Source organism: Hemitrygon akajei, chromosome 26, assembly GCF_048418815.1.
Source record: "Hemitrygon akajei chromosome 26, sHemAka1.3, whole genome shotgun sequence".
In the NCBI taxonomy this organism is placed as follows: Eukaryota; Metazoa; Chordata; class Chondrichthyes; order Myliobatiformes; family Dasyatidae; genus Hemitrygon; species Hemitrygon akajei.
The window spans coordinates 11,619,527-11,691,615 of record NC_133149.1 but is presented as its reverse complement, the minus strand read 5'-3'; the positions used below and the strand labels follow the sequence as shown (position 1 = coordinate 11,691,615).

The 72,089-nt window shown below is 42.3% G+C and overlaps 1 long non-coding RNA gene across 1 annotated transcript; it reads right to left on the bottom strand.

Annotated features, from left to right (window-relative positions):
* Nucleotides 1-40,062: 40,062 nt before the first annotated feature.
* Nucleotides 40,063-54,874, bottom strand: LOC140716671 (uncharacterized). The gene is made up of 3 exons (XR_012096342.1): nucleotides 54,755-54,874; nucleotides 45,106-45,154; nucleotides 40,063-40,430 (listed from the first exon to the last, which is right to left on the bottom strand). It is a non-coding gene; the product is annotated as an uncharacterized lncRNA (long non-coding RNA).
* Nucleotides 54,875-72,089: the final 17,215 nt, after the last annotated feature.

Sequence of the window (72,089 nt, the reverse complement as noted above, 5' to 3'; positions counted from 1 at the left end):
TGTTAGATTTTAAAACAGATGGCCTGAAGGAGTGCTAGAAGCAGACACTCTCACTACACTTCAGAGGTACCTAGGTGAGCACTTGAATACTCAAGGCAGTTCAAAGGTTCATTTAATAACAGAAAATATGTACAGTATACAACTTGAAATTCTTACTCTTCACTGACATCCATGAAACAAGAACCCCCATCGAATGAATGATAGAAATAACCAAACCCCAAAGCCCCACCCTTCACACCTTCCGTGTTGCTTCTCCAAGCCCCCTATCTCGAGGACCGACAGGCTCTCACTCTCCATTGAAAAGAGAGATGGGGGGGATTGCTCAAGTACACGGGCCTTCTTCTGACGACAGCCGGCGATTAGTAGACACACCACCTGCTGTCTCGATGTTTTTGTCTCCCACGACACTTCGGTTGGTGAAGTCAGCAGGGAACTGGGTCATCCATGTCGTCCACTAAGTGCTAGTAAATGAGATTTGAATAGGTATGTGCCCAGTGATTAGCATGAATATGATTAATCAGTTTTAATACCACAGACATAAATTGTGAAATTTGTTGATGCCACTGGTCAGAAGGCTCTCTATGGTACATCTGTAGAAATTTGCCCGAGTCTTTAGTGGCATACCAGATCTTCTCAAGCTCCTACTGAACTATAGCTACTGGAGTGCCTTCTACATCATTACATCAACATGTTTAGCCCAGGATGGACCTTCAGAGATGTTGACATTCAGGAACTTGAAGATGCTCACCCTTTTCACTACTGACCGTTTAATGAGGACTGGTGTGTTTTCCCTTGACCTCTCCTTCCTGAAGTCCATAATCAATCCCTTGGTCTTACTGATGTTGAGTGCAAGATTATTGTGACACCGCTCAACCAGCTGATCTATTTCACTTTGCACTCTCCCTCGTCCTGTTTGATACAATGAATCTGTGTTTCACTCTGCCTCAAGTACACTCACAAAAGGGTAGTACTGAAATAAACAGAGCCACATGTTCAAACTTGCTGTCCAATTATTGACCATATCAGGAGTTAGCTGCTCTTTACACAGACTGAGGTTATCCAATACAAATCCATTTTTTTCTTAACTTGCATAATATTAAGTTTAACTTAGAACAGTTGAAAGAGATTAGATTTATTTGTCATATGAAACATCAAAACATCGAGAGAAATGCACTGTTTAGTGTCAATGGCCAATACAGTCTGAGGATGTGCTGGGGGCAGCCTGCAAGTGTCACCACGCTTCCAGCGCCAACATAGCATGCCCACAACTTATTAACTCTTACTTAGCTTCTGCCCGTTATGCCACTAGCACTTAGGGCAGCAATGGAAGTTCTCTATTTTGTTCCCTATTTTGTTCCATAACAATTCGTTTTTTTTACTAGTCAGGGTTGTTAGCCCTGAGCTGAGCCATGGAGTCACAGAACACTACAGCACAGAAACAAGCCCTTTGACCAATCTAGTCCATGCCAAACTGTTATTACCAATCATTGGTCATGGACTGGCTATGATCCATGTGTAGCCTAGACCTGCACCTGGACCATAGCCCTCCATACTCCTCCCATCCATGTACCTATCCAAATTTCTCTTAAATGTTGAAATCGAAGCCACATCCATCATTTCCGCTGGCAGCTTGTTCCACACCCTCTGAGTGAAGAACTGAAGAAGTTCCCCCACATATTTACCTTAAATATTTCACCTTTCACCCTGAACCCATGCCCTCTAATTCTTGTCTCACCAACCTTGCTTGCATTTACCTTATCTATAACCCCTCATAATTTTGTATACCTCTGTCAAATTTCCATTCATTCTCATACACTCCAGGGGATAAAATACTAACCTACTCAAACTATCCCCATATCTCAGGTTCTCAAGTCCTGGCAACATCCTTGTAAATTTCTTTATATTTTCTTCAATTTGATTGATAACTTTCTTGTAGGTAGGTGACCAGAATTGCACACAATACTCCAAATTAGGCCTCACCGATGTTGTACACAACTTCACCATGTTGTAGAAGGAACATCTGGCTACCACTGACAATTTAGTGACATCAGCCCCTCTCCTTCTTGTCTAATTTTCTTGATGTATGAAGTTGTACAGGCCTGCATAATCTGATGAGAGATCAAGGCCCCGGTTTTGACAGTCCACCCTTGTGGGGAAGCAAACTTGAAGTCAAATATATCTGTGCCATCCCGAGGATTTAAAGACAACTCAGAGGTCAAAGACAAGTTGGCTTCAAATAATTTTGTGCTGTTTGATGACTCTTCATCAACGTGGCAGCTGCTTTAGCCTGACTTCCTATTACCTTCTTCTGTTCCCATTTTCCAAGTGGTTATCTTTCATTGAACACCTTTATAATGAGCCATGTCTCGTTCTCATTATAATCTGAGATAAATTACCTCTTACAAATAAGCTAGCAAGATGGAAGGTAAAGAACTGAAAGCAGACACCATGCAATTCCAGCAGCTCAAATATGGAACAGCCCCACCACTATGTTATGCCCATGGTTATTACAGCCAGCTGTTTATACAGGACAACTATTATTAGTCATTTATTATCCCCTCTGACAAAGGCATTGCTGGGGCTGGACTAAGCTCCAGCTGTTTTGAGCAGACTGAGCATTTTGATCAGTTGTTCATACCCTGTTGAGATGTGATGTGCTTGGCCACTTATCCCCACCCCTCTCGTTAGTGCTGTTATGTATGTTCGGAGCAAGAACGATAATGGAGCTGGAGGATTAAATTTTTTTACTGAGTTACATTAGCCATGGTACACGTTGGACAATTACAATGCAGGAATGATGAACCAGGTCCGCCGAGGCGAAAACCTGCGCACTCAAAAACTTGTGCAAAAATAAGAGCCGATTGGCTGCCCGCACACTTGCCACGTTCTCGCAACCGATCCGATAATAACACCAACCAGAGGCGAAGATGAGGCTGGAAGCAGAAATGTGATGTGCCTGAGTCTAATTATGGCCCAAATCTGAGTCCAAATCCAAATCCTGAACAGGAGAAGTTGATGAGCATCAGGCAACAGCTCAATGAAAGCCAGAGATGTTAACATGGACACAGGGAGGGGGAGTGCTGGAGGAGCTGTCATTGCTGATTAACTGGACTCTGATTGACTTGCACTCATTCCTCAACCACACTTCATTTATTTGTGAGCAAGCTGAACAGCCTGGCCCCTGTCACCACCCTCTTCTGAAGTTTGAACAAAGAAACACCATTTTAGAACACAGAACATAGAGGCTCTTCGGCTCACGATGTTGTTCAACTACTCTAAGATCAATCTAACCCTTCTCTCCCACATAGCCTTCCAATTTTATCAGCCATGTGCCTATATAAGAATTTTTTTTATATTTCTACTGCATCTGCTTCGACCACCACCAATGGTAGTGCATTTGATGCACCTACCACTCTCTATGTAAAAAAAACTTACCTCTGACATTCCCCCCAATACTTCCCTCTAATCTCCTTAAAATTATGCCCCGCTCATTTTAAGCATTTCTGCACTGGGAGAAATGTCAGGATAGTCTCTGGCTATCCTCTTTAAACAGAAATGGACTCATTTGGTACAGATGTTGAAAAATTGGAATCCTTGTCGATGTTCACATTCCTTATTTGCATAATCAATCACCGATCAGGATATTGGTATTAATAGCCAATAGAATCTACACATTAGAGCCCAATAAGACTTCAGAATGAAAGTAACTAGCTATTAGTAAATGTCACTTCATTTGCACCCTTATCTTCTCTCAGTCCAGCCTCATCCTGTGCAAAGAGTAACTATGTTCTTCAAAGATTTCTTTTGCCTGGGTTGACTGCACTCTTTGTGCAATCTGTCTCTGCCTGGACATTATCTTAACCCTTGCCACTGTCACAACTTCCAACAGAGCCAGCACACCAGGCCTGTTCTTATAATCCGGGCGGTACAGTAGCGTAACACGTTACCACAGCGAGCTGTAAGATCAGGGTTTATTTACTGCCATTGTGCTGTCTGTAAGGAGTTTGTACAAGCTCCAACTTCAGGCGGTATCTCAATGCATAAAAACATGCAGACACGGTCAAGAGGTTCAGTTGCTGTTCAGACCAAACATCAGAATGGGGAAGAAATGTGATCTCAGTGACTTTGACTGTGGAATGATTGTTGCTGCCAGATGGGGTAGTTTGACTATCTCAGAAACTACTGATCTCCTGGGATTTTCACATACAACAGTCTCTAGAGCTCACAGAAAATGGTGCGAGAAACAAAAAAAAAAAAATCCAGTGAGCAGTTCTGTGGGTGAAAACAGCGTGTTAATGAGAGAGGTCAGAGGAGAATAGCCAGACTGGTTCAAGCTGTCAGGAGGGTAACAGTAACTGAAATAAATATGTGTTACAACAATGGTGTGCAGAAGAGCATTTCTGAATGCACAACACGTCAAATGTTGAAGTAGCTGGGTTTCAGCAGCAGAAGACCATGAACATACACTCAGTGGCTGCCTTATTAGATACAGGAGGTACCCAATGAAGTGGCCACTGAGTGTATGTTTCCGATCAGAACCTGCACACCTTTTGAAGCTTCATGCTTCATTCAAAACACTACCATGTTTAAACTGCTTAATCCTTTAGCAATAAGTGTTGTAATGTCTGATTGATATCCTTTAGCCGACAAGGTGAAACTTTACAGATTACTCTCCTTGCAGAATAAAACCTGGCAAAGATCAAGTTACACATTGATTGTGCTTAAAACACCAGATCATGTGGAACCTGCCCAAATTCTCTCATTCCTGAGGGAGCTAAAAATACTGAGGAAAAAGATAAAAGGTTCTGTCTAAATGTACCAATGCATTTAAGTTAACATAATGAACTTCAAGGACATCGGCCTGACATAACAATCCATGTTACTCTAATCCAAGGAATTTTGGGGCCCTAGTCTTTAAGACTATTTATAAATATCTAATCTTACAACTTTTCAACCCATTTTCATCAAACTCTTCTTTAAAATGGGTTGCACAGCAAGCCATAATTTATTACATGGGAGTCAACAGCACACAGTTGTTCTTTTAACCGGTACAAGTCATTCCATTTGGCATTTCTCTTGTTTGAGTCATCCCCTCCTCTCAGTCTTTTAGTACTTTACAGAAAAAAACATTACATGATACTTTTTTTATAATTTGAAACTTTATATCCGTGAATCATTCTCACCAAAACCATAGCAAGAAAGAAAGATTTCTGCATCTCTGCCACACCTCTGCAAGGTTTGCGTTGTGTTGGCATTACAAGACAGACATGGCGGATATATTGTGCACAGCAAGCTCCCACAAATAACTGGGTGATAATACCACACATTAAATGCTGGAGGAACTCAGCAGGTCAGGCAGCATCTTTGGAGGGGAATACACAGTTGACATTTCAAGCCAAGACCATTCATCCGGACTGGAAAGGAAGAGTGAAGAAGCCAGAATACGAAGGTGCAGGGAGAGTAAGGAGTACACGATGGCAAGTGATAGATGAAGTCAGCTAAGGCGGAAAGGGGGTGGCAGGGATGAAGCAAGAAGGCAGGAGGCAATAGGTGGAAGAGGTAAAGGGCTCAAGAAGTGGGAATCTGATAGGAGAGTAGAGTGGATCATGGCAGAAAAGTGAGGATGAGAGGCAGGTGATGATGAAGAGAAGAGAAGGGGTAAGAGAGGAGACAGAATAGGGAAAAAGAGAGAAGCCGGAGACAGAAGCTAGAGAATTCGATGTTCATGGTGTGTGTGTGTGTGTGTGTGTGTGTGTGTGTGTGTGTGTGTGTGTGTGTGTGTGTGTGTGTGTGTGTGTGTGTGTGTGTGTGTGTGTGTGTGTGTGTGTGTGTGTGTGTGTGTGTGTGTGTGTGTGTGTGTGTGTGTGAGAGAGATAATAACACATGGCACTAAATCCGCTCAAATGTAGATACCAAATATGGAGTAGAACACACTAGAATTTTAGAACAATCAATGACCATTGACCTTTAGTGAGTACAGTGACTCTTGAAAAGGAAATCCAGTTAGATCAACCATCTTAGTCATTTCCCACATTGCTATAGGGTGGCCAGACAACAGAAGATCTCAGCAGAATTTGAAACACTTCATATAATGTTGCTCCCACAGGAAATGTGTCGGCAATGTACAAGACATCCACGTTGGCAGCTCTGGCAAAGGTCACGGTCTTGGACATCAGAGTGTGATTTGATTTTCTATCACTATTGAAAGGGAGTGTCAGAATCAGAATCAGAATTATTATTATTTATTAGAGGAAGGTTTTTCACTCAGAGAGTGGTTGGTGCGTGGAATGCACTGCCTGAGTCAGTGGTAGAGGCAGATACACTAGTGAAATTTAAGAGACCACTAGACAGATATATGGAGGAATTTAAGGTGGGGGTTATATGGGAGGCAGGGTTTGAGGGTCGGCACAACATTGTGAGCCGAAGGGCCTGTAATGTGCTGTACTATTCTATGTTCTATTATCACTGACATACTGTATATCATGAAATTTCTTGTTTTGTGGCAGCAGTACAGTGTAATACATATAAAATCATTGTAAGTTACAAGAAGAAATTTATATTACACACAAAGATAGCAAAATAGTGAGGTGGTGTACATGGGTTCGTGGACCATTCAGAAATCTGATGGTGGAGGGGAAGAAGCTGTTCCTAAACCCTTGAGTGTGTGATTTCAGGCTCCTGTCTCTCCTCCATGATGGTAGAAATGTGAAGAGGGGATGTCCTAGGTGGTGAGAGTCCTTAAGGATGGATGGCACCTTCTTGAGGCATTGTATTTTGAAGATGTCCTCGATAGTGGGGAGACTGGACCCATGATGCAGCTAACCAAGTTTACAACCCTCTCTCTGCAGCTTTTTCCAATCTTCCATAGCAGACAGTCATGTCACCAGTCAGAATGCTCTCCAGGGTACATCTGTAAAAATTTGCTGATGTACCGAATGTTCAAGCCATGTATCTTAGGCTAAAACAGAGAGATGGGTAACAACTTTCTTTCAAATTTCTGTCTTCAAGTTTTAACCTGACTCAACTGCAATTTAACAATTAAAAAGACACATTATCATAGCAGTTAGTGTAACACTTCACAATGCCAGCAATCAGAAAATCAGGTTATAATTCCCGTTGCTGTCTGTATAGACAATAGACAATAGGTGCAGAAGTAGACCATTCGGCCCTTCGAGCATGCACCGCCATTCTGAGATCATGGCTGATCATCTACTATCAATACCCGGTTCCTGCCTTGTCCCCATATCCCTTGATTCTCCTATCCATAAGATACCTATCTAGCTCCTTCTTGAAAGCATCCAGAGAATTAGCCTCCACTACCTTCCGAGACAGTGCATTCCAGACCCCCACAACTCTCTGGGAGAAGAAGTTTTTCCTTAACTCTGTCCTAAATGACCTACCCCTTATTCTCAAACCATGTCCTCTGGTACTGGACTCTCCCAGCATCTGGAACATATTTCTTGCCTCTATCTTGTCCAATCCCTTAATAATCTTATATGTTGCAATCAGATCCCCTCTCAATCTCCTTAATTCCAGCGTGTACAAGCCCAGTCTCTCTAACCTCTCTGCGTAAGACAGTCCAGACATCCCAGGAATTAACCTCGTGAATCTACGCTACACTTCCTCTACAGCCAGGATGTCCTTCCTTAACCCTGGAGACCAAAACTGTACACAATACTCCAGGTGTGGTCTCACCAGGGCCTTGTACAAATGCAAGAGGATTTCCTTGCTCTTGTACTCAATTCCCTTTGTAATAAAGGCCAACATTCCATTAGCCTTTTTCACTGCCTGCTGCACTTGCTCATTCATCTTCAGTGACTGATGAACAAGGACTCCTAGATCTCTTTGTATTTCTCCCTTACCTAACTCTACACCGTTCAGATAATAATCTGCCTTCCTGTTCTTACTCCCAAAGTGGATAACCTCACACTTATTCACATTAAACATCATCTGCCAAGTATCTGCCCACTCACTCAGCCTATCCAAGTCACCCTGAATTCTCCTAACATCCTCATCACATGTCACACTGCCACCCAGCTTAGTATCATCAGCAAACTTGCTGATGTTATTCTCAACGCCCTCATCTAAATCGTTGATGTAAATCGTAAACAGCTGTGGTCCCAATACCGAGCCCTGTGGCACCCCACTAGTCACCACCTGCCATTCCGAGAAACACCCATTCACTGCTACCCTTTGCTTTCTATCTGCCAACCAGTTTTCTATCCATGTCAATATCTTCCCCCAATGCCATGAGCTCTGATTTTACCCACCAATCTCCTATGTGGGACTTTATCAAATGCCTTCCGAAAATCGAGGTACACTACATCCACTGGATCTCCCTTGTCTAACTTCCTGGTTACATCCTCGAAAAACTCCAATAGATTAGTCAAGCATGATTTGCCCTTGGTAAATCCATGCTGGCTCAGCCCAATCCTATCACTGCTATCTAGATATGCCACTATTTCATCTTTAATAATGGACTCTAGCATCTTCCCCACTACTGATGTTAGGCTGACAGGATGATAGTTTTCTGTTTTCTCCCTCCCTCCTTTCTTAAAAAGTGGGATAACATTAGCCATTCTCCAATCCTCAGGAACTGATCCTGAATCTACGGAACATTGGAAAATGATTACCAATGCATCCGCAATTTCCAGGGCCACCTCCTTTAATACCCTAGGATGCAGACCATCTGGACCTGGGGATTTGTCAGCCTTCAGTCCCATCAGTCTACTCATCACCGTTTCCTTCCTAATGTCAATCAGTTTCATTTCCTCTGTTACCCTATGTCCTTGGCCCATCCATACATCTGGGAGATTGCTTGTGTCTTCCCTAGTGAAGACAGATCTAAAGTACTTATTAAATTCTTCTGCCATTTCTCTGTTCCCCATAACAATTTCACCCAATTCATTCTTCAAGGGCCCAACATTGTTCTTAACTATCTTCTTTCTCTTCACATACCTAAAAAAGCTTTTGCTATCCTCCTTTATATTCCTGGCTAGCTTGCGTTTGTACCTCATTTTTTCTCCCCATATTGCCTTTTTAGTTAAGTTCTGTTGTTCCTTAAAAATTTCCCAATCATCTGTCCTCACAATCACCTTAGCTCTGTCATATTTCCTTTCTTTTAATGCTATGCAATCTCTGACTTCCTTTGTCAACCACTGTGGCCCCTTTCCCCCCTTTGAATCCTTCCTTCTCCAGGGGATGAACTGATTTTACACCTTGTGCATTATTCCCAAGAATACCTGCCATTGCTGTTCCACTGTCTTTTCTGCTAGGATATCCGTCCAGTTAACTTTGGCCAGCCACACCCTCATGGCTCCATAGTTTCCCCTGTTCAACTGCAACACTGACACCTCCAAGCTGCCCTTATCCTTCTCAAATTGCAGATAAAAACTTATCATATTATGGTCACTACCTCCTAATGGCTCCTTTACTGCAAGATCGCTTATCAAATCCTGTTCATTATACAAGACTAAATCCAGAATAGCCTTGTCCCTGGTCGGCTCTCGTACAAGCTGTTCCAAGAATGCATCCCGTAGGCACTCTACAAACTCCCTATCCTGTGGTCCAGCACCAACCTGATTCTCCCAGTTCACCTGTATGTTGAAATCCCCCATAACTACTGCGACATTACCTTTGCCACATGCCAATGTTAACTCCCTATTCAACTTGCACCCAATATCCATGCTACTGTTTGGTGGCCTGTAGACAACACCCATTAGGGTCTTTTTGCCCTTACTGTTCCTCAGTTCTATCCACACAGACTCTACTTCTCCTGATTCTATGTCCCCCCTTGCAAAGGACTGAATCTCATTCCTCACCAACAGGGCCACCCCACCCCCTCTGCCCACATTTCTGTCCCTACAATAGCACGTATATCCTTGTACATTCATTTCCCAGGTCTGATCTCCCTGCAGCCATGTCTCCGTTATCCCAACAACATCATAGTTACCCATTCACACCTGAGCTTCAAGCTCATCTGCCTTATTTCTGACACTTCGTGCATTCAGATATAGAATTTTTAGCCCATTTCTCCTCTCTCTGTTTAAATCGCTGCCTATTGTGCTTAACCCAGCTCCCCGAAATCCCATCGGGCTATACGCCCCTAGAATTTTGTTGTCCTTCCTAAATTTACTTATCACATTTAACTCCATGTTCCATCAGACCATCCCTCTGTACATGTGCCCTCCTTATCACTTGTTCCGCCTCACCTTTCTCTACTACACACTTAATATTCCAGTATGGAGTTGTACATTTTCCCCATGACTGCCTGTTTCCTCCAAATGCTCCAGCTTCCTCTCACATTACAAAAAAGACATCCAGGTTAGGGTTAGTAAGTTTTGGGCATGCAATATTAGCACTGGAACTGTGTTGGCACATGCGGACTTGCCCGTAGTACATCCTCAGACTGCGTCAGTCATAAACAACGCATTTCACTGTGTGTTTAAATACATATCTGTCCAGCATAGCTAATCTTTAATATCTTTAAAAATCTGCATCCAAAATAGTATATCTGTGAAGAGGAAAATAGCCTAGGAAGACTCCTGCACGACCTGCCTTACCCTCCGGACAGTTATCCATGTGGATGAACCTGTGGTGTGAGAAACTCCCTGAAAGGTCTGTCTGTAACACTTCCTTCCTCCTGCCTGCTCCTCAGTGAGTCCAGCCTCTGTTCCATGCACTTTGTCAGGAGCTGCAGATGGACACAAGCTTATCAGTGATACCTTACCACTCCCTAATCTCCCACATGTCACAGTGAAGGGGAGGGGGCTTCCACTAACTGCCATTACAACCCCTCACATCTTAAAAGAAAGAAGAGGCAAGGCCTTATTCTGATTCACCTGGCCATCACCCACCCCCTCACTAAAGCCTCACTCATATTTTTTGTCTACCCATCCTTAGGAATAGTAGAGTGAAAACGAATAAAAACTAGATGAGAGATGAGGAGAGATGTGCAGTCTGAAAGTTGTCTGAAGGGTGAGTTGGAGGGAAGAAAGGGGTTTGTTTTGCTGTTGTTGTGTTGTTGCTTGTTGTGTTCTGTATTGTTCTGTCGAGCATTGTGGGCATGATATGTTGGTGTCGGAATATGTGACGACACTTTTGGGCTGCTTCCAGCAGACCATCGATTTTGTTGGTTGATAACACAAATGACATATTTCTCTGTGTGTTTCAATGTCATCATCATCATTATGTGCCGTGTTGTATGACATAGGAGATCATGGTCCCATGACCATGAATGTTCTTGGCAAATTGTTCTTCTTCTGGGCAGTGTCTTTACAAGACGGGTGACCCCAGCCATTATCAATACTCTTCAGAGATGGTCTGCCTGTGTTACTGGTTGCATAACCAGAATTTGTGATCTGCACCAGCTGCTCATACAACCATCCACCACCTACTACAATGGCTTCACATGACCTTGATCGGAGGGTAAGCAGGTACTACACCTTGCCCAGTGGTGACCTGCGGGCTAGAGGAGGGCCTTGCACCTCCATTGGTAGAGACGTATCTCCAACCCATCACCCGCATGTTTCAATGTACATGTGACAAATACATGAATCTGAATCTGAACTTGGCCAAAAGAAAATTTCAGTTCAAGTTCAAATTTATAGTCATCTGACTGTACATATATGCAACCAAATGAAACAATGTTCCACAATACATGTATCATAAAACAAAATATTGCCATAAATAAGTCAATAAAAATCAAAGGTTTCCAAGGTACATTTAACGTCAGAGAAATGCACACAATATACATCCTTAAAATGCTTTTTCTTCGCAAACATCCATGAAAACAGAGGAGTTCCCCAAAGAATGAATGACAGTTAAATGTTAGAACCTTCAGTAGAACCCTTCCGCGCGTAAGCAGCAGCAGGCAACTATCCCCCCCTCTCTCCACCGGCAAAAAAAGCATCGGCACCCACCACCGAGCATTCAAGTGTGAGCAAGGCAACAGCAAAGACACAAACTTGCAGTTACCCCAAAGACTACATTATTCACCTGGTATTCAACATACCACAGGTTTTCTCTCTCTCTCTCTCTCTCTCTCCCCCCCCCCCCCCCCGAATAAGGGAGAAAGAGATGTCTCCGTTTCACAGCGAGAGGGGAGACATAACAAACAACTCACTGGTTTACGATGTTAAAAGTCTGTTGTGTTGCTTTTTCCAAGCTCTGTGCCCAAAAAATCTCTGGTATCTGGGCACACAGCCAAAGATCTTCCAGCTCTCACGACACACCGGTCTGGAGCACCGACCTTCGATCTGCCCATCTCCAGAGCTCCGAGATCCTAGGCCTCTGAAGGTGAGCTGAACTCTTAGGCCGTTCCCTGAGCATGTCGGATAATGACCAGTCATGATACCCCGAGAGAGGATCCCATTCCCACAAAGAACCATAGTTAGCGTGTAACTCCAAGTCAGGGTCTTCAAAAGAACCCTGAAAGGGAAAAATAGAGATATTAAAGATGGAAGCAAAGGAGTTGCCATTTAGAGCCATCTTGACTAAGCTCCATAATCCAATTTTAAAATGCAGATGAAGTGACAACAAATGGTATAGTAAATAGTAAACTCACTATCCTAGAGACAAATGAAAGACCAACAGACTGAGGTGGGAGGTGAGTTGAGCTGAATGCTGAATGGTAAGGAAAAGACCATCATTAAAGGGAGAGCAGTTTGAGAGAGGGTTGATACTGCGGGGTGGCCAGGGGAAGGTTACCGTATTTACCTACAATTTGATGATAAGTTGCAGCACCAATATTTTCAACAGTTTACTGGCATACACAGGAAATGACAGTTCTATGGAAAACAAAAGATCAAAGATCACCTTTACTTATCAGATGTGCATCACAACATACATTGGAATTATGAGGCATTTGGAAAGGATAAATGCAAAAGGCTTTTCCAACTAAGGTTGGTTGAGATGAGAATTAAAAATAAATTGCTGAGTGTGAAAGGTGAAATATTTAATGGAATCATGAGAAGGAACTTCTTCAGTCAGAGAGTGGTACAAATGTGGAATGAACTGCCAGTGGAAGTGGTGGATATGGGTTCAATTTCAACATTTAAGGTACATGGATGGTAAGGGTATGGAGAGCCATGGTCTGGGTGCAGGCCGATAGCAGTAGGCAGAAAAATAGTTCAGCATGGATTAAATAGGATGAAAGGATATGGTCCGGGTGCAAGGCGATGGGATTGGAACGGACAATAGTACAGCATGGACTAGGTAGGATGAAGGACCATGGTCTGAGTGTAGGTTGATGGGACTGGGCATTATAATAGTTCAGAATGGACTAGATAGGGAGAAGGCCTTATTACTATGCTGTAGTGCTACCTGTTTCCATACAGTGAAATGCATCGCTTGCATCAGATCAAATCTGTGATCATTGTGCTGCGGGCAGCCATCAAGTTTCGTCAGGCTTCTGGGGACAACATACATTAGCATACCTTCTCCTTACTAATGCTAACTTGTACGTCTTTGGAATGTGGGAGGAAACCGGAGCACCCTGAGGGAATCTGCTCACTCAAGGGGAGAATATATAAACTTCTTATAGCTAAAAAACCTTCAATCACTGAAAGAGAGATCTGAAAGATGAGTCCATCAGCAATCTTTGATTATCAGGTTCACAACAGTTTAACTTTTGCAAATATTAAACAGACTTGAATGAATTCTTGGAAGCCCAGACATTTCGTTTGAAGCCTTCTTATGGTCAACTAAAACAAATACTGACATGTTGACATTAAATTTGTTTGATAACAGGTATTTTAAACAGGGACATTTCCCTGCAATGAACAGGAACACAGGGTATTGCGGTGTTTGTGTCTGCATGATTCTTGTTTAATCTCCCACTGATTCAAGGCCAATCTTGTTATAGAGCAACAGAGGAGCAGTGTGTGAGGCTTAGGTGATCTTCAGTGTAAATAGCACAGTGAGAATTCCCTTTCTCTGATGGTCCACTCTCCTCTCCTATCAGATTCTTTCTTCCTTCCCCTTCTCCATTCTTTTGTATTCTGGCTTCCTTTCCAGGTCTGAAGAAAGGTCTCGGTCCAAAATGTCGACTGTTTATTCATTTCCATTGATGCTGCCTGACCTGCTGAGTTCCTCCAGTGTTTTGTGTGAGTTGCTTTGGATCTCCAGCATCTGCAGACTATAATAAACCTAACTCTGATTCTGAAGCTGGTCGTGTAGCGATTAGTGTAACCCTTTACAGCAGCAGCTGTCAGATCAGGGTTCAATTCCCACCACAGTCTGTAACGAGTTGGTACATTCTCCCTCTGACCATGCAGGTTTTCTCCGGGTGCTTCTGTTTCCTCCCACATTCAAAAGATGTATGGGTAGTGTCAGTGAGTTGTGGGCCTGCTGTGTAGCATAGTGGTTAACACAAAGCGCCAGTGACCTGGGTTCAATTCTCACTGCTGTCTGTAAGGAGTTTGTACATTCTCCCTATGACTGCGTGGGTTTCCTGGTTTCCTCCCACAGTCCAAAGGCATAGCAATTGATAGGTTAATTGGTCATTATAAATGGCCCCATGATTAGGTTAGGGTTAAAATGGGGGATTGTACATGTGACAATAAAGTTAATCCTTAACAAAGATAATCCTTATCTATCTTCATCCAACATTCATTCCCTGCATTGCAAGCAATACATTCCTTATCGGAGAAAGCTTGTACTTGCCATTGGGGTTGTAAAGAAGGGTTAACTAGCTGGTTCCTGAGATAATGGGTTTGCAGTATGAGGAAGGCTGAAAAGACGAGACCTCTATTCTCTTGAGTTTAGAAAAAATGGAAGTCGATCTTCGTGAAACTTACAGCATAGTGTCAGAGTCATTAAGTCGACTACAGCACAGAAATAGGCCCTTCAGCCCATCTAGTCTGTGTGAATTATTAATCTGCCTACTCCCATCAATCTGCATCCAGACCATACCTCTCCATAACCCTTCCGTCCATGTACCTATCCAAAGTTCACTTAAATGTTGAAATCAAACCCACATCCACCACTTCAGCTGGCAGCTCATTCCGCACTTGCACTGCCCTCTGAGAGAAGTTGTTCCCCCATGCTCCCCTTAAACATTTCACCTTTCACCCTTAACCCATGACATCTAGTTCTAGTCTCACCTAATTTCAGTGGAAGAAACCTGCTTGCATTTATCCTATCTATATTCCTCATAAATTTGTATGCCCCTATCAAATTGTCACTCAGTCTCTTACGCTCCAGGAAATAAAGTTTTGAAATTCAAACTTTCCTTATAACTCAGAACCTCAACTCCAAGCAATATCCTTGTAAATTTTCTCCATACCCTTTCAATCTTATTGATATCTTTCATATAATCATGGTATGATGGGACAACATGGTGGAGTAGTGGTTAGCACAGTGCTTTACAATACCAGCAACCCGGCTTCATTTCCCACTGCTGCTTGTAAGAAGTTTGTACGTTCTCCCTGTGACTGCATGGGTTTCCTCTGAATGCTCCGGTTTCCTCCCACAGTCCATCAATGTACAGGTTGGTAGGTTAATTGGTCATTGTAAATTGTGATTAGGCTAGTGTTAAATCAGGGGATTGCTGGGTGACACGGCTCAAAGGGCCAAAAGGACCTATTCCGTACTGTAAATAAATAAATACATCTTACAAGAAATGACAAGCTGGGTAGCAAGAGCATCTTCTCCCAAACAGAGTCTGCAACCAGCTGCTACAGTCTTAAAATAACTAGCTACAAATAGAAGACTTTCTTCTGTCACTCAGTCAGCCTTTCCTTGTGATCTTTATCTGAAGGGGACATGTGACACAAGCACATGAATGACCAGAAGATGCAGTCAGAATGTTACTGTAAAGGAAAACTTAAAAAAACAACTGCAGACACTGAGAACCTAAAATAAGGACTATGTTGGTCTTTCATTTGAAAGGTGGTGAATATTTGGAACATTCCATCTCAGTGACCTGTGGTGACTCGGTTGCTGGGTTCATTCTGTATAGATATCAATAAGGGCTCTGAATATTAAAGGAATGTGTGGATAAGGCAAAGAAATGGTTTTAGGTATTAAGATCTACAAATCCTTGGACATTAACATCTCAGATGACCTGTCCTGGGCTTGGCACATAGATACAACCTTGAATAAGTCACTGCTTAAAAGCTTAAGAAGATTTGGCATGTTAACAAATACTCCAAGAAATTTCAATAATTGAGCTGAATGGTTGCATCATGGCCTGGGTCAGCAATTCCAACGGACAGGAATGCAAGAGGCAGCAGAGGGTTTTGGACACAGTGCATCCTCCCCAGCATTTACATTAGGCATTGCCTCAGGCAGACGATGTCTATCAGCAAGGCTCCCTGCCATCTGGCCGTGCCCTCTTCCTGCAACCAACAGATTCTTGAACTGACCATCACAACCCTAACCCTACCTCAGCAAGGGAACATTAGACCATCAGACCAAAAGCACTGGCATAGACTCAACTTTGGTGTCTCTTTGTTTTATTTTTGTGCTAAGATCTTGTAATTTTTGTGCGTAGTAACACTGTGCTAACTACTACACTACTGTGATACTCCTTTTATGTACAATTTCTGTATAATTTATTTTTACAGAAATAAAGCAGGTTGAGGCTTTTTAAAGCATTGGTTAGGCCTCACTTGGAGTATTATGAGCAGTTTTAGACCCCGTATCCAAGAAAGAGTGTGTTGGCATTGGAGATGGTTCACAAAAATGATTCCAGGATTGAAAGGCTTATCATATGAAGAGAGTTTGATGGCCCTCATCCTGTATTCATAGGAGTTCAGAAGAAAAAGGAGTGACCTCATTAAAACCTATCAAATGGTGAAAGGCCTTGATAGAGTGGAAGTGGAGAGGATGCTTCCTGTGGTGGGGGAGTCTCCCACCTGAGAGCACAGCCTCAGTATAGGGGAACTTCCCTTTAGAACGGAGATGGGGAGGAATTCCTTTAGCGAGAGGGTGGTGAATCTGTGGAATTTTTTGCCATAGGCAGCTGTGGAAGCCAATTCTTTATGTATATTTAAGATGGAGGTTGATAGGTTCTTGATTAGTCAGGGCATGAAGGGATATGGGGAGAAGGCAGGAGACTGGGGCTGAGAGATAAATGGATCAGCCATGATGAAATGGCGGAGTAGACTCAATGGACCAAGTGCCTAACTCTGCTCATATGCAGTACCTCATGGTCTTGTGGCTGTCTATACCTATGTGCCTGTGTTGCAGCTGGAAGCTACTTTTTTTCAAAGTACTGTACCCCACCGTACCTGTATACATGATAGTAAAATTAACATCACTTGACCAGTCCTGATCAGGCCCAATGAACCAAATGGGCTGCTCATCCCCTTATTTCTTGCAGTCTTCTGGTGTTAAAAGTATTTCATTGGCTACAAAATGCTTTGGGGCACCACAAGGGTGAACATTTCTCTGGTATGAAACAAATCCCCCTGAGTACAGCCAATCCGAAACTGAACTGGGTTGGTGGGCTTTTGCCGATGATACCTGACCCTAGCTCAACACATCTGGGCCCACTGGATTTGAGTTAGGGAGCCAGGTTATGTGCGACATGGTAGTGTAGTGGTTAGCATAATGCTATCACAGTACCAGCAATCAGCATTCGGGTTTCAATTCCCACAACTGTCTGTAAGGGCTTGGTATGTTCTCCCTGTGACTGCGTGGGTTTCTTCCAGGAGCTTCAGATTCCTCCCACATTCCAATAAAGATATATAAAGGCTTCCAATAAAGGCTGAATAAATTGTGGGCATACTGTATTAGTGCCAGAACAATTTGCACAGCAACAACTTAATGGCTTGCCCCTAGCACATATTTGGACTACGTTAGTCCGTTGACATAAATGACATGTTTCACTACATGTTTCGTAGTACATGTGACAAAGAAAGCTCATCTTAATCTTAAAATAATCTTATTCTATTTTACAAATCAGTTACGATTCTGCTATTTCATTGTATGGACGGGGATGGAGTAATTCAAAATGTTTTGCACAAAGCAGACATGTTTTTCTTTGAAAAAAAGATTAAGTTTATATGTTTAAAAGATACATGTCTTTCAGTATTGCTTTTGGAACAAAATGCATTTAGTCAGGCTAGCAGGAAATAAATTATTATCTTAAGCTGACATAATGATCCTGTATTATTCAGAAAACACCAGGAACCATGAAAGGCTGAGAACACAGTATAATATTCACTTGGCACACTGTGAACCAGACTGGAATATCATCGACATTAACCAAATCCACATTCTGTCCCACTCCCACTCATCTGGTATTTATAGGGATTGCCGGGTAATATATCCCAACTGTGTGCACAAAATGCTGAGGTTTTGAAATCTTTCCCTACAGATTCTACATAAAGAACTTCTTTCCCCACCCTAATTCCTATCACCATCGACCACTGAAGCTGCCTCAAACCTGCTTATGAAAGCAAATTGGGCAGTGGTTAGACTCTCTGCAATCTGTCATTCATCTGATTGAGATTCAAATTCATTTATTTCAAACTTCAGAGTTCAAAGTAAATTTGTCATCAAATTATGTCACCATATTCTACCCTGAGATCCCTCCCTGATGAGAAGAGAACGTATCCCGGAGGGTGAGGGGTAGATTCCATCTTCCTGAGGCGCCGCCTTTGAAAGATGTCCTCAAAGGCAGGGAGGCTACCATGGTGGAGCTGTCTGAGTTTACAACCTGATGCAGCTTTTTCCAATCCTGTGCAGTGGAGCTTCCACAGTTGCTTCTAACATCGAGTTCAAGAAGTTCAAAGTTCAAAGTAAATTTATTATCAAAGTACATATATGTCATCATATCCAACCCTGTGATTCATTTTCTTGCAGATAATAACAGTTAATACAAAGAAACACAATACAATCAATGAAAGACCGCGCCCGACAGGACAGTCACACAACCAATGTGCAAAGGACAACCAACTGTGTAAATACTAACAAAATAAATAAATAAATAGATAGATAGATAAATAAATAAGCAAGCGAGTCTACAGGTTGTGGGAACAGCTCAGTGTTGCGGTGAGTGCAATTGAGTGAAGTTATCCCCCTAGGTGCAAGAGCCTGATGTGGTTTCATCACATGTACATAAAACATAGAGAGAAATGTGTCCTTAACAACCAACACGACCTAAGGGTGTGTTGAGGGCAGCCAGCATCACCACAAATTATGGCCTCAACATAGCATGGCCACTAGGTTCAGCAGAACAATCCAGGCATCAGGAACAAAAATTCGGCCTTTCCTCCCTCTCACCTTCAATCTGAGACATGCAGCCAGAGAAACAATCCATTCTCTTCCCCACTCTCTCACTCTAGCATATGGTGAGCTGTGGCTCAGAGGGTAGCATGCATCCCTCGGAGCTGAAAGGTTGCTGATTCAAATGCAACGAAGAGTGTTGAGTGTTAGTCTGATACAACAGTGGAATGGAGTGTTGCAGTTTTAGAGGAGGTGTTATATTGAAGCTCGTTATAGAAAAGGTTTTGATGGTAAATCAGAAATCTTCATGGCATGTATTCCTTTCACAGCTTGAAGCATCGGAGTTCAGGGTTCAATTCCAGTATCCTCTGTAAGGAGTTTGTACATCCTCCCCATGACTGTGTGTGTTTCCTCCAGGTGCTCTGGTTTCCTCCCACTGTCCAAAGACATACCGGTTCATAGGTTAATTGGTCATTGTAAATTGTCTTGTGATTAGGCTAGGGTTAAATCAGTGGGTTGCTGGGCAGCATGGTTCGGAGGGCCAGAAGGACCTGTTCCACCCTGTGTCCCAATAAATAGATAAATCATGATCATCACTGAGACAGCCTGGCTGATTGTTATCTTGTTATTGTTTAAGCTGTGTAAAAATCAGCTATCATGTTTGTTACATTCCAGCTGTGGCTTCACTTCACTGGATGTAAAATGCTGAGAGAGATTGTGAACGCAGGGTGCCCCTGCCACATAAACACAACAGATGCTGGAAATCCAGAGCAACACACACAAGATGCTGGAGGAAATCAGCTGGACAAGCAGCATCTACGGACAGAAATAAACATCTGGTGCTTCAGTCTACTGAAGGGTCTTGACCTGAAATGTTAATTGCTTATTCCTTTCCACAGATGCTGCCTAACCTGCTGAGCTTCTCCAGTATTTTATGTTTGTCTCTTACACATGTAGAGTGTGCCAGCTTCTATTCCTGATGACTTCTGGAATCTTGGACACATTGAGGTGACTTATGCATTCAGTCCCAGTGTACTGAGGTTTAAAAGTTCAAAGCAAACTCATTGAACGTCGTCTTTTTTCCCCAAGGAATGAGTGAACCTTTCAATGAAAAATGGTAAACTCAAATATGTATCTGTTTTACTGCCTGAACTCAGACGAACTGCTTTAAAATAGAACAGTGATTCTTTGATCTGGGTATTCGTTTAAGTATTAAACCACATTGGATGGAAGTGTATTTTTTAATGCTGTCTGTGAGGAGACAATGTTCCCATAAAACTAAACCAATGGATTAATGGTTCAAAGGTTCAATTTGATAGCAGAGAATGTATACAATATACAGTCTAAAATCTTACACTCCGCAGACACCCACAAAACAGAGAGAAAAAAAGAATGAATGACAGAAAAATGTTAGAACCCCAAAACCACCCCTCTGCCCCACACACAAGCAACGGCAAATGCATCTCCCTCCCACTCTCCCCAATTGCTCCAGCAAAAGCATCAACACCCCCACTACCCATCCACCAAAGCCCCCAGAAACCACAATTCAGAGTCCATCAGAAACTACTGTCCATCCCAACATTTCATCATCTCAGGCAGCGAGGGAGAGAAAGATATCGCTCCTGCCACAGTGAGAGGGGAGACCAGCAGCTCACCGTTTCGATTTCACAATCTGCCACATCGTTTGTCTGCAATCCCCCCAACTCAAGGGCCAGAGTGCAGGGGCCTCCGACAGCTCACACTCCACTCTCCATCTCGATGTTTCAGTCTCCCGCGACACTTCAGTCGATGACACTGGCGAGGAATTGGGTCGCCCACTGGGCCGCACCCCAAAGACGCACGTCTTCCAGGCCGTACCTGAAGATATTGAATGCCAGGTCACTTGGCAAGTTCCGAGAGCGAGAACCCACTGCCCGTGAGTGGGCTGGTTATCATGGTCGATTAATGAACTCAAAGTAAATGTATTATTAAAGTACCGTATGTACATGTCACCACTACTACTTTCAGATTCATTTTCTTGCAGGCATTCACAGTAGAACAAAGAAAAGCAATAAAACTTTTGAAAAACTATACATAAATCCTGAACAACAACCAATGTTCAAAAGAAGATGAATTCCACAAATAAGCAAATAAATAATACTGAGAACATGAGTTGTAGGGTCCTTGAATGTGAGTCTGTAGTTTGTGGAATCAGTTCAGTGTTGGGGTGAGTGAAGAATCAGGGTTATCACACTGACAGATGTCATGAAACTTGCTGTTTTATGGCAACAGTACAGTGCAAGACATAAAAATTATAAATTACAAAAATAAATGCTATAAATGTTGTTTGGGCATCAACTTCAATGGTCACAATAGGAAGCTGTGTGGGAAAGATTTTAAAGTGAAAAAGCCATTGCACTGGGGCAGTTCCACTTTCTCTTCCTCAGAAGCCCTATTCCAGTGGTATGAATGATCCTCTCGACTGGAGACCTTCTTGTTTGCAGTGGATGGCCATGACATCTTCTGTGTCTTGCTCTGACCTTCACTCTCCATGGAGCATTGCAGAACCATCTTCCTGGCTGTTCGACCTCACCCGCCCAGTCCACCAGAGCTGAGTTCAAATGCTAGGACAGGCATGTCCCTATCTCACTGATGAAAACCGACTATCCTCACCTGGTTTAGCCCGCCTGTCACAGCTGTGTACCGGGGTGTGGCTGCTGTCACATGCAAACAGCTACTTGGAGCCACAGGTGAGAGCTGAGTGTCCAGTGAGGACTAAAGGTGGGTGAACTATCCTGAGCTGGACACAACAAGCCCTTTCACCACAAGTACTACCACTCCCTGGATATCCCAAACACCACACAAAAATAAATAAATAGCCAAGGAAGGAATAACAAGATAGTGTTTACTGGCTACACAGACTGTTCAGAAATTTGCGTATCAATGCAGCAGGACCTAGTTCCTTCATTGTGGGGGACGGCCCAACGTTTGGACAATTTAAACACTGGGCCATATGCACTGAAAAGGCAGGGTGCCAGGACCAGAGGCAAGGGTCAAGCCAGTTCCGCTCACTGCTCAGCAACATTTACTCCACTCTCCATGGCACTGAGGTGACGATCTGCCCCGCTTCATGTCTATGGACTCACTTTCATTCTGAATAGCTTTGCTCGCTTTTATTGCATGATTTGTGTTTTTTTTCTCTTTGCACATTGGATGTTGGTCTTTCTTTAATTGGGTTCTTTTGGTTTCTTGTTTTATGGTTCCCTGTAAGCAAACAAATCTCAAGGTTGTATAATTTATGTCTTCTTTGATGATAAATGTATTGTAACTTTGAACTTCGGTGAAACACAGTGTTGACTTACTGGCAGCAAACACAACTACTTTATTGATAGCACTTTTCTGGTAAACGATCACTGCAATCAATAACCTGTAACTTCCTTTTTGGAGTTGAGCTTTTGAACCGCAGGTACGATCAGGCATTTTTGCAATGTCAACTGATGTCTGAAAGGTACAGGACGGTTGTGTCGAGGCGCGTACTGGTCAAGTCGAGGTAGAGGTGCCTGAGCCCAAGAGCAGGAAATGAGCCAATGCCGGAGCAGACTTGGAGGCGATTCAATGCAACAGAACCAATGCAAAGCTGATTTGAGGTGTCCAGGCCTGAGAGCGAGGAAAGATTCAAGATTTAATCAATTTAAGTGCGGGGCCAAATTGGAAAGGTCACGTACAAGCCAAGTCTGAGAGCGAGGAATGACTCAAGGTTTGGGCAATGTAAGTGCCGGGCCAGACCAAAAAGGTCACGGTGTCAGGGCTGGAGGCATAGTACAGCCCAATTCAGCTCACTGCTCCACAAGATTTACTTGTCTCTGCACTGAAATGAGGCTGTGGCCTGCAACTAATGGGTTCCTGGATTGGCTACAGTGATGACTGGCTTCGTGGCTGTGGACTCACTTCCGTGAACTTCAGTTCTGAATGTTATTTGCTTACTTTTATTGTTTGCATATTTTTGGATTTTCTCTGCACATTGTCTGCTTGATTATCTTTTTTGATGGGTTCCATTGGATTTCTTTGTTTTGTGGCTGCCTATAAAATCTCAAGGTTTTATACAGTATTCACATTTTGATAATAAATGTACTTCGAACTTTGAGGAAGACATGTCCCATATTCTGAAGGCCCTTAGTGATGTTTTCCGTGAAGAAAGTGATGCTGGTATACAGTGTAACCGCAGCTTGAGTGAATGTCTGTAAAGCTCTAGATCAGGGATTCCCAATCTTTCTTACACCATGGACCATTACCAAGGGGTCCATGGACCCGTTGGGAACCCCTGCTCTAGGTAAATAGATAGATGTGGATACTTTGATCCCAAGGAAATTACAGTGCCATAGTAGCATTAAGTGCACAGATATACAAATATTAGGAGAGAAGTAAGAAAGAATAAAAAATAAGTTACCACAAGCAGTCTAACAGGAGGGGGTCATCACTTCCCCGGCTATAGGATGACTCATTACAGAGCCCAATGGCCAAGAGTAAGAATGACCTTTTTGGAGCAGCACAGTTGTCTGAGTCTATTACTAAAAGTGCTCCTCTGTTCAGACAAGGTGGCATGCAGAGGGTGAGAAACATTGTCCAGAATTGCCAGGATTTTCCGTAGGGTCCTTTGTTCTACCACGGCCTCCAGTGTGTCCAGTTTGACTCTGAAAAAAGAGCCAGCCATTCTAATCAGTTTATTGAGCCTGTTGGCATCACCTGTGTTGATATCATTGCCCCAGCACACCACTGCATAGAAGATAGTACTGGCAACAACAGAGTGGTAGAACATGTGAAGGAGAGGCCTGCGTACTCCAAAGGACCTCAGTCTCCTCAGGAAGGGCACTGGCCCTTCTTGTACACAGACTCTGTGTTAGTGCTGCACTCAAGTCTGTCATCCAGGTGCACCCCCGGGTACTTGTAGGTCCTCACCATCAATAGTAACAGGGAGCAGTGTAGGCTTAGTCTTCCTAGAGTTAAACACTGTTTTGGGTAATTGTGGATTCAATTTATCACATAAACTGATCCATCTGTTTTTCAAACATATTTAACCTCTTTTAACATAACGTATTTTAGGTTAAAAAGAATGTACTTACTTACATTATGCCTGTTGGCATTTAGGGCAGCAATGAAAGTACTCCCTCTCTGTCTGTGCATGATCAGCCATGTTAGTCCTGGGTGGAGACTCAGGAATACCATCACACTCAGATGTAAAAGGATTCTTCATTGCTGTTTCCATAAGAGTTTTGTTTGACCAGTCAGTTGTTAACTCTGAGCTGAACCCAGAACCTGGAGGGCTGGTGGAACAGTTAGTCTGGCCTCTACCCTTTCACTTGTTTGGCATGGGTGACCCTACCAAGAGCCAAAGCATAAAGCCCTGACTCCAGCCAGCATAGCTCTCCAGGTCATTGAGACACGCAAGCCTCCAAACCCAATGACAAGGTCATGGTCCTCTTGGAGGAGGCAAAAGTATATTGAATGTTAATGTCATGGTCTATAAAAGCAAACACTGTGATCCAACTTAAGCTAGGAATTTTTAAACAACTCTGCTTGTAAAGGATTTACAACAACGTTCCTGGAAAACTCAGTTCCAAAAAGTCAGCAATGATCACACTTTAATTCAAAGCCCATTTCGCTTTCTTTTCATTTTGGGGACTTTTGCTTCCATTTAGTTCCAAACCAATTTTTGTAACACTTTTCTTGTAAAGAAAATTGTTTTGTCATCTCTTGGACCATCATAGTTTCAAACATTTAATTGGGCAACATGGGATGAATCACTGGGCTTGTGGTTTACAAATCCGGGTCTGAAGGGTATGGATTTTCAACTATATTTCAACCGTTTCCAATTTGTCTCCAGCTCATTGTTCACAATATCCCTCCCAGTTCTCAAACAACTAAGACAAGATAGTGAAAAGCAAGTCACTTCGTCCAGTTCAAGCTTATCCTTGTAACCTCAGTGTTTATCTTCAACATTTTAGGAACAGCTTCTTCCACTTTGCCAACAGATTTCTGAACAGATATTGAACCATGAGCACTACCTCACTATTTTGTTCTTTTTGTGCTACTTTATATATATATACTTTATACTTTATTAATTGCAGTGTGCTGCTGCTACAAAACAACAAATTTCATCATATATAATCCCATTCCTCAGGATATGTTTTTTATTAGCAGAGTAGGCCCTTGCGGCAGTTCAAGCTAGGCCACCCCAGCAACCCTCGACAAACCTGATTAACCCTAACCCAATCACGGGACAATTTACAATGACCAATTAACCTACCCAGTACATCTTTGGACTGTGGGAGGAAACCGGAGCACCCAGGGAAAACCTGTGCATTCCATAGGGAATGGCGTTGGTATTGAACCCCGAAGTCCGGAATGCCCTGAGTGTAATGGCATTGCACTTGCCGCTGCACTACCGTAAATTGTTATATAATGTTGAGTTTATTTCCATGATATATCAATGGTCTGCAATAGAAACATGAACTGCCCATTTAGCTCCTTGATCTATTTCCAATGTTAGAATAATTTGGGCATACAGAATTGAAACAGGCTTTTTGGCCTGTTGGTCCATGTCAAGATTTCCATCTAATCCAGTCCCATGTGCCAGCATCACTGAAGTCATGGCTGATCTGGGATCTGACTCCATGTATCTGCTTTCATGTCATTCAATATGTTGGGCTGCCACAAATTCATTAACTTCATGTTGAATCGATATCGACTTGAAACATCAATAATACCTCTCTGCCCAGAGATGCTGTTCAGTCTGCTGAGTTCCTCTAGTGGATTGCTGCTCAGCATCAATGTTGTTTGTCAGCTTCATTTTTACCTCCACTTGCTTCCCAACTTTGCTCCTGAAAGACCTGTATTTCCTTATTAGACCATATCCATTAGAACCTGACTCCTCAACCAACAGAAATTGCTTCTCTATATCTCCCTATCTATTCTACTGTGACAGCTTTAATCAAATTCTTCCCCAGCTTTCTAATTTTAAGAAAAACAACTCCAAATTTGGCAACCATGATTTCACTCTTGGAGTCCATGCCTCATTCTGGAAAATCTAGACTGCTTTCACTACTGTCGTTGGCTGAATCAAAGGAGATGATGAATCAGCATACAGGAGTGAGATGGAAAATCTGGCTGAGTGGTGCTATAACCATGACCTCTTACTCAATGTCAGCGAGACCAAGGAACTGATTATTGACTTCAGGAGGATGAAGCTGGAGTCCATGAGCCAGTCCTCATCAGGGGATCAGAGGTGGAGAGGGTCAACGACTTTAAATTCCTCCGAGTAATCATTTCAGAAAACTTGTCCTGGGTCCATCACGAAAAGCACAAAAAGCATGGCAGTGCCTCTACTTCTTTAGGAGTATGTGAAGATTTAGCATAACAGCTAAAACTTTGACAAATTTCTATAGATGTGTGGCAGAGAGTATATTGGCTGGCTGCATCACAGCCTGGTATGGAAACACCAATTCCCTTGAATGAAGAATCCTACAAAAGGTACTGGATACAGCCCTGTTCATCGCGGGCAAAGTCCTTCCCATCACAGAGCACATCTACATGGAGTGTTGTCACAGGAAAGCAGTATCCATCATCAGGGACCCCCGCCACTCAGTGTATGCTCTCTTCTCACTGCTGCCATCAGGAAGAAGGTTCAGGACTCACACCACCAGACTGAGGAACAATTATTTCCCGTTAACCATCAGGCTCTTGAACCAGAGGGGATAACTTTGACAATGATGTTAGGAACCTGTGCAGCAAAATTTATTTATTGATTAATTATTATCATTATTATTATTATTACCTACTTTCTCTTTTGTATTTGCTCAGTTTCTCATCTTTTGTACACAGGTTGTCGCCCTGTTGGATGTGGTCTTTCATTGATTCTATTATGGCTACTGGATTAATTGAGTATGCCCACAAAAAAAACTCAGGATTGTATATGCAAGGCAGTCTGCATGGGTTTTTGTTTAAGATTAGATTTATTGGTCACATATACATAGTAACATGTGAATTGAGTCATTTGCGTCAATGGCCAACACACTCTGTGGATGTACTGCGGGGCAACATGCAAGCATTGTCATGCTTCAAGCACCAACATAGCATGCTCACAACGTTCAGCAGAACAACACATAACACAGCATACATCAAGACAGACACAACAACAACAAAGCAAGCTCGTTCCTACTTCCCCACCCTCCCACATCAGTGATCACAGGCCCTCATCCCCAGGGTCCACTAACCATGGTCCTTGACCTCAGGGATCGCAGAGCTTCATTCTCAGCACTTACCAACCTGACCTCCATTTTTGGGGCTTGCTGGAGTTCGACATCCAGACTTGAGGACCGATTTCAGTCCTCTGAATCTGCCAACAGTCCTCAGATGTCCACAGGTCTGCCAACCTTAATTCCTGACCACAAACTTTGCAAACATGTGTATTCCCACTACTCCCTTGTACCCTAGAACTCCAGAAATAAAGGGTGGAATCACAATTGTCTTTTACATTATTTACTGCTCCAGGCCTTAATATTTCAAAGATCTATCAATAGGGACTTCTAAATCTCTTTGGTTTCCCCACATCAATCAACACAATCTCATTTCCCACTTCTAACAACCTTCAACCAATGCGACCTCACCCTGACACCTATCACTGCCTCAAACTTTTCACCATTAAGAATGTTCTCTGTTCTATCTTTCTTGGTCCAAGATGCATAATCTCTCATAAGGCTATAATTCGAAGCATCATAAGGCTAGAAGACCGTAAGATATAGGAGCAGAATATAGCTTTTTGGCCCATCCAGTGTGTTCTGCCATTTGAACATGACTGATTTATTATCCCTCTCAATCCCATTCCCCTGCCGACTCCCCGTAACTTTTGATGACCATACGAATCAAGAGCCTTTCAACCTCCGCTTTAAATATACCCAATGACTTGTCTGCCGCAGTCATCGGTGATAATGAATTCCACAGATTTGCCAACCTCTGGCTAAGGAAATTCCTTCTTATCTCTGGTCTACTTCATTACCTTTTATTTCTGTTATTTTGCACTACTTATTTTAACTTAACTATTTAATAGACGTATATATACTCAATGTAACTCAGTTTTTTCTCACTATATATATTTATCATGCATTACATTGTACTGCTGTCGTAAAGTTAACAAATTTCACGTCACATGCCGGTGATAATAAACTTGATTCTGAATTCAGGACTGATGTACCCATAGAAGACAGAGTGTGGTAGTAGATGGAACATATTCTGCCTGGAAGTCGGTGACCAATGATGTTCCGCAGGAATCTGTTCTGGGACCCGTGCTGTTTGTGGTTTTCATAAATGACCTGGATGAGGAAGTAGAAGGGTGGGCTAGTAAGTTTGCAGATGACACAAAGGTTAGTGGTGCTATGGAGAGTGTAGAAGGCTGTCATAGGTTACAAGGAACATTGGCAGGTTGCAGTGCTGGGCTGAGAAGTAACAGACAGAGTTTGATCAGAAGTGTGAATGTGAAATTTGAAGGCAGAGTACAGGATTAATAGGATTCTTGGCTGTGTGGAGGAACAGAGGGTTCTGGGGTCCATGTCCATCGATCCCTTAAAGTTTCTGCAAAAGTTGATAGGGTGCTTAAGAAGGTGTATGGTGTGTTAGCCTACATAAATTGGGGGATTGAGTTCAAATGCTGTGAGGTAATCCTGCAGCTCTATAAAGCTCTGGTTAGACCACACTTGGGAGTATTGTGTTCAGTTCTGGTCGCCTCATTATAGGAGTGATGTAGAAGTTGCAGAGGGTGCAGAGGAAATTTATCAGGATGCTGCCTAGATTAAAGAGCTTGTCTCATGAGGATAGTTTGAGAGAGCTAGGGCTTTTCTCTTCAGTGTGAAGGAGGATGAGATGTGACTTGATAGAGGTGTACAAGATAAGAGGCGTAGATTGAATGGATAGCCAGAAACTTTTTACCCAGGGCTGAAATGGTTAATACCAGGGGACATAATTTTCAATTAATTGGAAGAAAATAGAAAGGGGATTCTGGAGGTAAGTTCCTTACACAGAGGGAGATTGTGCATGGATCACCCTGCCAAGAGTGGTGGTAGAGGCAGATACATTAGGGGATTTTAAGAAACTCCTTAAAACCGAATCTTCATCAAAAGAAGGACAAACTATTGAAATTAAATAATTTATGCTTCGTGGCAGTAAAGTGCACTGTGTAAATACAATAAACAAAATTATCTTGAGAACACGACAGCACTTTAATATTTTCACAACACTACCATCGTGTACAAGAATCATACAGGAATCCTCCAGGAGCTAGATGGCTCATTAGAAATGATTTTTGCAGTAGGAATCAGTGGGTTCAAGAGAAATACAGCTTCAGTATTTATCAGTCACCTTGTAATAATTTGTAGCATGTCACTCAGTAATACCTGCATCATTATAATCAAATTGAGTATTATTTCTTTCTGCTGTTTCTAGAACATGGAACAAAATCACAGCATGTCTTGGAGCCATTGAGTAATACAGCACAGATACAGACCCTTCAGCCCAACGAGTCCATGCTAACCATTCTGCCAACCACACTAATCCCAATTTCCTGTGTTCAGCCTATATACCTGTAAAGCCCACCCCTCCATGTACCCATCCAAGGGCTTATTAAATGATACTATTTTACTTACCACTTCCTTAAGGTTGTTATAACTGGGGGTGCTAATGGAGAGAAGCTCCCTCTGCCTCTTAAATGATACTATTTTACTTACCACTTCCTTAAGGTTGTTATAACTGGGGGTGCTAATGGAGAGAAGCTCCCTCTGCCTCTTAAATGATACTATTTTACTTACCATTTCCTAAACATTATTATAGCTGGGGGTGGTAATCAGCATAAACTCTTTTAAATGCTCCCAATGACATGCAACTCAAATAGCTTCTGACAACCAAGTCCAACTCCTGGCCTTAACGTGTGGGGACCAACTAAGCTCAGCTGAACCATTTCTACTGACAGGAGAAGGAGCAAAGGAAGGTTAAAGGTCAAATCAATCCCTTCAGACAGATGGGACTCATCAGCCATGGTTGGCGGCTCATCTAAAAGAAGGAAAACTCTGATCTCAAGCCTCCACTGCCTTACAGCTATACCCACTCATGGGGAAGGCTTTGGAATAAACCCCAAGGGAAACATCTGGAGCTGGAGTCCCTAAGGCAGTCCTATGTTGAGTTCAACAATGACTGGCAACTCCTGCGACATTGCTGGTACCAAACTGTATCAGTCTCTGCCATTCCTTTGGGTTCATCAGATGCGTGGACAGGGAAAGACTGCTACATGGGCAACAGCTTGCTCTACATATTGTACTGCCCTGACTTGTGTATCTAGACAGCTGGATGCAACATCCATGGTCGACCTCAGAATTTACTTATCTCAACCATCTCCTTTGACAGCTCATTCCACTGCGTGACAAAAGTTGCCCATCAGGTCCCACTTAAATCATTCCCCTTTCTCATTAAATCAATAACCGCTGGATTTGGACTCCTCTACCCTGAGGAAATGACTAATACTATCCACCTGATCTCTCCCTCTCACAATTTTAAACATCTCTATATGTCACCCCTCATAAATTGGGCTACGTTTGAAGTTACGAATTGTGTAACATCACAAGAGCACAAACATTTCTCTGACAGCATAGTGTGGGATATGATGTAATCTAACTAATAATGAGCACTACAGATCACCACACATGCGTGATGGGGACAAAAATATATTGGATCTGGATGTCATAAACACAAGAGATTCTGCAGATGGTGGAAACACAAAGTAACACACACAAAATGCCAGAGGAACTGAGCAGGTAAGGCAAAGGAATAAACAGTCAATGTTTTGAGTCTGGATATAATTTATTTTACCGAGAAATCCTGGTGCTGAAAATCAGAGAATCACATGTAGAATCACAGTAAAACTGGTCTTTAATATAAGGAGACAAGCCTGACAAAGTGAATAAGAAACACACTCAGAGCCTGTGATCCAGCCTGTTGCTATAGCTACCTTAGAGTACCTGCAAATAAAGCAGGCTGTCATTTAAATGTCATGTTTCATCATATCCACTCAGTGGTGTACAGCTGTGCCTAATAAGGTGGTCACTGAGTGTACATTGGATGGGCACCCTTGCTAAAGTGTGCCCATGATACTCAATGCTTTTGTTCACTCTTCCCCTGGAAATACTGATAGAGATTCAGATTTATTAATCATGTGTACATTCATGCTCCATGTGTCCCCGGAGTCTGGTTACTTGGTTTGTGTTTGGGGTGATCATTGCAGACTGGGGTGCTTCGGTGAAGAATGCAGTGACTAGCGGTGTGGCGCTGAACTGAACTAAATGGAATACTGCTGATTTGATGTCTGATATTCCATGTGTTGCTCGCTCACTTTTTGCTGTTGGCGGAATTTATTCTTTTCTCGTGCATTGGGTGTTTGACGTTTTTCTAGGAACGGGTTCCATGGTGTTTCTTTGTTTTGTGGCTGTCTGTGGGAGGACGGATCTTAGAGTTGTATACCGCACACATACTTTGATAGTAAATGTACTTAGAATGTTGAATCTGTGAAACATGCAGTGAAATGTCTATGACATCAGTAAGACAAAAGAGCTGATTGTGAACTTAAGGAAGGGTAAGATGAAGGATGAAACTTCTATAGTTGTACTGTGAAGAGCATTCTGACAGGCTGCATCACTGTCTGGTATGGAGGGGCTACTGCACAGGACCGGAAGAAGCTGCAGAAGTTTGTAACTCTAGACAGCTCCATCTTGGGTACTAGCCTACAGTACTTTGTACTTTGTACAGTACTGGACATCTTTAGGAAGTGGTGTCTCAGGAAGGCAGCGTCCATTATTAAGGACCCCCATCACCATTTTCTCACTGTTACCATCAGGGAGGAGGTACAGAAGCCTGAAGGCACACACTCAGCGATTCGGGAACAGCTTCTTCCCCTCTGCCATCAGATTCCTAAATGGACATTGAAGCTTTGGACACTACCTCACTTTTTTTAAAATTTACAGTATTTCTCTTTTTACACTTTTTTTAATCTATTCAATATATGTAATTGATTTATTTGTTTATTTATTATTATGCTGCTTTATTTTATTTTATTTATTATTTTTTCTCTCTTCTTGATTATGTATTGCATTGAACTGCTGCTGCTAAGTTAACAAATTTCACGTCACATGCCAGTGATAATAAACCTGATTCTGATTCTGAAATGAGTTATTTGCATTAACAACTAACATAACCTCGTGATGTTTTTGAGGCAGTCCATAAGTGCTGATGATACACTGTTATGTTTAAGGAATTGGTGTTATTGCAAAGCTTTTCTGGGGCAGGAAGATAGATGGTGTACCTGGTATGTTCTAAGTGGTATGCAGTGCAGAAAAAGAGCTTTGATTCTGACCTACACACACCTTTTTTGCCTACCAGTACAACTGGTCCACAGTGGATGCAACCACACTGACCTTGGACCTCCTGAACAACAGCAATACCTACATCAGGCTGCTGTTTATTGATAACACTATCACTCCTCAGAACTAATGAACAAGCTTCAAAATCTGGGCCTCCGTACTTCCCTCTGCAACAGGATACTTGACATCCTCATCCGAGACCAAGGTCATAGCGGATCTCAGAAATAACATCTCTTCTTCACTAACAATTAACACTGACATACCTCAAGGGGGTGGGTGTGTGTGTGTGTGTGTGTGTGTGTGTGTGTGTGTGTGTGTGTGTGTGTGTGTGTGTGTGTGTGTGTGTGTGTGTGTGTGTGTGTGTGTGTGTGTGTGTGTGTGTGTGTGTGTGTGTGTGTGTATATATATATATTTGTAATTTTTAGTAGCTTCAATGTATTACACTGTATGTTGCTGCAAAGCAACAAATTTCACACATTTGTCAATATTAAATGTGATGCTGATTCTATCAACACCATTCCCGTTCACTAGTACTTGGTCTATTGCCCTCTATAACAAGCTGGCAGGTGATAGGTGAGGGGAAAGCTGGGTGGGGGGGGGGCAAGGCAGATGAAGTAAAGAGCTGGGAGGTGATAGGTGGAAAAGGTGAAGGGCTGAAGGAGAAGCTGTCATGAGTTCTGCGGGCCTGTGCACCTGTATTTGTTAATTGTTGTCTTATCTAGAGTCATTAAGCCATTGTGCTTTCTGTTTTATCTTGTCAAGTTTATTCTGACTGGCCCGGGTTTTCAGCATACTGTGGTTATTTAAAGCAGACTCCCGATTAGTACTGATCGTGGGGTCCTTAAGTTTGGAGAATGACTCTTCTCACAATGTTCTCCAATGAATAAATTCTTGTTTCAGTCTCTACTTGTGAGTCAATCATTCCTTCACACCTGGGTTCAGTTGTCTGCCAGCGCACACTGTGACAAAAGGAATCTGATTGGACAGAACAATGGACTATGAAAGAAGGGAATGGAGGAGGGGAACCAAAGGGAGGTGATGAGCAGGTGAGGAGAAGAGAAGGGGTGGGATGGTAACCAGAATGGGGAATTGAAAAAGAGACAAAGAAGGAGGGGAGGAGTCTCTCTTAAATATCAGAATCAGAATCAGGTTTAATACGAGGAAATCTGCAGATGCTGGAAATTCAAAGAACACACACAAAATGCTGGTGGAACACAGCAGGCCAGGCAGCATCTATAAGGAGAAGCACTGTCGACATTTCCGGCTGTGACCCTTCGTCAGGATGGGGTCTGTGTTCCACCAGCATTTTGTGTGTGTTGTTCAGGTTTAATACCACTGGCATATGTTATGAAATTTGTTAACTTAGTGGCAGCAGAACAATGCAAGACATGATAAAAGTATAAAATAAAAATAAAATAAAATATTTTTAAAATAAAATAAAAAAGATTTACAGTAAGCATATGTAGGTATATTAAATAGTTAAATTAAAATAAGTAATGCAAAAACTGAAATTTAAAAAAATAGTGAGGTAATGTTCATGGGTTCAATGCCCATTCGGAAATTGGATGTCAGAGGGGAAGAAGCTGTTCCTGAATCTCTGAGTGTGTGCCTTTATATTCCTGTACCTCCTTCCTGACGGTAACAATGAGAAGAGAGCATGTCCTGGGAATATCCCTAATGTATCTGCGTTTTCCACAACTCGCGGCAACATGTTCCACACACCCACCACTACTGCAATGGGTCAAATAGCCTCTTTCTATATTACAAGGGAACATAAATATAGTAAGAAATCAAAGTAATTTATCTAAACTTCTATTCACTTATGTAACAGACAGTTGCTAAAGACCCATCCAAGATAATACAAGACTAAAGTTAAACAGAACACTGACTTTTCCACTGACTCAGTCTCAGCACTGAACAGGGAGGGACTCCTACATCATTACTGTACTCACCACAAGCCTCCTCCTCTCTCCCTCTTTCCAGCTCCAGCACAAAATGTTCCCGGTGAATGTTGGCTGCGTTTTGTGATGATGCAGCAAAACCTTTATCAGCAGTTCTGTAAATCTGCAAGCTTCAAGTTATTCCATCATTCGGGAGAATGGTCCAGTTCTGATTTTCTTCATTATTTTATTTTTTATTTATTTAGACATATAGCATAATAACAGGCCCTTCAGTCTCAATGAGCCCCAACTGCCCAATTACACTCATGTGACCAATTTATGGAGGATATACCGGTACTAACTCCTTACAGACGGTAGCAGGAATTGAACCCCAATCTCTGGTGCTGTAATAGTGTTACACTAACCATTACACTACTGTGCCACCTGAAGTTGTATATCAATACCTCTGTGACCCAAAGGTCCTTTGGAAGTCAAGAATGAGACACAAAACTTGTCGCTTATGGCCGTTTTGTTAAAAGTTATGAAGAACAAGCAAGAGGGAGTTGAGAGAAAGACAAAGGAAAAAGCAGGTGGAGTTGTCTCAGAGATAACAAAAACTCCAGTGATAACATGTAACCTATAAAATAACCAGATTCAAGCAACGTGACACCTGCTACAGAAAATTATACTGTCTCTAGAAAACTACAGAAGCAACTGTACCATAATTGCTGGAAAATTCACTGAACAATTACATGATGCAAGTACAAAGAAGGCACATCATAGGCTATATTTCATTAGGATTTTGAGGACACATGGTATGTCACAGCAAATTTCTACAGATGTACCGTGGAGAGCATGCTAACTGGTTGCATCACTGTCTGGTATGGAGGGGCCACTGCACAGGATTAGATCAAGCTACGGGGGGGGGGGGGGTTAAAAACTCAGCCAGTTCCATCATTGACACTAGCCTCCCCACCATGGAAAACATCTTCAAAAGACAATGCCTCAAAATGGTGACATCTATCATTAAGAACCCCTACCACGCAGGACATACCCCCTTTGCATTACTACAAACAGTGAGGAGGTTATTTATTTATCTATCCATCTATTTATTTATTTAGCCCCGGCATGATGGTGGCACGACTGGTCGCAGCAACTTCTACGGGGTCAACAAAAGGTGCTACCATTATATTTAAAAGTACGCCTAATGATCACAGGATCCTGCTATATATTAAGAACTCAAAGTACTGCAGGTCTATACCTTCTGCGAGTAGCTCGCTGGCACAGATAATGAAGGAGCTGTGCAATGTGCTGTTGCTTGAGTCGATGGAGGCTTATAGTCAAATAGTGAGTGGCCATCATAGTTGCTTTTCTTGTGATAGCAAGACACCTTCGGACATTGTTAAGCTGGTACGCTGCAAGTTCGATTCACTGATTTATGGATGCGAGCAGGGGCGGATGGAGGGGGCCTAATACTTGGCCATAGTCAGTATTAGGCCTGAAACCACAGTGTCAGCTGCTGAAGCCGCCTGGAGTGAGGGGACGAAGCCATTGCAGTTCACTGGGAACGGTGTAGCACAATGCCCAGAACGGTGTTGGAGCTGCCCTCTGAAGGCTTCGCTTGTTGTGGCTGACTGAAGAATTTTTAGCGGCACTCAATGGACTCAGGCTTCAAACTGCGGGGTAGCTTGTTTGTCAGCCGTCCGAGCCACTGCACTCTACTGAGGTGGCATAGCACAGTTGTAGCGACTGAAGATTTAAAATGGACTGATGCGTCTGAACAATACGTGTGTGTGTGTGTGTGTGTGTGTGTGTGTGTGTGTGTGTGTGTGTGTGTGTGTGTGTGTGTGTGTGTGTGTGTGTGTGTGTGTGTGTGTGTGTGTGTATATATATATACACACACATACATACATACATCTGGGTGTGTTTTGACTAATATTCTCTATGTGCATGTATGTGTGAGGACTGGGCCTCAAAGCCATGGATTCAGCTCGCAGGAGTTGGGGGCCAGTTGACAGATGATATCAGTGGGCTGGGGGGGATAGTAGGGTTCTTGACTATATATACACACACACGTATTCTGCGTCATTATATTTTTACTGATATTCTCTGTGGGTTTGCTGACGTGGGGGGTGGGCCTCGGGACTCTTATTATGTGATTACGATCTTGTGTGTGCTTACTGTGTGTGACTGTCAGTATTGTGTTTTGCACCTTGACTGCACAGGAGGGCTGTCTTGTTTAGCTGAATTCATGAGTATTCATGTATGGTTAAATGACAATTAAACTGGAATTGAATTGAATTATTTATTTATTTGTTTGTTGATCTATTTATTTATTGCCTATTTATTTATTTATTTATTTATTTATTGATACAACATGGATTAGGCTCTTTCAGCCCTTCAAATGCGCTGCCAGCAATCCCCTGATTTAACCCTAGCCTAATTAAAAGACAATTTGCAATGACCAATTAACCTACTAAACAGCACATCTTTGGACTGTGGGAGGAAACTGGAGGAAACCCATGCATTCACAGGGAGAACATGCATACAAACCTCTTACAGATGATGTTGGAATTGAACTACCATGGCACCCCACAATCAACATTTTGGGAACAGTTTCTTCCCCTTTGCCATCAGATTTCTGAATGACCTCACCATTTCAAACAACTTAAATAGATATATTTTCATGGAAAACCACAGGTTCCCAACACAGTGCTGCCACACATCCCTCATTCTATTCCTTATATATGCTGTCTATGATTTTTTTATACCTCCCGCCCTTGGTACTCCTTCTCTGTCACCTGTCCCACACCCCCCGTGGTACTCCAACTTCACCATCCCCAACATCCTTTGTTCATGCCAGATTTACAAACTTGCTCTCCGCTCCACATTGACGAATACAGTACTGTGCAGCACCCTAGCTATATACTATATGTGCGCCTAAGACTTCTGCATGGTTCTGTACATAATAATGCATCAGCATTTTGAACAACTTTAATAGCGCCATTTTTATGGAAAACCACAGGCTCTGACATCCTACCTACCTCCCTCATTCTATCTTTTAGATAGACTGTAATTTATTTTTCTCACCCCTTATATGTGTATTTTTCCCTCACTCTCTGGTCCTCTACCAGAGGTCTGGGAGCTTGAGGGTTCAGCACAGTAGCCTTGCTGTTCCTAGTAGAGCGCTATTCTGGACCAAAATCTCAGATATTGTTCCTGTGATTTGTTGGAGCCACTCTCCCAGTCCAGGTATCACAGCTCCAAGTGCTCCTATCACCACCGGGATTACTCTTACTTGAACTGTCCACATCCTTTCTATCTGCTCTATTAAGCCCTGGTATTTCTCCAGCTTCTCATATTCTTTCTTCCTGATGTTACTGTAATTTGGGATTGTCACATCTATGACTATTGCTATATATACAGTGTATATATGTGTGTGTGTGATGTATATTTTATATATATATATTTCTTTGTGTAATTTATAGTTTATTTAATATACTACAATGTACTGCTTCCACAAAACAAAAAATTTCATGACGTGCTCTATGTCAGTGATAATAAACCTGATTGTGATGACACCCCACTCCCTGACTAGATGTGATTATATAAAAATACAAGCAAGCATAGGAAGGTTAAACTACAAGAAAAATAATAATTCTACACCCTAATCCAAAATTTAATCTAGATCAAATCTATCTTTTTCAAAAGCAGAAAACTGGTGCTACAAATTCCATTATTGTTGCTCTGACTTGGTCAGTCCTTTTTAAGCGCTACAATATATTCTTGCTTTCATCTACACTTTGTTACATTCCTAAAATTCTCTGCAAGAACTCCCCCAGCTTTTGAACTTAAAGCATTGAACAAGGGAGTCGGGCTATTGGCAAAGAGCAGACATAGATTACTTCTGTCCTTGAAGCTGTCTGTAATTTTTCAGACATAGGCTTCAGTGAGTTTATCCATCTTATAGTATCCATGGTTAAAAAAGTTTCACAGAAGCAAAACATATCAAAACATTCTGATTCCATGTCGCAGAGAAGACAGAGAGCAGCTCTCCACAAAGGGAAATTGGGGTCAGATCTAATTAGAAACAGTGGGTGTCTATTCAATTTTTTTTCACAACAAATATATTAAAGATCTCTCTCTTAAACCAAGCCTTAAGCGCACAACAGCCTGTTTTATTGTATCGGAGATGACAGGACATGCATTGATCTCCTCGTGGGCTTTAGCATATCAGTATTCGGAACAACTTTAATAGTGACATTGTCATGAAACACCACAGGCTCCGACAACCTGCTGGCTTGCCTCCCTCGTTTTATCCTTTGTACAAAGTGAGGTCACCCAGAATTCTCCTGCCTGTGCTTCAAGTGCCAATATTCCATTCCCTCATCACCGGGGCTCACTGTTTTAGTCAGGTTTATTGTCAAATCCATAAGTGCATGCATGCATCGGGGAGGTGTGAAGCTCTCTTGCAACAGTATGACAGGCAGATCACATCAGATACACGATAGTTGCAGAATGGTGGGCTAATGGGTCCAATCTAGCAAGTGCTTTCAGTGAAATTAGGCCGAATGGAAAGTTTTTACTCATCTTTTCCAGGGCCAGTGGGACCTCTACAAGATGGACAGATTGCACATAAAGTCAAAGCTGAGTTTATTGTCATAAGCACATGTATGCACAGGTGCAATGAAAAACTTTACTTGCAGCACCATTACAGACACATGGCATTGGATACACAACTGTTATGGTTATTATTCTGTAGATTTATTGAGTATGCCCACAAGAAAATCAATCTCAGGGTTGTACATGGTGACATATATGTACTTGGGTAATAAATTTACTCTGAACTTTTTCTACCATTTCCACATTCTATCTCTCATTTACAGACTAGGTTCAGTTTACAGCGGCCAAACAATCTGCCAGCCTGCATGTCTTCCAGATGTGGGTCACAGGGAGAATGTGCAAACTCCACCCAGATTGCTTCTGAGGTCAGGATTGAACCCAAATCATTGATGTTTTGAGCTCAGAGCTGGGGAGCCATTTAATATCTTGTTTCTCCTGGTGCCCAACACAGTCTGGTAGTGAGAGTGAGCTACACCAGGGTACAGTAATGAATTTTGTCACAGTTAGACTGAAACCAGTTTCAATGCAGGCAATATAAATGATTATATTCTCCTGACAGGGCAGCATGGTGGTGTAGTGGTTAACACAACACTTTACAGTACAGGCACCTGGGTTCATTTCCCGACGCTGCCTGTAAGGAGTTTGTACTTCCTCACCGTGATGCATGGGTTTCCTGCAGATGCTCCAGTTTTCCTTCACATCAAGCCGCGCCGGTTGGCAGGTTAATGAATCATTGCAAATTGTCCTATGATTATGCTAGGATTAAATTGGAAGATTGCTGGGTGGTGTGACTCTGTATCCCAATAAGTAAATAAATAGACAGCGCGAGTAAATAGTTATAGATGTATTCTGTGGCAAAAGCAGAATTTCTTGCACATTATTGTTGTTGGTTCTGATAGATGTAACAATGACCAAAATTTCAATTAGAATGCTGAATGTATCTTGCCATTTACACTTTTAATTTAAACTGATGCTAAGTGGTTCCAGAGGAGCACTGAGGCTGCCAAACCTCTGACTATTTCTGAGCTGGCGACTGTACAAAACGGTCATCATCGAGTGAAGATTTGAAAGTTACAGAATACTTTATACAGCAGATGGATCTCGGTTATCTTCTTTAATGCAAGCAATACTGTTTTACAGCAAATCATAAACACAGGAGATTCTGCTGATGCTGGAAATCCAGAACAACACACATAGAATGGTGGAGGGACTCAGTAGGTCAGGCAGCTTTGGGCCAAGACTCTTCATCAGGACTGGAAAAGGAAGTGGAAGGAAAGCAGTGTCTTGTGTCTCTCTTGCTTCCAGTTCTACTCCTTCGACTCTATGGTAATAGAATATAAATTCTGAGTTTGAAAGTCTGAATGGTCTCCATCTATCAGCCAGTCTGGTACCTGCTGCACTTGTCCTCCTGATAATTGTTCAAAATGGGACTTTACTTACCCCACAGACAACTGGTGGAGACTCATATCCTTCTGCAGGTGCATAGCAGAGAGCATCCTAACAAGATGCAGCACTGCACTGCAGCAGACAGGAAGGCTCTACGATGGGTAGTCAAACTGCCGACTGCAACAGCAGCAGAGCCCACCCACCATCAAGGACACATATGCAGAAAGATGCCGCAAAAAGGCCAGCAATATCATGTGACGGATTCCACCTACCCTGCTCATGGCTATTTGTCCCACTCCCATCAGTGAAGAGATTGTGCCAGGACCACCAGACTCAAAAAGTTACTTCCTTCAAGCAGCAAGGCTGATCAACACCTCCACCCACTAACCCACCCCTCCACACCCCCAACCACCACTACTTCATCAATTCCTGTCAGTCACCTTATGTACAGACACTCCTATGTCTAGCATCACTTTATGGACATACAACCAATCTATGTAATAAGCAATCTTTTGTATTTGTATTTAATGTTCTTTTTCAAAATTATTCTTTATCTTATTGTGTTTTTCTTTTGCTGCATCGGATATGGAGTAACAATTATTTCATTCAACTTCTTCGAGGGATCGGTAGTGGAAATAATGATCAGCTTCAAGTTCCCGGATGTCAACATCTCTGCAGATCTATCCTAGGCCCAACATATTGATGCAATTACAAAGGCATGGCAGTGGCTATATTTCATTAGGAGTTTGAGGAAACGGTATGTTATCAAAGACTCTAGCAAATATCTACAGGTGTACCATCACAGTATACTATATAATACAACTACTATATAAATATCCACAGCATAGAAAAATTTAAGTTGTCATATGCAAGCCCGAAAATTTAATCGCTGTGAAGGAATTCTTACTCTTGTGGGATAATGTCTTTATTGACAAGATGGGTCACTCTACTTGGCAGGTGAGGTTTGTGGCTGTGAAACTGAAATGGTCTCCTATGTAGTGAGGAAATGTGAAAAGGTAATTCTTACCCTGCCTCCATGTACCAAAACTTGCAGCAGAGTTACTAAATTTGATGTGGTTGAATGACATGCACTCCAAAAAAAACTCTAACCCTCACTAGGATTTGTTAACATTTAATGCTCCAACAGTGGAGTGTTCTGCTGTTCCTGAAACAACAGACTCCTCACTATTAGGAAGGAATTTTTGGTTCACACAGAAACACAATCCCCAAGGCAGAATTACTTGTGCTGAGTTTGGTCAGAAATGCCCACCACAATCTCAGACCAATTAGCACAACTCCAAATAGTTACTCTGGTCTAGAACAGGCTGTCTGAAAGTGTAGTGGGAGCCAATTCACTAATAACAGTGGACAACAAAGATTTTGCTTCCTGAATACATTTGGGTGTATCTTATGGAGTTTGGGCTGTTGATCATGAAAATCACCATGAAAATTCCCTATCACGCACCTATGTAACCTATGTTTTAATTTCAATTCATAACTCAAGTCAGAATAACTGATCCCAAGATTAAGGAAGACATTTTTGTTGACCCGCAAATCGAATCACAGGCAATTCGAAGAACTTCTAGTGGGACCAGAGAAAATTTCTTGGCAACTACAGAGCATCAAACTATGTGTAGCTTTTTGACAACATGCTTCAAGCATACAAAACCATCAAGTGCAACATGTCACTAAAGATTAATTTTCTACATTCCCATTTAGACTTCTTCACTGCAAATCTTGGCGCTGTCAGTGACGAGCGTGGTGAAAGGTTTCACCAGGACATTACAGTCATGGAGAAACGGTAACAGGGCAACTGGAATCTATCAATGCTGGCTGATTATTGTTGGACACTTAAGCGAGAAGCCTCAGACACTGAGTACAAATAAAAATGATCAACAGAACATTTTTAGCTCAGTTGAACCATTGCAAAGCATCAGCACTGTTATTTAATCAAACGCATTATATTCAATAAAAGTTAAATACTTGCTTCTCCAAATTCCTTGTGATACAAGTAGTCTAAAATTGTATTTGTGTTCAGCTTCAAATGGTCTATCATAAACAAAAAATATCTAAGGAAGCAACACTTTTGAAAAAAAATTGTCGTCCAGTGTAACCTTGAAAAGAGGAGTGAAGAATGAGGCTAGGGGAGAAAAAAAAACCAGACGACATGGGTTAAGGGCAAAGGGGGAAAAGTTTAAAGGGAACATTGGGGGGGGGGTACTTCTTCAGACAGAGAGTGGTTGGAGTGTGGGATGAGTTTTAAGAAAAACTTGGACAGGTACATGGATGAGAGATGTATGGAGGGATATGGGCCAGGTGTAGGTCAGTGGGACTAGGCAGAAAAATGGTTTGGCACAGCCAAGAAGGGCCACAAAGGCCTGTTTCTGTGCTGTAATGTTCTATGGTTCTATGGTAAGAATCTTGAACTTATTCTAATGTGACAGGAATGTGTCACACTGGATCAATTTTTCAAAGGACCATCTCTGGTCTGATGGGCTGAATGGCCTTTAACTTTCTGCAATGCATTCCAATCTCATGAAGAGATTAGAATAAAAAATAATAAAACATTTAAAATATTATTTATAGACATATATAAATGTTGAATATAAATGTTTAAATATCAATATAAATATTAATATTCTATTAAAACTTTAAGAATATTGTCCATTTGAGAGCAATTATCTTTTGGCAATTCATCCACAACAGGATCACAGCAAGATCTTGCAAAGAATCTTGATGTCTAACTAAACATAGCACCGCTCAGGGTTTGAATTCAGTGGAGCAGCTTATTAAAACACAAGCATAATAGCAAGGCGTTTGCAGTGCAATGACCCCAGTGATCCAGTATCACAGTGGGGAAACTCTTCCGATTCAGCAGTAATGACATTGCTCCTCTTTATTTCAGATTAACTCAAACCTGCAACATTTACTGACTCCATTGGACTGTATGGCTTCTGCGGTTAGCCTGACAGTCTAAGGTTCAGCCAGACAGGATTTGAAGTTTAATGTTTTCAAGGGAATTATAAAGGAAATGGTTTACCTTGGATAAGTATTTTCTACTGGATTGATATATTTAGACAATTGAAATGAAAATATTTTATTTTATTTTGCAATACAGCATGGAGTAGACCATTCCAGCCCCATAAGCCAAGCTGCCCCAGCAATCCCAGAAACCCGATTAACTCCAATCTACTCACAGGACAAATTACAACAATCAGTTCACTTAACTGGCACATCTTTGGACTGTGGGAGAAAACTGGAGCACCCAGGAAGAACCCACACATTCCATGGGGAGGACATACAGAGACTCCTTACAGAATAGCGCCAGAATTGAACTTCGAAATGCCACAAGCTGTAATAGCATCGTGCTATCCACTGTGCTATCATGGTACCCAACGTTCTCTCTCTCATTTGTAATGACCAGTGTGTGCAAAAACCTTGTGCTCTGCAACAACGTGACAACATGTTCACATTGAATTTTTAAATGGAAATAAACTGAAGCTATTCTAAGGATAATTCATTGGTCATTGGGTTCATTGTTAATTTGTTGTTCATTGTTTAAAAGAAATAAAATAATACACATCAATGAGTCTTATTTCTCATATACTATATGACAGCATGTAATAATATCAGTCTTTTCACATGTTATTAAAGCCCTTTGCTTCTTTGGAATTCAACATTGTGAATTAATAATTTATTCAATAAAAACAGTATAAATAAGCCAGTTCTAAAATCTGCAGACAAATCATCGCAAACTCCACTTTGTCAACAACGTCCACATCAGAAACCAGAAAAGGAAATGATCGTGTACAATTGTGAAATATACTTAACATGCCAATGAGGTAGAGGGTGACAACTTTTTGTGTGCAGTTTAAATTCCTTTGTATGTTAGTAGCAAAAGATGTGTGTGCATGTGCAACCTTAGAGGGAACATTGATGCCCTCCATATACATAACAATGCAAAAATAATTTACATTTTTTCCTTTATTCAAAATATTTTCTTATTTAAGTAATATAGTCAAAGATTTTTGGATTTTTCTGGAGGTTATCCAGTGCTGACTCATTTATACAATTTGCTATGGTGTATTTTGTTTCCCTGACCACCTCTGTAGGATTCCAGCAATGCACTGATTAGAATTTGGTTTTCTTGGTGATCACCCAATAAACTGTCAGTACAATAGAATACGGAAATGTAGTAAGGGAATGCAGGGATACCAGGACTGGCTGAGAAAGCATTAAGACAGCACAGTAGCGCAATGGTTAGCAAATGCTTTACAGCACCAGCAACCCGGGGGTTAAATTCCCACCACTGTCTATAAGGAGTCTGTACGTTTTCCCTATGACCATGTGAGATTCCGCAGGGTGCTCAGTTTTCCTCCATTTCCCAAAGATGAACAGGCTAGGGTTAGAAAGTTGTGGGCATGCTATGTTGGCACCAGAAGCATGGTGACACTTATAGGCTGTCCTTAACAAATCTTTGGGCTGTATTGGTAGTTAACACATTTCTCTGAAAGTTTCTACATACAAAATATGCATAAAAGGACTTAAAGGACAGATGATCAACCCATCATGCTATTGAAAAATGGAGCAGACTCAACTGGCTGACTCACCTATTCCTCCTCCAAAATCGTATGAAGTCTTCCCAAAAAAAAAGTTACCCTGTTGGAAAATCAAAATCAGCACAAAAGTGATTCATTTACTGTTTAATAGGCATGTTTACACTGGCGAGCTGACTAAATTTTTAAAAAATTGTTATTCCTTATAAAACAGCCATAATGAACACATGGTGAAGAGTTCATTAGTCAGTAGATATTATCTATACCTTAGAGATTCTGCAGATACTGGAAATCTTGTGTGACACACACTAAATCAGAATCAGGTTTAAGCCCATAAGACATTGGAGTAGAATTAGGCCATTTGTCCCATTGATTCTCCTCCGTTTAATATCACCGGCATTGATCATGAAATTTATTGTTTTGTACATTGCAAAACATAGTAATTAAAAGAATAAATTACTGGAAATAATTCAGAAGATGTGTAGCTCAGGTGATTGATGGTTGGGTTGAGTTGTTCTCCAATTTTGGCAATTTACTTGCAAACATTTTGTCACCATCATCAGTGCACTGTTAATTGTGGTGTCCTTTGAATGCTTGGCCTTGAAATGAATACTAACATGGCATTTGCCTTCCTTACCACCAACTCAACCTGCAAGTTAACCTTCAGGGTGTTCTGCACAAGGACTCCCAAGTCGTTCTGTATCTTAGATTCCTGGATTTTCTCCCCATTTAGAAAATATTTCCGCACATTCATTTCTACTACCAAAGAGCATGATGATGCATTTTCCAACATTGTATTTCATTTCCCACTCTCTTGCCCATTCTCTAATCTGTCCAAGTCCTTCTGCATCCTACCCGTTTCCTCAACACTAACTGCCCCCCACCAATCTACGTATCATCTGCAAACCTTCATATCATCTGGTCCTTAATGATGGATGTCACTTTTTTGAGACATTGCCTTTTGAAAGTTCTTGGATGTTGGGGAGGCTAGTGCCCATGATGGAGCTGGCTGAGTTTACAACTTTCTGCAGCTTTTTCTCATCCTGTGCAGGGCCGCCTCCATACCAGACAGTGATGTATCTAGTTAGGATACACTCCATGGTACATCTGTAGAACTTTGCAAGTGTCTTTGGTGACATACACAATCTCCTCAAACCCCTAATGAAGTACAGCTGCTGTCGTGCCTTGTGTGTATGGTACAGGAACTCAGCAAATCAGGCAGCGTCTAAAGAGGGGAATAACCAGTCGACATTTTGGGCCAAGACCTTTCATCGGGACTGGAAAGGAAGGGGGAAGAATCCAGAATAAGGCGGCAGGGGAGGGGAAGAAATGCAATCTGGTAGGTGAGAGGTGAGATCAGGTGAGGTAGAAGGTGGATGGGTGGGGAGGGAATGAAGTGAAAATCTGGGAAGTAATAGGTCAAAGAGGTAAACAGATGAAGAAGGAGGATTCCAATAGGAGAGGAAAGTGTACCCTGGGAGAAAGGGAAGGTGAAGGGGCACCAGAGGGAGGTGATGGACAGGTGAGCAGAAGAGAGAAAGTGAGAAGGGATTCAGAATGGGGAATGGTAAAAGAGAGGAAGGGAAACTGGAGGGAAATAAACTGATGAAGTCCATCATAGGCACTAGTCTCTGTAGTATCCAGGGCATCTTTAAGAAGCGATGCCTCAAAAAGGTGGCATCCATCATTAAGGACCCCATTGTCCAGGTCATCCCTTGTTCTTGTTGCTACCATCAAGGAAGCACTACCACTCAACGATTCAGGAACAGCTTCTTTCTCTCTGCCGTCAGACTTCCAGACATTAAACCCATGAACACTACCCTCAGTAATTTTTATTTTTGCACTACTTATTTAATTTAACTATTTAATATTTATATACTTTCTGTAATTCAACTTTTTTCTATTATTATGTATTACATTGTACTGCTGTCAGAAAGACGACAGATTGTATGACATACGCTAGTTTTTTTATGCGGAGGAGGTGTAATGTATGGATCTATTTCTTTTAGAGCAAAGACGCCACCCCCCCCCCCCCCCTTAGCACTACATACTGATCTGTTGTCCACACATGTGCATTGTTCCCTTTCTCCCTCTCAGTGCAATGTTAAAGAAATCCCCGTGTGTGTTTTTATTTAATTGATATTTAGTTGTGCACAAACGCAATAACTTGATGGCGAATACAAACCTGAATGCCAGAAAATATCACAGACTGCACCAACACTTATGAGACAAAACAGCAAGAGTCAAACAGCACAAGAAAGCCATCACGGACACTAACAAAGAAACACATGAGTAACAGTGAAAGACATGCTGAATTTAATGTGAAAATAATGTGGTGATGGCTTCAATCGGGAAAGTTGATAAATCTGATAGTGCTAATGTAGGCTGGGAGTCTTATATTGAGAGGGTTGAACAGTATTGTAACATGAACAACATGGAGGAGCAAAAGGAAGTCCCTGCACTTCTTAGCTTAATGGACACAAGTATTTACTGTCTCTTATTTAACCTAGTATCTGCTGAAAAGCCAACAAGCAAGACGTTCGACAAAATTGTTGCAATTTTACAAAATCACTTGAGCCTTAAATCACTAGCAATAGCAGAGAGATTTAGATTTTATAAAAGGAACCAGTCAAAAGATGAAAGCCTTTCTGAATACATTGCAGAACTGTGCAAACTTTCCTAGTACTGTGACTTTAGAGATGAACTTCCTGATGCATTAAGGGACAGACTTGTATGTGGCATGCATAGTCAAAGCACTCGATAGAGGTTACTGTCAGAAAGAGACCGAACAGGCATTGACCATTGCAATATTGTTAGAGTCTGCAGCAAAGGATGCAGCAGAACTACAGAAAAGGAGACTAGAATATGAAATGCACAAAATATCCCTGAATGGTGCAAAAAGCCAAAGATGTTATCAATGTGGCAAATCCTCCCATGATGCAAACGACTGTTGGCTCAAAGAAAAGGTCTTCAAGTGTCACATACAAGGTCATATAGAGAGAGTGTGCAAGGCAGACAAAAAGCACAACTGAGTGAAAAGTTTCCAACACAAAACTAAGCAAATGCATAACATTACTGAATGTAAAACAGAATCAGGCAACAGAGTTTGAGAAAGGTGAACTGCATAGCATAACTGAAGCAGATCACAAAATCATCTGGATCACAATAGACGTGTCCAATGTAAAACTGCAAATAGAGCTGGATATAAGGTCAGCTTTGTCCATAATTCCAGAGGCTGACTACAACAGACTGTTTTCTAAGATATCATTACAGAAGACCTCTGTGATGCTAAAGACGTTATCAAAAGTCTATGAAATCACCATGCAAGCATGGCCAGATCATGGTAACCTGTTGGTTCCAGAGTTCTCAGCGAGACAGGACCAACTGTTGGTATGTCAAAGAACTCTGATGCGTGAATCTCGAGTTGTGGTTCCCTCTAAACTGCACACCAGAGTGTTAGCAAATTTGCAAGAAGGGCACCTGTTCAATTAGAGTAGGGGGCTAGCCAGTTCAGCAATTCACACAGTTGACCTGATTAATCTTGAGGGGGCAATAATTAGGTCAGCTGCAAGCTCAGAACGATCAATACACCCAGAATAATTGCAGCCCAACTCCAGCCATAGACCTTCACTACAAAGGAGCAGTGGAGTCAGTTGTTGCGAAATGCAACATTATCCACTACCAAAAGAATGTTTGCACAATTGCTCTCTGTAATACTATCTTTGCATAAGTGTTATTAGGGCTGATCAGTGGTAGGAAGATAGACCCTACTCCAACTAAACTCTGGGATTTTGAGTTAATGTAAATTTGACTGTAACAAATACGAGTCCAAACGTATGTTCATTTATATTAACTTGTTTAGTCGGTAAGTGTCTTCTTAATAACAGTTGATTCACATCCTAAATTTTATTGCGGAGAGTAACATGCACAAAATAATGAGGGAACTCAACAGGTCAGGTAACATCAATGGAGAGAAATAAAGAGTTACATTTTGTGTCTGTTACTCTGGATTAAGTCACTAAATTCCTGTAGATGGCTCTCTGCTCTTGGTGCCTGATAAATATTGCAATAATCATAATTAAGCTTTTATTTAATTCAAACTAAATATCACATACAGTCAGTGGCTAGTTTATTAGGTACAGAAAGTACCTAATAAAGTAACCACTGAGTGTATTTCTGTACGTTCATGGTTATCTGCTGCTGTAGCTCATCCAATTCAAGGTTTGACGTGTCACATGTTCAGAGATGCTCTTCTGTACACCACTGATGTAACACGTGGTTATTTGAGTTACTGTCACCTTCCTGTCAGATTGAACCTGTCTGGCCATTCTCTTCTGACCTCTTTCATTATTGAGGTATTTTCACCCACAGAACTGCCACTCATGTGATACTTTTTGTTTCTCCCATCATTCTCTGTAAAACCTAGAGCAGGAGTTCTCAATTTTTCTTTTGCTATGAAGCCTTAACATTATCCAAGGACCCCAGGTTGGGAACCCCTGCTCTGGAGACTGCTGTATTTGAAAATCCCAGGAGATCAGCAGTTTCTGAGATACTCAAACCACCCCATCTGGCACCAACAATCATTCCATGATCAAAGTCACTTTGACCACATTTATTCCTCATTCTCAATGAACCTCAAGCTGAACCTCTTGACCATGTCTGCATGTTTTTATGCATTGAGATGTTGCAACATGATTGGCTGATTAGATATTTGCATTAATGAGCTGGTGTACATCTGTACTTAATAAAGTGGCCACTGAGTGTATGGTACAATTAGATCCAATAAAGCATGGAAGATGGAAAGATCTGAAATAAAGTTAGAGACACAAGGGTGGAATCTGAAGCAAGAGAAAACAAACTAGGAGGAAGCTAGCAAATAAGGATCAGAATCAGAATCAAATTATTATTAATGACACAAGATGTGCTCCAGACATTGGAAATCCAGAGCAACACACACTAATGACTTTGTGTTCTAAATGGAACTTCATTAGATGGGGCACCTTGGTCAGCAAGGACCTGTTTCCTTGCTGTATGACCTTATGATGCTGTGAAAATGCTGCGGGAGCTCAGCAAGTTGGGTAGAGTCTATGAAGGGGAATAACCATTTGATGTTTATCCCCCTCCATATGGTCCACGGCCTCCTCTTGTGCCAAGATGAAGCCACCTTCTGGGTGGAGGAGCAACAGATATTCCATTTGGGTGGCCTCTAACATGATGGTTTGAATATCGATTTCTCCTTCCGGTAATTTTTCCCTCCCCTCCCCTTTGATTCCCCTCTCTGACCTCTTACTTCCCCGAGTCCCCTCCTCCTTCCCTTTCTCCTGTGGCCCACTCTCCTCTCCTATCAGACTCCTTCCCTCTTTCCTTCCCTACCCACCTGACTTCACCTGTCACCTTTTAGCTATCCTCCTTCCTCTCCACCACCTTTTTATTCTAACATCATTTCCCCCCCCCCACCTCATTTTCAATCCCGAGGAAAAGTCTTGGCCCGAAACGTCAACTGTTTATTCATTTCCACAGATGCCGCCTGACCTGTTGAGTTCCTCCTGCATCGTAAGACCATAAGACAAAGGAGCAGAAGTCGGCCATTCGGCCCATTGAGTCTGCTCCGCCTTTTTATCATGAGCTGATCCAATCTCCCCTTTAGTCCCATTCCCCCGCCTTCTCACCATAACCTTTGATGCCCTGACTACTCAGATACCCATCAATCTCTGCCTTAAATACACCCAATGACTTGGACTCCACTGCAGCCCGTGGCAACAAATTCCACAGATTCACCACCCTCTGGCTAAAAAAAAATCTTTGCATCTCTGTTCTGATTGGGCGCCCTTCAATCCTCAAGTCATGTCCTCTCGTACTAGACTCCCCCACCATGGGAAACAACTTTGCCACATCCACTCTGTCCATGCCTTTCAACATTCGAAATGTTTCTATGAGGTCCCCCCTCATTCTTCTAAACTCCAAGGAGTACAGTCCAAGAGCGGTCAAACGTTCCTCATATGTTAGCCCTCTCATTCCCGGAATCATTCTAGTGAATCTTCTCTGAACCCTCTCTAATGTCAGCACATCCTTTCTTAAATAAGGAGCCCAAAACTGCACACAGTATTCCAAGTGAGGTCTTACCAGTGCCTTATAGAGCCTCAACATCACATCCCTGCTCCTATACTCTATTCCTCTAGAAATGAATGGCAACATTGCATTCGTCTTCTTCACCACCAACTCAACCTGGAGGTTAACCTTAAGGGTATCCTGCACAAGGACTCCCAAGTCCCGTTGCATCTCAGAATTTTGAATTCTCTCCCCATTTAAATAATAGTTTGCCCATTTATTTCTTCTACCAAAGTGCATGACCACTTTCCAACATTGAATTTCATTTGCCACTTCTTTGCCCATTCTCCCAAACTATCCAAGTCTCTCCGCAGACTCTGTTTCCTCAGCACTACTGGCCCCTCCACCTATCTTTGTAACATCAGCAAACTTAGCCACAAAACCATCTATTCCATAATCCAAATCATTGATATACAACGTAAAAAGAAGCAGCCCCAACACAGACCCCTGTGGAACACCACTGGTATCCGGCAGCCAACCAGAATAGGATCCATTTATTCCCACTCTCTGTTTCCTGCTAATCAACCAACGTTTGTAACTTACCCGTAATTCCATGGGCTCTTACCTTGTTTAGCAGCCTCATGTGCGGCACCTTGTCAAAGGCCTTCTGAAAATCCAAATACACAACATCCACTGCATCTCCCTTGTCTAGCCTACTTGAAATTTCCTCAAAAAATTGCACTAGATTTGTCAGGCAGGATTTTCCTTTAAGGAAACCATGCTGAGTTCTGCCTATCTTGTCATATGCCTCCAAGTACTCCGTAACCTCATCCTTGACAATCGACTCCAACAACTTCCCAACCACTGATGTCATGCTAACAGGTCTATAGTTTCCTTTTTTCTTTAAATAGCAGAGTGACATTTGCAATTTTTCAGTCCTCTGGAACCAGGCCTGAATCTATCGACTTTTGAAAGATCATTGCTAATGCCTCCTCAATCTCCACTGCTACTTCCTTCAGAACACGAGGGTGTATTCCATCTGGTCCGGGAGATTTATCTACCCTTAGACTATTCAGCTTCCCGAGTACTTTCTCTGTCATAATTGTGACTGCGCACACTTCTCTTCCCTGACACCTTTGAATGTCTGGTATATTGCTGATGTCTTCCTCAGTGAAGACTGATGCAAAATACTTGTTCAGTTCCTCGGCCATCTCCTTATCTCCCATTACAATTTCTCCAGCATCATTTTCTATCGGTCCTATATCTATTCTCACCTGTCTTTTACTCTTTATATACTTGAAAAAGCTTTTAGTATCCTCTTTGATATTATTTGCTAGCTTCCTTTCATAGTTCATCTTTTCCCTCTTAATGACCTTCTTAGTTTCCTTTCGTAAGTTTTTAAAAACTTCCCAATCTTCTGTCTTCCCACTAATTTTTGCTTCCTTGTATGCCCTCTCCTTTGCTTTTACTTTGGCTTTGACTTCTCGTCAGCCACGGTTGCATCCTTTTTCCATTCGAAAATTTCTTCCCTTTTGGAATATATCTGTCTTGCACCTTCCTCACTTCTCGCATAAACTCCAGCCACTGCTGCTCTGCCGTCCTTCCCGCTATTGTCCCTTTCCAGTCAACCTTGGCCAGTTCCTCTCTCATGCCACTGTAATTTCCTTTACTTCACTGAAATACCGACACATCGGATTTCGGCTTCTCTTTCTCAAATTTCACAGAGAACTCAATCATGTTGTGATCACTACCTCCTAAGGGTTCCTTCACCTCAATCTCTCTAATCACCTCTGGTTCATTACACAATACCCAATCCAGTACAGCCGATTCCCTAGTGGGCTCAACAACAAGCTGTTCTAAAAAGCCATCTCGTAGACATTCTACAAATTCTCTCTCTTGAGATCCAGTGCCAACCTGATTTTCCCAATCCACTCGCATGTTAAAATCCCCCACAATTATCATAACACTGCCCTTCTGGCAAGCCTTTTCTATTTCCTGTTGTAATTTGTAGTCCACATCACTGCAGCTGTTTGGAAGCCTGTAGATAACTGCCATCAGGGTCCTTTTACCCCTGCGATTTCTTAGCTCAATCCATTAAGATTCTGTACCTTCCGATCCTATGTCAACTCTTTCTAATGATTTAATATCATTTCTTACCATTAAAGCCACGCCACCCCCTCTGCCTATCCTTCCGATACACCGTGTATCCTTGGACGTTCAGCTCCCAGAGACATGCATCCTTTAGACACGTCTCAGTGATGGCCACAACATCATACCTGCCAATGTGTAACTGTACGACAATATCATCCACCTTATTCCTTATGCTGTGTGCATTTAAGTATAACACCTTAAGTCCAGTATTTGGTACTTTTTGCTTTGACTGCACTGCAACTCATTCCAATGGCTGCAAATTTGCCCCATCACCTGCCTGTCCTTCCTGACATCTTTACTGCTCACTATCTTAGATTTATTTCTGTTTTCCCCCTCCTCCACTCTGTCATTCTGGTTCCCATCCCCCTGCCAACTTAGTTTAAACCCTCCCTAATAGCTCTATTAAACCTTCCAGCCAGGATATTGGTCCCCTTCAGGTTCAGGTGTAACCTGTCCTTTTTGAACAGGTCATACTTCCCCCAGAAGAGATCCCAATGATCCAATAATCTGAAGCCCTGCCCCCTGCACCAGTCTCTCAGCCACTCATACACCTGCCTGATCCTTCTATTCTTGCCCTCACTAGCACGTGGCACAGGTAGCAATCCTGAGATTACTACCCTGGAGGTCCTGTTTCTCAGCTTCCTTCCTAACTCCAGGAAATCTCTCTTCAGCACCTCCTCCCTTTTCCTGTCTATCTCATTGGTACCAACATGTACCAAGACAGCTGGCTGCTCGCCCTCTCCCTTCAGAATATCCTGGACCCGATCCGAGACATCCCATATCCTGGCACCTGGGAGGCAACACACTATGTGGGTATCTCTATCAGGCTCACAGAATCTCCTGTCTGTTCCCCTGACTATGGAATCCCCTATGACTACCACATTCCTCTTCTCCCTCCTTCCCTCCTACACAACAGCGCCAGGCTCAGTGCCAGAGATCCGGTCACCGTGGCCGTCCCCTGTCAGGTCATCCCCCTCAACAGCATCCAAAACGATATACTTGTTGCTGAGGGGGCAGCCACAGGGGTGCTCTCCACTATCTGGACATTTCCCTTCCCTCTCCTGACAGTCACCCAGTTTTCTGACCCCTGTAGCCTAGGGATGACTACCTCCCTGTAGCTCCTGTCTATCACCTCTTCACTTTCTTTAACAAGCAGTAGGTCATCAAGCTGCAGCTCCAGATCCCTAACACGGTCTGAGGAGCTGCATCTCGGTGCACCTGGTGCAGATGTGGCTATCAGGGAGGCTGGAAATCTCCCTGGATTCCCACATCTGACACCCTGAACAAAGCACTAACCCTGCAGATATGCTACCTAATTCTACAGGAATGAAACAAGGGAAAATAAGTTACCTCACCAAACACACGAACTTTTTAAACCGTTAGCTTGTACCATTAGCTGTGTGAGCCCTGCTGTTCCTCCGTCTGTCCGGGCCGATTCGCCACGGGGAAAAAAGACCTACTTCGAAGTTAATTAGATTGATTTAAAGGAGCTGACCGGCCTTACCTGACTTGGGAGCAAGTTCATCCTCAGCCTCCTAAACCAAAGCCTTCCTACTCTGTCTCCCACTACTTCGTCGCCCGCTCCGTTAATCTGCTCGCTTTTTAAACTCTCCCGCTGTCTCACAGGCTGACCTTCACGCGCTTGCGCAGAGTCGTGCCCCGTTCAAACTGCCGAAGAAATGACCTTGTGTGTGTTGATGCCTCAGGCTGTGACCCTCTCCAGGATTGGTAAGGAAGTGGGGAGAGGCCAGAATAAGAAGATGGAAGGAGGGGAAGGAGAAAGGAGGGAACACCAAAGGGTCTGTTTCTGTACTGTATAACTCTTTGATTCTATGAAGAGAATTGGTCAGTTTCTTAATAGAAGATGAAGAATAGAAATTCCCCACTGTCAAAAGCAGCCATTCACTAGATCAGGACATGACTCACTATTAAAGTACACAGTTTCAGATGCAATCATGTTTTAAAGTGCTGTGTCTTCTTCCTTTTCCATAATGATCTCCACCTTCTTGCTAAATCTATCATTGAGAAGTCATATATTCAGAAAAGCCACTGCTATGAGCTGCATAAGGTTGAACCAATATGTAGAATTAATTCAGCAGTAAGTTAAGTCATTTTAAGAAATAATAACTAAGGAGTAACATCAATAAAAGAAATACATTGCTTTTCTCCTAATTACAGGCTGTGAATCTTCTACTTAAACGTGCAAGTGAGAATTCTGCTGGTGCGAAGTGAGCTTATATAAACTGCATTCTATAAACCAGGGGTGTCAAACTACTGGCCCGCGGGATGATTTAGGGGAAAAAAAGTATATTCATGACCATTTCAGTACGGCAGCCGTACAATAAGCGGCAGTTAACCACCCGCTGTGCATAAGCACCAACCACCCTGCACTGAAGACCACCAGAGCCCCACTTACGTAGTCAGACACAATATAAACACACAGAGTACTCGGGTCAGTAACACCTGTAGCAAGGCTGAGACTGTTTGCTGCTGTGGTTCAAAATGCTTTCCAAGAAAAGAAATGTTGACATCGAAGGTCGGATATTCAAGGATAATTGGAAAGATTTTTTTTCCTTCTCTGAGGTCAACGGCAAACCCGTGTGTCTGATATGCTCGCAACAAGTGGCTGTGGCAAAAGCGTACAATATCAAACGACACTATGAGACGTCACACGGAGAAAAATATGACAAATACAGAGGACCACTCAGAACGCAAAAGGTAAACGAACTTGAAGCAGCTCTGCAAAAACAGCAATCAGTGTTCACCAAAAGTTGACAGACTCATGATGGAGCTGTCAGGCCAGCTATATTATTGCCAACAAAATAGGTGCTGCGTCGAAGCCATACTCAGAGGGGAAATTCATCAAAGCATGCTTGCCGACGGCGGCTGAGCTGTTGTGCCCTGAGAAGAGACAGGTTTTTGGTAATATCAGCTTGGCAAGGAATACTGTGGCAGAGAGAATCAGGGACTTTGCAGGAGATTCGAACAGTCAACTAAAAGACAAAGTAAAGGCATTTATTGCCTTCTCTATTGCAATTGATGAGAGCACCGACGTGACTGATGTAGCTCAGTTGGGAATATTTATTCGTGGTGTCTTTGACCGTCACTGAGGAGTTTGTGGAGATGGTGCCCATGACAAACACCACAACGGCGAACGACGTTTTCTCCGGCCTCGTTGAGGTCTTGGACAGAGTGGGGGTTGACTGGAGTCATGCTGTCAGCATGGCAACAGATGGCGCACCGTCCATGGTCGGGAAAAAGGCAGGTGTTGTTGTGAAACTCAGAGAGAAAGTTCAGACAGATAATCCAGAGCAGGAATTCTGGAATTTTCATTGTATTATACACCAAGAGGCTTTATGTAGCAGGAGTCTGAAAATGGACAATGTCATGGATGTAGTAATCAAAACGGTTAATTTTATTAGAGCTAAGGAACTCAACCACCAGCAATTTGACACTCTTTCGTCCGAAAGTAACATTGGACACAGCCTACCCTACCACACTGAGTTCCGCTGGTTAAGCAGAGGGGTTGTGCTCATACGCTTTTTTCAATTACGTGCGGAAATTGGACTATTCATGAACGAGAAAGGGAAGTCGGTGGCAGAGTTGGATGACCCAGACTGGCTTCATGATCTTGCATTTTTGGTGGATATAACAGAGCACTTAAACGTGCTTAATGTTAACATGCAAGGCCGCAACAAACTCGTTACGGAATACTACGACAACATTCGTGCCTTTCAAATTAAATTAGGCCTGTTGGAGATGCAACTATCCCGGAGCAACCCAGCTCATTTCCCCTCTTTACAGTCTGTGTGTGTCGCTCCTGGGAATAATGACAACATGGACAGGTACAAGGACAAAATATCACGGCTGAAAAGTAAGTTTCAGAATCATTTTCAAGTCTTCAGTCAGCTCGAGAAGGAATTCTCACTATTTTGCTCGGCGTTTGCCGTCACCGCAGCATCGGATGTGCCGGAGGAACTCCAAATGGAACTGATTGAAATTCAGTGTAACTCGGCTTTGAAATATAAATTTGAGACTGTGGGTGTGGACTCATTCTATCAATACCTGGGACCGATGTACCCCAAGATGACAGACTTTGCCTCAAAGATCCTTTGTATGTTCGAGATAACATATCTCTGTGAGCAGGCGTTCTCCATAATGAACATTAACAAATCCAAACTGCACTCGCAGCTGACACACAGACATCTAAATGACATTATGAAAATCGGAACTGCCCAGAAACTGGTCCCTGATGTTGACAGGCTGGTTAAAGCCAAGAGATGTCAGGTGTCTGGAAGCAGCAGGTGTAACATGAGTGACACTGTTCCATGCACTGCAAAATGCATTATGAAATATTGAGTGTCATAATATTGTAATTCATTCATTTCCTGACTATTCTATTATTGTAAATGTGATCACTTCAATAAAAATTAGAGGCTGACTGTGTTCATTGTCTGAGTTTGATTGCTGGAAGCAAGCTATTAAAATTAGGTGCAGTTGTGCAGCCTACATTTACAATTTGTTTCATTAGGTCTACATTTGTGTCTGCTAATGTGCGATTTCAAATGGTTTATTAATGGGAAGGGTGTGGCTCCCAAAACAATCTTAGCCAAAATAACATCGTTTTCTCTGTCTCTCATCACAACTTACTTATAGCCTACGACTGTAAGTTAATACCAATGGTAAAAATAACGCTTGCTCGGCAATCTTCTTCATAAGAAACGGAATTTGTAAAGAGAAACACTTTGTAGTTATAGCAGAGACCGAGACACATGAGAGCAGGCTGAAAAAATGGAGGCAACGAAAGCTGTGGGAGCACGTGCGCGTCCACAACTGACCCAGACCGCATGAAGTCGCATTTTGCCCAATCCAGCCTGTGACCTAAAATGAGTTTGACACCTCTGCACGGTAAAGCTGCAGTGTCTGTGTTCAATCATCCAATCTTCCTTCAATCAGAGTAAATTAATGGAACAATTAATGAAGTCAAATTCCGTTTTCAAGGAAATTGGCTTATTTTATGCAAAGCCATTTCAACATTTAGTTGAAAGTGAAGGATTCAATCAGTGCCTCAACTTGTACCATCATCACCGCAGTCAGAAAGTTGTGGGTTAAAGTTGCAGCAAGTTATACCGAGATGTCGCTGGCAATAAGGATGTGCTGTTAAATTAAGATCCTAGTTTGCAGTTCAGCTGGATTTTAAACATTCCCAACACATTTCAAAACACAGCTCTCAGTGCTCGAGACAACGTTCTTCCACTGAAATATTCTCATAAAAGCATAAGTTCCATCGTCTTATAGAATTTAAAATGTTAGTGAAAAGCACACAGTTAAGGGAAGAGCACTTAACAGTACTGAAATACAGCAGGGTCTTAGGGTCCAAATCATTAGCTCCTGGAACTGGCCACACAAGTAGACAGGGTGGTAAAGAAGGCAAAGTCAAGTATAAAGTAAATTTATCATCAAAGTAGGTATGCATCACCATATACAGCCCTGAGATTCATTTTCGTGCAGGTATTCACAGGAAAGCAAAGAAATACAATAGATTCGATGAAAAATTGCATACAAAGACAGTCAAACAACCAACGTGCAAAGGACAACATGCACAAAGATAGATGGGTAGATGGATAGATAGATAATACTGAGTTGTCGAGTCCCTTAGCTGTGCCTTTATCAGTCAGGGTGTTGAGTATAAGAGTCAGCGAGTCATGTTGCAGCCAGATTAAAGGCTGATGAGAGCACACTTGGAGTATTGTGTACAATTCTTCCCATCCTATTACAGGAAGGATGTGAAGTCTACGGGAAAGGTATGAAGAAGTTTACCGGGATGGGATGCCTGAATTAGGGGTTGGACAAACTTGGAAACAAGAGAGAATCTGCAGATGCTGTTAAATCAAGCAACACACATGAAAATGCTGGAGGAACTCAGCAGGCCAGGCAACGTCTATGGAAAAGAGTATAGTTGATGTTTCAGGCTGAGACCCTTCGGCAGGACAAACTTGGGTTGTTTTCTCTGGAGCATAAGAGGCTGAGGAACCTGATGGAAGTTTATAAAATTATGCAAGACACAGACATGTAGAGAGTAGCAGCCAGGGTCTTTCTTCCCTGGGTAGAAATGTCAAAAACTAGAGGACATTGCTTCAAGGTGCAAGAGGACAAGTTTAAAGGAGATGTGGGGGCAAGTTTTATTTCACACAGACAGTGGTTGGTGCTCAGAGTGGGTTTCCAGGTTCTAGATTCAAGATTGTTTAATGTCATTTCCATACATTAGTGTAAAGGAGAACAAAAAAATTGTTACTCCTGATCCGATGCAGCACAAAATATAATAAAAAGAACATAATAATAAAAAACACAATAAATACAGTGCTGTGCAAAAGCCTTAGACAGATGTATATACATATATCTAGGGTGCTTAAGACTTTTGCACAGTACTGTATTTGTCAGGTTTGTAAATCTGGAGGGAGCAAACGTTGTTGGGAATGGTGGGGGTGGAGTGCCACGGGAGGGGTGTGGAACAGGAGGCAGAGAAGGAGTGCCAGGGTGGGGGTTGGTAGAGCGGGTACAGACACACCCAGCCCTGAGACTCCAGACAAGGTCATTTAATTCCAAACAATTAGTTTATTGATCATTACAGAACGTCTCTCTGATGCTCTCTGCTCCTTCAGGTTTATCATCACTCACACATGTCATGATTTTTTGTGGCAGCAGTACAGTGCAATACATAAAATTACTACAGTACTGTGCAAAAGTCTTAAGCATCTTAGCTACTGTATATATAAATGCCTAAGATTCTTTCACAGAATAAAAATAAATACAGTACATAAGATGGCTTATATACATAGATCAATTGTATGTCCATAAAGTGACACTAGGCACAGGAGTGTCTGTACATGAGGTGACCCTGACAGGAAATGATAAAGTAGTGGTGGTTGGGGGTGTGGAGAACTGGTTTAGTGGGTGGAGGTGTTGATCGGCCTTACTGCTTGTGGAAAGTACTGCAACTGTTTTTGAGTCTGGTGTTCCTGGCATGGATGCAACATAGCTTCCTCCCTGATGGGAGAGGGACAAACAGTCCATGGGCAGGGTGGGTGGGATCGTTCATGATGTTACTGGCCCATTTCCAGCACTTTTCTCTATATATGTGAGAGGTAGTGGAAGCAGCTACGATACTAATGCTTTAGACTGATACGTGAATATGCTGGAAATGGGAGGGATATGGGTCATGTGCAGGCCGAAGAGGTTTAGTTTAATTCAGCATCGTGTTTGGGAGAGACATTCTGAATTGAAGGGATTGTTCCTATGCTGGGCTGGTCTATGAATTTTGTGTGCAAGTTGATTACTAAGTTTGCCCACCCAGCCGTAATTTATGATATGGGAGATATTTTCGGTTAGATGGCAAATCAGGGAGCTGACGCATACAATATGTTGAACGGACTCAGCAGGTCAGGCAGCAGCTATGGAAATGAACAAACAGTCACTGTTTTGGCTCAAGAACCTTCTTCATGACTGAAAAGGAAGGGAGAAGATGCCAGAATAAAACGGTGGGGAGAGGGGAAGGAGGATAGTTAGAAGGTGCTAGGTGAATCCGGGTGGTTAGGAAAGGTAAAGGGTTGGAGAGGATGGTATCTGATAGGAGATGAGAATGGACAATAGGAGAAAAGGAAGAGGAAGGGGACCCAGGTATAATACACAGGTGAGAAGAGGTAAAAGGCCAGAGTGGAAGAGTAAAAGAGGGGAGGGGGATGGGATTATTTTCAATGTAATAGGCAGCTAATGTAATTCACCAGTTCAAGGTGAAGGTGAAAATTAATCAATGAAAGGGTGTAGAACCTAGAACAGGATCAGAAAGAGCAAACAGGCTACTGTTGACTTGCTAAAAAATGCATAAGATTCAGATTCTGATGTATTTATCACATGTACTTTGAAACTTACAGTGAAATGTGTCAATTTTCTTTACAACCAACACACCCAAGTCTGTGCTGGGCCAGAGCAGGATCTGCGCCAACATTCCACATACATTATGCTCAGCAGAACAACACAGACCACAACAAACTCCATTCCCCTCTCCCAGCCACGCCAATCCACAGTCCTCTAACACCAGGACAGGATATCTTTGGCCTCCAGCAGACCTGTGAATTCGCAGACAATAGGCATAAGTATAATTGTGGATGATGGAATTGATGGCTTTGTGGCAAAGTTTGCAGATGATACAAAGATAGGTGGAGGGACAGATACTGTTGAGGAAGCAGGGAGAATGCAGAAAGGAATTTTTTTTAAAGTTGTTTTTATAAATAGCCAAGGTTTGTAATTGTGGACCAAGCAATAGTATGTAAGCTTTAGATGATTCTGATTTATTTACATATGTACGCACAATGAAATATGTCCTTTGCGTTAACAATCAACACATCCAAGGATGTGCTGGGAGCAGCCCGCAAGTGTTGTCACACATTACCACACAAGCATAGCATGCCCATCACTTTCAACAGAACAATACAAGTGTAAGGGATTTCCTCTCTATGTTACTGCGTATGTTAATCAAAATGGCTTCTTTGTTTTGTTAAAAGTAAGAATGCTTCTTTGTTATGGTAACTGGTGAGAGAGTGCTTTCTCTCGCAGCTTGTTTGGGTTATAATTACTGATAATGAGAATTGTATTCACTTGTTGACCAATTGGGATAGATGTTATTCTTTCTTGTGGGTCTGTAAGCTAGTGTTGCGCAAACTTTTGGGGAGTTGGAGGAGGAGATTGCGAGGACAGGAGGACGTGCTGGATGTGCTCTGGTTGACCACCAAGGTTGGTCCCAGGCGGCAGGTCGAGGAAGTTGGAGAAGATCGAATAGTGGACCGAAGACTTCGATAGTTGAGCTCCAATGGTTGTGCACAAATTGACTGAACTCTGATAAGTTTTGGCGCCTTTTCTTTCTTTTCTTTCATATATATTGTATTGCTATTAATTACCTAGTTCTAGTAAGATTTATAAAGTGTAATTTGTAAAAGGTACATTGTGTGCTGGCTGATGATTGATGTTTGAGGCCGTATCAGGTGGCATTGCACAGCAACCGACACAACCGTGAGACAAGGTTGGGCGGGGGACGGGGTCTCCCCTAGATACGTACGAGCCGATATAGCTGAGCGTTACACAAGCAACAACAACAACAGAACAAAACAAGACAACAGCAGAACAAACCCCTTTCCCACCCAACCCCACTCACCCACACAGATGGAATCTCAGATTCGCAGACACTGGCCATCCAACCTCCAGTCCCTGGCCTGGAGTCGCAGACTTGACCTTTGGGCCTCTACCTCTGGGCTTGCCAAGTTTGGTGTTTGGCTTTTCGGGCTTTCTACTGCTGGAGTTACTGAGCTCTCGGCTTCAACCTTCGGTTTTGTCCTCTGGGAATCGACTCCAGGACTCACTGCTTACTGGTTTGACCTTCAAGCCTCAACCCCTGGACTCACCAATCACAGGTTAGAATAGGTACACAACGCTGGAAGAACTCAGCAGGTCAGGCAGCATCCGTGAGAAAAGAGTAGTCAACGTTTCGGGCCAAGACCCTTCATCAGAAAGGTCAGGATAGGCTAGGAGTTGGAGGATGGTTGAGAAGGATCGATGGTGAAGAGTAAGGCAAGTGTTTGGAGGGGGAGTAAGATGAGCAGTGCTTCAGAATGTGACCAGGATTCCACTGATCTGCTCTCTCTAATTATTATTTTCCTTTTCAATTAAAAATGGCCACAAATCACTATGGTTTCCAAAACAGGTGACTGTGAAAATGACTACTTCCTGGAGCTGTCTGTGCACTGAGCATTTAATCTTTAAATTGTGTTCTGCTTGCCTAATGCAGCATGTAATCACTCAGTGTGTAGAAACCTTCAAAATTATTTCATTTCCACAAAATATCATCTGACAGTTGTGAGGATTGCTGGAATTTTGTTGGTTCATCATGATGCTCTACCTGTACTGAGGCTGGAACAAGAGACTTTTCTTTGGAGTTTGAACTTACATTTAGTCCACACTGTTGACAGAGCAATAAGTTCAGAATGAAATACTGGTGAATAATTCAGGGACGCTAGTTGCTGCCAATATCCCTAATAGGGCTGTTTGCAAACATCAAATAGGCAGCCCCTCTCAAGAAGGGGGACATTTAAAATAAAATACATTTATGGATACATAATGAAAAATGTATCAGTCACACCAGAATCAGATTTATTATCATTGACATATATTGTGAAATTTGTGTCCGGTCTCAGACCAAAATGTTGACTCTTTATTCCTCTACATAGACACTCCCTGACCAGCTGAGTTCCTCCAGCATTTTGTGTGTGTTGTTCTGGATTTCCAGCATCTGCAAAACCTCTTGTGTTTATATTGTGAAACTTGTGGAAGAAATATAAAAAATATAAATTAAAATATGAAATATATAAAATAAATAAGCAGTGCAAAATATGAGCAAAAAGTGAGGTAGTGTTAATGAGTTCATGGTTCATTCAGAAATCTGATGGTGAAGGACAAGAAGCTATTCCTAAGATGTTGAGTGTGTCTTTAGGATCCTGTACCTCTTCCATGATGGTAATAACATCCTGGATGGCGAGGGACAATTTACATTCCTTCACCAGCCAGTAGCAGTTATTTATTTGTATAATTTTATTGAACAATACTGGATGGAGTAGGCCCTTCAAGCCACACTGCCCCAATTAACCCTAACCTAATCACGGACAATTTGTACTGACTAATGAACCTACCCGGTACATCTTTGGATTGTGGAAGGAAACCGGAGCATGCGGGTAAAACCCTAGCATTCCGTAGGGAGGATGTACAGAATAGCAGCAGAATTGGACTCCAAACTCCGGTACGCTCTGAGCTGTGGGGGTGTCACACTAACGGGTACGCGACCGTGGCGCATAATCACGGATGTTGTTTCCAATTTAAATGAAAATTGATGTGCGTAGCATCACAGATCACTGGATCTGTGACGCTACCTCCCTCATGTGCCGTAATGGAATGCTGTGCTTCACCCTTTTCCCTTCTGACCCGATGCATCAATTCCAATCAACGTGGCATCCACCCTAAAATATTGCAGTTGCATAAGCAGTAACAGTAGCTGAATTGCATTCAATTACCATATTTTCCTATGATTAATTTGGCTCATTTGGTCTTAATTGGTTTCCACAGAATGTAATTCAGGAAATAGCCTCAGGCTAGACCATATGACTTGCAAAGGAATTCTTGGCTACTTCATAACTATAGTGTCAAACCAGGTAGTTAATTTTGCACATAGATTTTAACCTCTACAATTTCAGGCAGAATAAATTAAGTAAGCAGACATGTAATGAATCTAAATGCTAACAGGAGACATAGTCCTTCATTTCAGCTTGACTGTGCCTCTTGAAATAAATGTTCCTTGCTCAAATTTCTTCAAATTCCTTGCGGCATGGTAGCACAACACTTTACAGTACAGGTGATCCAAGTTCAATTCCTGCTGCTGCCTCTTTGGAGTTTATACATTCTTCCCGTGACCTTCGGGTGCTCCAGTTTCCTCCCACTGTCCAAAGACATATCAGTTGGTAGGTTAATTGATCACTGTAAATTGTCCCATGATTAGGGTAGGATTAAATCATGCTGAGCGGCATGGCTCAAAGAGTCTGAAGGACCTATTCTGTGCTGTATCTCAATAAATAAATATATTTAACCACTGAACATCAGAAGCACAAAATTCAGTCATCAAAATTGAGCACATCTACAAGGAGCACTGCTACAAACAAGCAGCATCCATCATCAAAGACCCCTACCATCCAGGCCATTCTTTCTTCCCACTGCTGCCATCTGGAAGGAGGTACAGGAGCCTTAGATCCCACACCATCAGGTTCAGGAACAGTTATTACCCCTCAACCATCAGACTCCTGAACTAGCATGGATAACTTCGCTCACCACAACATTGAACTGATTAACAGTACTTATGGATTCACTTTCAAGGACTCAACAACTAATGATCTGAGTATTATTTGTTTGTTTATTTATTTATTTATTATAACTGTTTAGTTTTATTGTATTTACATGTTTGTTTGTTTGCACAATTGTTGTTTGTCCATCTTTGTGTGCAGTTTTTCAGTGATTCTATTGTGTTTATTTGTTCTACTGTAACTGCCCGCAGGAAAATGAATCTCCGGGTAGTATATGGTGACATATATGCATTTTGATAATAAGTATATTTTGAACTTTGTGGTTGCAAATACCAAGTCTGTTATCATGGGATGTGTTCTGTTCTTATTTATATTAGGAGCCTTAATCAAAGCACCGGGGAGGTTGAGTTCATCATTAGCAACTGCCTGAACTGAACAAAGACAGTTCAAGGAGGTTTCCGTCCTCCTATATTCCAAAGATGTATGCATTACAGTTCAAAAATTTTGGGCATGCTCTGTTGTGCTGGAAGCTTGGCCCCAGCACAATCCTTGTTGATTTGATTTGACATATTTCACTGTATGTTTCAATGTACTCGTGACCAATAAAGCTAATCTTACCTTGAGACACCAGACACTGCAGATATTGGAATCTGGAGTGACACAGAGTCACATGGGCCCAAGAGTATCTATGGAGGATCTAGAATTGGAATTAGCATTGGTTTAGGATTGTCATATGTATTGAGATACAGTGTAAACCTTGTCTTACATACTGTTCATGCAGATTATTTCATTACACAGTGCATGGAGGTAGAACAAGCTAAAACAATAACAATGCAGAATAAAGTGTCACAGCTACAGAGAAAGTGTAAAGCAGCTAAAGTTGCAAGCTCATAATAACATTCAGTACTGTCTTAGACACGTGCAAAAATCTGTAAAGTGAAGATACTTCCAAAAATAATGGAATGAAAAATTCAAAGTACGAAGTTCAAAGTTCAAAGTAAATTTTATTATCAGCACATACAACCCTCAGATGCTTTTTCCTGTAGGCATACTGAATAAATCTATAGAACAGTAAGTATAAACAGGATCAAAGAACAAACAACTGTGCAAATGCAAATATAAGTAAATAGCAATAAATAACGAGAGCATGAAATATCAAGATAAAGAGTCATTAAAGTAGTTTGCATACATCTCAATAGATGAGCGTAGCTATCTCCTTTTGTTCAAGAGCCTGAGGGTTGAGGGGTAGTAACTGTTCTTGAACCTGGTGGTGTGAGTCCTGAGGCTCGTGTACCTTCTACCTGATGGCAACAGCGAGAAAAGAGTTTGGCCTGGGTAGTGAGGATCTTTGATGATGGATGCTGCTTTCCTATGACAATATTTCTTATAGATGTGTTCAATGGTTGGGAGGGCTTTACCCGTGATTTACTGGGCAGGATCCACTACCTTTTGTAGGATTTTCCTCTCAAAGGCAATGGTGTTCCCATACCAGGCCATAATGCAACCAATCAGTACACTTTCAACTACACATCTATAGAATATTAAGGTTTTTCATGTCATGCTGAAGATCCACAGACTTCTCAGGAAATAGTTTCTAAATACTGAAGAAATTTCTATAAAGAGCATGTCATGGTCCAGTCCGTGAAATCCGCATTCCGGTCCATATGCCTTATTCCAGGTTTTCTGGGTTTCCCCAGTTTCTGTTGAGGCAGCTGATTCTCGTTTGGTCTGGCTTCATAAATAGCTTTAGGATTCAGCCTCTGGCTGCTGGATTGTTCCTGTCCAAACCCCCTGCCTGTATCCCTTCCCTTCACCTTGTCCTGCCTCTGCCTGGAGCCTTGCCCTGTTTGGAACTGTCTGTTTGTGTCCATGCTGTTTTGCCGCTACCTAGCATTGGGAACTGCCTCTCTGTGTCCATGCCTTTGCTAGGTAGGTCTGCCTGTTTTGCTGCTACCTAGTGTTGGGAACTATCTCATCATGTTTAGCGTTCTGTATAATGAGTCCTGGCCCTACGTCCTGTACCCAAGGAGGGGTCCCGGCTTGGTGTTCCATGTTCCTGTTCTCCCTCGACCCAGGCTCTATGTTCTCGTCTTGTTGATATGCCTCACTCAGCCCAGTGCTGGGATTCCCTCATCTTGTGCTGGGGTTCCCTTGTCCTGTCCAGGAGTCTCACGTCCTGACCTGTGCCTCTCCTCGTCCTGTAGCCACGTCTTGTCCTCGCCTGGTTCTGGAGTCCGAGCCCGAGTCAAGACCCAGGTTCTGGGTCCTTGTCCAGTCCCTGGCTCGGAGTCCAAGCCCAGGCTCATAGTTCCCAGTTCCATGTCCTGGTTCCACTGTCCTTGTCAAGTCCTAGACTGGGCATGGAATCCTTGTCTTGTCTGGGGCCTGTGTCATGTCAAGCGTCCTTTTCCTCACTTCCCTTGCTTCCTTCTCATGCCTAATCCTGTTCCTGGTAGTTTAGTGTCTGTGTCTTACATTTGGGTCCACTCCCAATGCCCACCTTATGACAGAGCAGTAAAGAGTAACAAAATAAATCAAATCAATATTTGGTGTGACCACCATTTGCCTTTAAAACTGCATCAGTTCTCTTTGGCACACTGTCATGTAGTTTTATAAGAAAATTGGCTGGTAAATTGTTCCAAGCATCTTGGAGAACTTGCCACAGTTCTTTAGTAGACATTGGCCATCTTGCTTGCTGCTGTCTCTCCAATTAATCCCAGACTGCCCCAGTGATTTGAGATCAGGGATCTCTGGCGGCCATACAGTCTGAAACCAAATGAAAAGTCTAGAGTGTCTAAGACTTTTTTGCAGTATTGTAGATTGTGAAGTCATGTGTCCATCTTATTGTATCAGGGAACTACAGTCTTATGACAATGGGATAGAAGTTGTCCTTCAACCTGGCAGTACTGCATTCAGGCTTTTCTATGTTCTTCTCAATGAAAGAAGGGAAACAAGAGAATCTCATAAAATGCTGGAGGAATTCAGCAGGTCAGCCAGGCAGCATCTACGGAAAAGAGTCAACATTTTGGGCTGATACCTTTCATCAAGTCCTCAAAAACTGATTTTTGAGATATCTGATCAGCAGCAATAAAGTTTCCAGTAACAGATTATAGTTATTCAGACTCAATGAATAATGCACAGTAGATCTTGTTTGGATTATATAAAGGTGATGTTCAGCCTTTTTTAATTTAGGAACATAGAAACATAGGAAAACTACAGCACAATACAGGCCCTTTGTCCCACAAAGCTGTGCCAAACATGTCCTTACTTTAGAAATCACCTATGGTTACCCATAGTCCTCTATTCTTCCAAGCTCCATGTACCTGTCCAGGAGTCTCTTAAAAAAAAAAAAAACCCTATCGTATCCGCCTCCACCACCATCGCTGGCAGTCCATTCCATGCACTCACCACTCTCTACGTAAAAAAAACTTACCCCTGTAATCTCCTCTGTACCTACTTCCAAGCACCTTAAAACTGTGCTCTCTCGTGCTAGCCATTTCAGCCCTGGGAAAAAGCCACTGACTATACACACGATCAATGATAGAGGTCTTATATACCTCTATCAGTGCGTGGCCAAGTGGTTAAGGCATTTGTCTAGTAATCTGAAGGTCGCTAGTTCGAGCCTTGGCTGGGGCTTGCGTGTGTGGCCTCGAGCAAGGCACTAAACCACACATTGCTCTGCGACCACACCGGTGTATGGTTCCTAATGCCCTCCCTTTGGACAACATTGGTGGCATGGAGAGGGGAGACTTGCAGCTTAGGCAACTGCCGGTCTTCCATTTAAAAAAAAAACCTTGCCCAGAAACTTTCCAAGGCGCAAATCCATGGTCTATCGAGACTAACGGAGGCCTACACTACACTCACATACCTCTATTAGGTCACCTCTCATGCTCCATCGCTCAAAGGAGAAAAGGCCGAGTTCACTCAACCTATTCTCATAAGGCATGCTCCCCAATCCAGGCAACATCCTTGTAAATCTCCTCTGCACCCTTTCTATGGTTTCCACATCCTTCCTGTAGTGAGGCAATCAGAACTGAGCACAGTACTCCAAGTGGGGTCTGACCAGGGTCCTATATAGCTGCAACATTACCTCTCAGCTCTTAAACTCAATTCCACGATTGATCAAGGCCAATACACCATATGCCTTCTTAACCACAGAGTCAACCTGCGTAGCATGTCCCATGGACTCGGACCCCAAGATCCCTCTGATCCTCCACACTACCAAGAGTCTTATCAGTAATACTATATTCTGCCATCATATTTGACCTACAAAATGAACCACCTCACACTTACCTGGGTTGAATTTAATTTAATTTATTTTATTTTATTTAGGGATGCAGTGACGAACAGGCCTTGCTGACTCACAGCCTCAGTACCTAGCAAACTACTTATTTAACCCTAGCTTAATCACAGGACAATTTACAATGTGCAATTAACCTACTAACCAGTATGTTTGGGAGAAAACCTGAACACCCATAAGAACCCCATGTGGTTCAAGAGAATGCAGAAATTCTTTATGGGTGCCACCGGAAGTAAACTCTGATCTCCAGAACATCCTGAGCTGTGAGAGTCGTGCTAACTGCTTTCCTACCATGCCACCACAGTTAATTGAAATTAATTATGTGAATTGAGATTGGAGACTGACAGAAATTTTGTTTTATTGGAGTGTCCAGACCTTCACAATCTTTCATTAATTTCTTTTTGAATTAAATGAGGGGACTACAGAATGGGGAATGTCTTGCTGACAGCGTTAGCTCAGAGGTGTAGCTACATCAGAATAGCATCAGAGTAGACCAGAGTTCAGAAGTTTAAACATTGTATAATTATAGTAATTTAGCTCATAAACACTTCAATTCTAAAAATTCAATCAGCCATGAAAAATAAAATTATCATTTAAAAATACTCCAGCTTTATTTGGAAAACATTCATTACGATCTCAGCATACAATAGCACTTGTTCACAGTGCCATTTATGGTTCTCTCCACCAGGGTAACTGAACACTTCAGAATTGGGACTGAGAATGCTGCAGAGCAAGTTGTACATTTGATTGCACATTGGGTCACTTCCCTCACTTTTCCACAGTGGTCTGGATGATCTGGCACTTAGAAATAATTTTTACAATCAGATGCGACTTCATTTTCTGATTGCAGGGAAGATGAAAAGATAGTTAACTGAGGAAGAGACGCTAAGAAACGTTACTCTCAGATAAAATAGGGCCAAACACAAGGCTGAAGTGTTGGCAACCATCAGGTGGGAAAGGACACACCAACTTTCCTCTATAAAGTTCACCACCCCATATGTTAATTATATACACTTGTAGTATATAGAACATTACAGGCCTTTTAGTCCATGATGTTGTCCTAACCTACACTAAGATCAATCTAACCCTTCCCTCCAATATAAACCTCTATTTTTCTATCATTCATGTGCCTATCTCAGAGTCTTTTAAATGTCCCTAATATATCTGCCTCTACCACCACCAAGCAGCACATTCCAGACATCCATCACTTTGTTCATAAGACCATAAGACAAAGGAGTAGAATTAGGCCATTAAGCCCATCGAGTCTGATCCACCATTCCATCATGGCTCATCCTGGATCGCACTCAATCACAAACACCTGCCTTCTCACTATATCTTTGATACCTTGATTAATCAGGAAACAATCAACTTCCACCTTAACGATACACACGGACTTGGCTACCACAATCTATGGCAGAACATTCCACAGATTCACTACTTTCTGGCCAAAAAAAATCCTCCCTACCTCTGTTCCAAAAGGTTGCCCCTCAATTTAGAGGTGGTGCCCTCTAGTTCTAGATACCCCCACCATAGGTAACACCCTATCCACATCCACCCTATCTGGTCCTTTCAACATTCGGTAGATTTCAATGAAATCCCCACACATTCTTCTAAACTCCAGTGAGTACAGGCCCAAAGCTGCCAAATGTTCCTCATATGTTAACCCTTTCATTCCCAGAATAATTCTCGTGAACCTCCTCTGGACACTTTCAAATGACAACACATCCTTTCTGAGATATGGGATCCAAAGCTGTTGGCAAGACTCCAAGTGTGGCCTGACTAGTGTCTTATAAAGCCTCAGCATTATCTCCTTGTTTTTATATTCCATTCCCCTTGAAATAAATGCCAAAGTTGCATTTGCCTCCTTTGCCACAGACTCAACCTGTAAATTAACCTTCTGGGAGTCTTGCACAAGGACTCCTTCAGTCACTCTGTACCTCTGATGTTTGAACCATTTAGATATTAAGTCATGATGCTCCCACATGATATGTGTATGCCTCGCTTATAGTAATCACAAAGTTAGACTCACGTTTCAGACTCCCCTGTCTTCCTTTGAAATAATTTAGTGTTTTGAAGCTACAAATCTTAACATTGCAGAAATGACTAACTAACACATTTCGTTGGGGTAGTCTCTAGGTTTTGTTCTATGTGAGCCGTGTTCAGTTGAGACAACGATAGTGATGACACATCATCTTCAATCTCTCCGGGCCAGGGAGATGTCATTAAAAAATGAGATTTATGTGCTGCTGCTCTCTGCCCCGACACTAAAAGTACAAATGAGGGAAACATTGAAAATGTCTGTGTTGCATTCCACTAATACTCAGCCAATTGACTCTCACAGTCTAGACTTGACAAAAAAAGAGGGCAAATTTGGACAAAATACCAAAGCCTCAAAGATAAGCTTTCTTTATTTCACACATGTACATCGAAACATCATGAAATGCATTGAATTGGCTTCATTTTCTTACAAAAGTGGAGCTTAGGAGGGTTACTGGCGCCTTTGCTTGCATCTTCGGAAACAACTCTATTTCTAACTTTAATATCTCTGTTTTTCCCTTTCAGGGTTCTTTTGAAGACCCTGACCTGGAGTTACACGCTGACTTTGGTTCTTCACAGGAATGGCCACTATTCGATATGCCAAGTAC